Raw genomic sequence first — 72,089 nt, forward strand, 5'->3', positions numbered from 1 at the left:
AAGAGGATTTTCTAAAGCACACAATGATACTTTTCTTGATTTAGACCACGGCCCAACATGCATAGCCCAGACCCCATTAAGAGCTTTGCCCCCCTTTTTAAAGCACCCCCACTGTTTTTTCTCCCACTTAGAACCCTAACTACACCATAGTAACAAACAAACAGTGTACGCTTCCATTGAAATCTACAATGGCACCAAGTTTCATAATTTTCCATCTACGCTATCAGCACGAAGATTTCTTATCCACAGAAATGTTGTGTAATTTGTGTACCTGTCTGCTGGAACACTCATCACCACAATGTATGTATGTATGTATGTTATTGGTTTTGGATAGCGCATAAATCACCAAAGGTCTCATAGCGCTGCAGAAAGATCAGATAGAGAGGAAGAAGGAAGGAATGGAAGATCTTGGTCAGAATAGCCAGGTTTTCAGATTTTTCCTAAATGATTTATGATTCGGATCACATCTGATGGTTAGAGGAAGTGAGTTCCAAGTGGCGGGGCCGATTTTACAGAAACTTCTGTCTCCGTTTCTGACTGTCCGGACCTTAGGGACTTTTAAAAGATGTTTATTGGATGATCTTCCTGGACAGTAACCTCGGAGCTTTTGCATCAGGTACTGTGGACCCTGTCCATACAAAGATTTATGGACCAGGCAGCAGACTTTAAATTTTATACGTTTTCTGGTTGGCATCCAGTGTAGTTTTTTCAGACATGGAGCTGAAGGGGTGCGGTGTGGGAGATCGAGGGTCAGCCTGGCCGCCGCATTATGAAGAGTCTGCAACTTGGTTAAGGAACTTTCATTAACATCCGTCAATAGTAAATTACCATAATCCAAGCGACTGATTATGAGCCCCTGGACAAGGGGTTTGCGTGATGCCAGCGGTATCCATTTGAAGACCTTTCTGAGGCTGCGCATCAATCCAATGCTTGTATGCACGGTTTTATTTATATGGCAGGCCATGGACAGTTTATGGTCAATGGTTATACCTAGGTTTCTGATGGTGTTTTTTGGTGCCGGGCAGGAACCTAGAGATGTGGGCCACCATTCTTCTGGCCAGATTTTGTTTGCCCTACCAAATAAGATAATTTCAGTTTTTCCGGCATTTAGCATGAGGTAGTTATTTGTCATCCATTCTTTAACTGACACCATGCACTGTTTAAATCTGAGTTTGGTGTCTGTGAGATTAGGGCCGAGAGGGATTGGGATCTGGGTATCGTCGGCATATGATACCGTATCGAACCCATGATCTTTTATTATCTTGGCTAATGGAGATAGGTAGATATTGAATAACGTTGGGCTTAATATAGAGCCCTGCGGGACGCCTTTGTTGTTTTCGACATAGTCAGATGAGAAAGGGCCAATTTTAACTCGAGATTTTCTTCCCGAGAGGTATTAAAACATGGGAATTTGCCAGAAAAACATATACCATACCATAAAGTGATTCATAAATGGGTGCACTGCCACTGCACCACCCTCTTCCCCATCCCTCCTTAAATTTACAAAATTAAAGAAAGAGCCACATCAAACCAAGTAGACACACTATAGCAATACAGGAACTTAATTTCAACATCTGTCTACCGAAACGCTCATGAGCAAAGCGTATTAAAACATTCAAATTTGCGGGTAAAACATATGCCATGCCATAAGGCACTTTATAAGTGCTCCCATTGGTACTACATCACCTTCAGTAGCTCGACATCTGCAATTTACAAAATTCTGTGTTTCAATCAGCAACATAACCACCTCCCCCACACCCACCCTGCCCTTCCTTAACCGTAGGAAATCAAACAGAAACCCCCACCATTCCTACTAGCTCCACTATACCCATACACAGACTTAATCTTAACAGGTGTGTGCCGGGACACTTATCAACAAAAAGTATTCAAACATGCAAATTGGAGGGAAAAACATAAACCATCCCACGGCATGGTTAATAAATGGGCCCGGTGAAACTACATTACCTTTACTAATTACACATGGCCACGTTACAAATGTCCGTCTTAAAATCAGCAACATACGCACCTCCCCCACCCCCGCCCATACCGTTACTTAACCTTACGAAATCAATCAACGAGCCTCAGCACTCCCGCTACCGCCACTATAACCATACATAGACTTAATGTCAAAGGTGTCTCCCGGAAGGCTCATCAGCAAAAGCTATTAAAACCTCCAATTTTGCAACTCAAACATACACCATACCATAAGAAGGTTTATAAATAGTCACAGTACCACTACACCACCTCAACACCCACCCTTGCTTAACTTTACGCAATAAAAGAAAGAGACCAAGCAAACGTAGAAGCACCACTATAGCCATACAGACACTTAATTTCAACAGATTTCTCCCGAAAAGCTCATCAGCAAAACGTATTAAAACATGCAAATTTGCAGGTAAAACATATACCATGCCATGGGGCGTTTTATATGTGCTCTCAGTGGTACTACATCACCTTTAGTAGCTCCACTTCTCCACGTTACTATATTCTGTATTTCAAACAGCAACATACCTATCTCTCCCACACCTACCCCATTCCTTGGTTAACCGTATGAAATCAAACAGAAACCCCCACCATTCCTAGTAGCTCCACTATACCCATACACATGGTTAATTTTAACAGGTGTCTACCAGAACAATTATCAGCAAAACCTATCAAACATGCAAATTAGGGGTAAAATATAAACCATCCCATAGCATGGGTTATGAATAGGCCCAGTGAAACTACTTACCTTTACTAAATACACATACCCACGTTACTAATATCCATCTTATAATCAGCAACTTGCGCCCCTCCCCCACCCCAACCATGCCCTTCCTTAACCTTACGAAATCAAACATGTGCCCCAGCACTCCGGTTACCACCACTATAGCCATACATAGACTTAATCATGCAATTTTGTAACTCAAACATACACCATACCATGAGCCGGTTTATAAATAGTCATAGTACCACTACACCACCTCAACAACAGCCCTTGCTTAACTTTATGCAATAAAAGAAAGAGCCCCAGAAACGTAGAAGCACCACTAGCATCAGCATAACATATTAAACATGCACATTTGCGACTAAAACAAATCCCATGCCATACAGCGCTTTATAAGTGCTCCCAGTGGTACTATATCACCTTTAGTAGCTCGACATCTGCACGTTAATATATTATGTTTTTCAATTAGCAACATAACAAACTCCCCCACACCCACCCCCGCCCATGGTTAACCGTAGAAAATCAAACAGAAACTCCCACCATTCCTAGTATCGCCACTATACCCATACACAGAGTTAATTTTAACAAGTGTCTGCCGGAACACTTATCAGCAAAAAGTATTCAAACATCCAAATTGGAGTGTAAAACATAAACCATCCCATAGCATGGTTTATAAATGGGCCCAGTCGAACTACACCACCTTTACTAGCTAGACATCTATATGTTACGAACGTCATTTAAACACTCGGTAGAGTGTATAGCAGGGCATGGAGAGAGTAAACAAAGTTCTAATTCCCAAACTTTTAATATACCATCCCTTTACTGTATCTATATTGAAGATATTAAATGGAATGAACACATTGACGAGTGTCTCAAAAGGAATAGTGAAGCTCAGCATCAGTAAAACACAGACCACTTCAACACCTACACATATCCACCACAGTGACACAGCCTAACAAATAGTATCACTTAAAATCAGATGTTGTTCTCTAATGTCAACAAAGTCATACAGAGAATATACTGCACATTTTCATTGTTTTTTTATCTCTCACACGTTTATAAAACATCTCTTCTAAAGAAGCACTCCCCAACCACTTCTATTCCATAAGAACAGACAATAATGAATACGTTTACTACCATACATTTTAGTATATCTACCTTTTCATTAATCATTAGTACGAAACTACAAAAACTATTAACTATACCCAAATGCAAACCAGAAACTATGTACCCTTCTCTGGGAAAAATTCCTAAACATAGATAAAGTACTTATTTAACAACAGATCAAATGTTATGCATATTTTATAACCAATATCAAACACCACACTTTACTAAAACTATATTACTTAGAAATAAAAAATACTTTCAAAATTAAAAACATCACCTCAAATACTTAATCACTACTATAGAACACATAACACACCTTGTTCATTTCTAACTAACCTTTGTAGTTGGTATGCAGATTGCAAATATCACACATACATGAAATTCTTTCTTTGTCACACACTATACGTAAAGCACAGATTTCATCAAGAATGGAACCAGGAATGGCACAATTTCTCTGTCGCTCCTCACATAAATACATGTAAAGAACAAATCAGAATACTTCCTTCCTTCAATGATATTCCAAAACTTTCCTCCATTGGTTAATTTTGAATTTTCCATACGAAAAGCTACTTAATATTCCATCCTTTCTGGAACATTCTACGAGACCTGCAGGTTAAAAGTTCCTCAGTTTTTTTATAACCTAACGATATCCTTTTGCAACATTTTATGGAACATTTATTGGCACGTGCAGGTTAAAGGTTCACAATAGGGGTCAGTAGTTCATCAGCTTTATCCCCAACTCCAGCAGCACCTCACCATACGCCCCCAACACCATCAGACCCATAGGAGTCAAAGCTTTCCACTTTCCAAATACCAAATTCATTTCATACAAACAAATTTACCTTCACACTCCCTATATAACACCCCGTAAGCACCATACACAAGTTACAATATTCGAAACAAAAGTTCCTCTGAATAGCTATAACTACATGCTGACACTACTTGGACAGATGTGGCACAGCAACCAGAGCTCATGACTTCACAGCATATGACACACAGTTTGGGCTCACATTTTCATACCCGAGTCCGGCAGCAGCTCAGCTTAGCAGCATGAGACTCTACACACTACCTCACTTATTTTCCGTACCCCAGGACTTTCAGACCAGTACGGGTCAGTCAGTCATCCTAGTAGTTATAAACACATGCTGACACTACTTCCACAGCTGTAGTGCAGCGGCCACGGCACATGACTTCACAGCATAAGACACACAACTTGGGCTCACCCTTTATTTCCCGAGTCCCGCACCAGGTCACCTTAGCAGCATCACACTCTAGGCAATACCTCACTTACTTTTCGTAGCCTAGCACTTTCAGGCCATAGGTATGTGTAGTTCACTTCGCACCCCGTGTATAGCACACCCTAAACATCCCACAGAGGTTACAGTGCTCCTACCCTCCTATTTCCACTTTGTTTGCCCTTTTTTCCCCCTTATTGACTTCAACGGAGTCACAAAATGGCGGCCAACACTTCCTCCTCCATGAGACTCTCGACAATACCTCACATATTTTCCGTACCCAGGACTTTTACACCAGTACGGGTCAGTAGTTCGTCCTAGTACGTACAAACACATGCTGACACTACTTCCACAAGTATAGCGCAGCGGCCACGGCACATGACTTCACACCATAATACATGCAGTTTGCACTCACGCTTTAATTCCCGAGTCCAACACCACCTCACCTTACATGCAACAGACTCTAGGCAATACCTCACTTACTTTCCGTAACCCACCACTTTCACAGCGGTAGGGGTGAATACTTTGCTCCACACACCCTCTATAGCACACCCTAAACACCCCACAGAGCTTACAGTGCTTTTACCCTCCTATTTTCCACTTTCTTTGTCCTTTTTTCCTCTTACTCACCTCAACGGAATCACAAAATGGCGTCCAACATTTCCTAGTTGCGACCGCTCACACCCAATAAGCATCAAGCTCGTGCTCATAATGCCTCAGCCAATCAGATGGCAGAATTCCCAAATATCAATATCTGTAAATTTCGATATTTCTCAAAAACGACCAAATGGATTTACACCAAATTAACAAAAGCATGCTTTCTAGACCAAGACCCTTCTCCCTGCCAAATTTGGGGTAAATCCGTTCGACCTGTAGCCTCATCTAAAGTTTCCTATGGAAATGAACATTGAAAAAATATGTTTTGGGACCCCTTTTTTCTCGGCCCCTCCTTGACGAATCACTCTAGAGCTGATTCCAACAAATAATTTGTTTTGAAAATTTCGTGAAGATTCGTCAATCGGCGACAAAGTTATTGGGAATAGAATGTTGCCATTTTCCTATGGTAACTAGGTCCTAAATATAACTACCTACTGGCAATCGCCAGTAGGTAATATATATATATTACCTACTGGCGATAGCCAGTAGGTATATATAGTTAGAATTTTTTTCCTATGGGATTTCTGAAAATTCTATGTCGAATAACATTGGCGTTTGTGGACGGAATTGGCTGGAATTTTCAGGAACATGGCACATTTTGTTTCTGAGCAGCCCCTTAAAATTTGGGGGGGTTTCGTCAAGGGGGGGCCGAGAAAAAAGGGGGGTCCCAAAACGCGTTTTTCCCATTCATTTTTCCATAGGGCGGTTGGACTCACTTTTAGCTCGAACGGCGGAATGGATTTACACGAAACTTGGGAAAATTGTAGATATGGTTTGCCTGACGTGCCTTTGCTATGTCTCAATATATGTGCTCCAGTGGATTTTGAGAAATTAACGTTTTAAAAAATATATATATCTGTGACAGCGTCCCGGTTAGCGTCCCGGTTCGCGTACCAGACTCGTAACAGAACTTCGCGAGGAGAAGCGGATTGGCTCTCCGGTGCCTGTCAACATTCCAAACAGTCCGGAGCGGCCGCCATCTTGTCTCTCGGTAAGATCGAGAGACAAGAGGTGGCAATAACGAAAGGGGAAATGAATAAAAGGGGGCAGGGTAGACACCCCCTGACCCCCTAGATTTGAAGTGGGTGGCTGAAAAGGCCCATATAAAGCAAAAAAAAATAAAAAATTATTTTCGCGGGTTAAGCGCCCGGTTCGCGCACCGGATAGCGAACCGGGAAGCGTGACCGGCATAGCTACGGGAGTCCACCATCTTGTGTTTCGATAGAATTTATACACAAGATGGAGGGCAAAGAATGTTGGGAATGGGTAAAAGGGGGCATGGTAGACACCCTCTGACCCCCTGGGTTTACTGAGGGTGGTTGAAAGGGCCCATATAAATTTTCACGGGTTAAGCGTCCGGTACGCGAACCGGGCAGCGCTCCGGGAAGCGCAACAAAGAGAAAAAAAAGAAATACAGGGTATAAAAATGTTAGCAATTTTGTTATAAATGGAAGGTAGTTCTGAAAAGAACTGTTGTTTTATTCTTTTTCTTTTTTTTTTTTTTTTAATTTTCTGAACAATTTTTTGATTTTTTAGGATTTTTGAAAACTATTTTGTGTTTTTTTAGTGTTTTTTTAGGGGAAATAACAAAAAAGCAGGGTTTGAACATGTCTCAACAGGAGCAAAAAAAAATAAAAAGGATTCATTGTTTTCTCTTCTTGTTGCATTCATGATTTTCTCCAGCTCGGTTAATCAAAGTAATACTCTTCTCTCCATAACAAATAGTTCCTCCACAATATATACAAACTATTTTGTAGTTTTCAAAAGGAGTTTGAATATTGTGGATCATTTCTCGGCCTTCTGATCCGGCGAATGAGCTTTGTCCACTGGAGGTGCTGAGGATGACATTTGGGGGGTTGGCAGCAAGATCCCTTACTTGTGCTTGGGAAAGATTATTAGGATGCCACCGCTCCATGTGGCGAATCATTGTATGATTCCCAAAGCTGTATTTCTTGTTGGGGTTGCCACGAGAAAGTACATTTTTACATATCAAACAAGACACCTGGGGTGCATTGACCTTCTTTTGTCCAGGTGGAAATTTAAAAAATTGCCATATGTAGTGGTCTTTAATATGGCTCTGCCTTGGTGTTTCTGGCAGGAACTGCCTTACTTGTTCTTCCTCCTCCTCCTCCTCTTCGTCCTCATTATCTTCCTCTCCACCAAAGTCCAGTGTTGGAGGTGGTCCTTTTGGTGGTGGTGGTGGTGGTGGTGGTTGCTGAGAAGCAGCAGCTGCAGCTATTACAGAAGCCATTGTCAAAAACAGGTCTTGCTCTCTGGAAGTAGAAAGTAAGAATGAGGTAAGAAGGTGGGGGCTTTCATCATTTAAAAAAAAAAATGTCTGAACCAATGAAAAGTGTTATTTTCAGGTCACATGACCTGTTACACTTACGTTACGTGCCCCGTGGCGCGCCCCGGAGCGCTTCCGGGGCGCTGCGTGTCGCGCTCTGTAGCGCTCCGGAGCGCTTCCGGGTGCGCTAACGCAGCGGATCATAAGACGCATCACGCGGCTACGCGATAGGTCACACTTACGCGACGCGTCATGATGTTGTTTTCGATCGTGTCAGTTGCGCTAACGGAACGTTTCCCGGGGCGCGAACCGGGGCACGATGCAAAGTTACGCTAACGGGGCGCACCCCGGGGAGCGCACTGGAAGCGTACCAAAGCAAAAAAAATACAAAATTACAATACTTTCATACATCCAAAAAAATATATTAAATACATAGAAAAAATAGTATTCACTATCCAATATATTTAGTGACACACTACAAATTAGTCAAGTAAACAGTCTATCACACTGCTACTAAATCCTCCATCCAGACACTTATACATCCACTTATTCTTCAATGCGGATTGCTATATATATATATATATTCAATGAAAAAACCATAGGTTTTAGACCATATATAGTTAGGAATTAGCATTTAGAAAACCTTTAAAGTTGATATTTTACTCACTCAAAACCATTGAAATATGCATAGAAAATATAGTCTTCATTATAAAGAAGAATATATTTTATAGCTATAAATATTTGCTATTAAAAAACCATTGAAATTCACTGAAAAAACCATAGGTATGAGACCATATATAGTTAGGAATTTGCATTTACAAAACCTTGAAAATTCACTGAAAAAACCATAGGTTTGAAACCATATATAGTTAGCTGGATAATTTAATCATACAAAACCATTGAAATTCCCATATATAGTTAGTTGCACTAACTATATATTTCGCGCACCCGCAATCCACTGCTGATGATGTCACATATTACATCATTCATGAAACGCGCTAGCGTGTCCTTGCTGATGAAGCGATAAAGTTATCGCCGCTTTTCGCCTGAAAGTGGACGCTAAAGGGGTAAAAAGTTTATCCACAGCCCTTGTTAATATTCCCCTGAGGAGCAACCCCACCGGTAATCGTGGCATAAAAAATTAATATTCTCTAGGGAAAAGTGTACAGAGACCGGAACATTCAGATAATGTAGAGTTTTGACATACATGACAAAGTAATTGTTTTAGATGTATTTTCTGTGTGATACATTAGACGGCATGTATAAATCTGTATACCAAAGCAAGGTACTTCATCGCTTATCAATCCACACATCAGCAGCACTAAATCAATTAAACAGGGCTTCCGACTGACGGATGTGCTTTGGCTGTCACGCAGAGGCACCTCTGGAGACCAGCCATAATTAATTGGCAGTTCTGAAGCTCTGTTTAATTGATCTAGTGCCGCTAACATGTCGATTGATATTTGATAAGCGATGAAGTATCTCATTCAGGGACAACGACTATGGCTTGGGTTCAGGGTAGTCCTATTCTGCCCCCTTTTCTTTATTTTCACTATTTTGGGAGGGGACTCGGTGAAGCTGAGCCCCAAGATGGCTGCCAACACTTCCTGCTTGAAGTGTTGGCAGCCAATCAGAGCAGTGCTTTTCTGTGCAAGAGCTCATCTTTTTTCCTGAAGGCTTTGCTGCCGGAGATATCATTATAATTTTCAACTTACATTTCTCAATAAGTATTGAATGGTTTTACACCATATAAGCAAAAGGCACATGTTTGAACCAACATCTATATCCCTGCCAAATTTGGTATAAGTCCATTTAGTGGTTTAGACTGTAGGTGCGGCTAAAGGTTCCTACAGGAATTAACATTACAAATGCACCCTTATTTCATGCCCCAATTTCTCAGTACCCACTGCACAGATCACCGCCAATATTTAATGACACACAGAACCAACCTTGACATTCTCTTTAGATAAATTTCATGAAAATTGGTCATACAACACCAAGGTTATAGCCAAGCGAAAAACTGCTTTTCCTGTGGAAACTAGGCCCTAACTATAGTTACCTACAGGTGGCGGGCAGTACGTTATATATATAGATATATATATATATATATATATATATATATATATATATATATATATATATATATATATATATATATATATTCACTGAAAAAACCATAGGTTTCAGGAGATATATAGTTAGGAATTAGCTTTTACAAAACCTTTGAAATTCACTCAAAAAACTATAAGTTTTAGTGGTGGTATAGTTAGCTGGACATTTTACTCATACAAAACCATTGAAATTGCTCCTATATAGTTAGTTGTACTAACTATATTTCGCGCACCCGCAATCCACTGCTGATGATGTCACATATTAGATCATTCATGACATGGTCAGTGACATCACTGATGACATCTCAAATGACATCACTGATGATATCACTGATGACATCATCCAGTGAATGTGGTTTGCTTCGTTATTTAAATATGCATTATATATATAGCAATTTGCATTGAAGAATGAGTGGATATATATAAATAAATATTTGGATGGAGGATTTAGTAGCAGTGTAATTGACTGTTTACTTGACCAATTTATAATGTCTCACTAAATATAGTGGATAGTGACTAAACTGTGTGAATATCTGTATCACTTTGTCAGTTGTTGTGTAAACTGATTCTACAGTTGGTTACTAGCTATGTGAAAGTCTATATTAGTTATTGATTAGTTAACTAAGTATTTGTATGGGAGTGTGAAAGTGTGTGTGGTTCGGTGGGGGGTGTGTGACTGTCCAAAGATGTGTGAACAGTTGATTCAGTAGATATATGAAGTTAAAACTACATGTTCTAACAGTTTGGGTGAGGGAATCTCTTTATGGGTGTGGTGATGAGCAAATATATTTCTCAAAGGTACAGGTCCAACAAACTAGAAAAATAAAAGGCAGTGTATGTGTCAGTTGTTGTATATAAATAAGTATACATAAGACACAATGATTGTGTGAGTGACTGTATGGATAACTGTAAACTTGTGATAATGATTTTATAATTCACTAAGTATGACTTACTATCTAAATGAATAGAAGAAGTGGTGTTTGTATAAGTGTTTTGCTAAGTAAATATGTAAGTATGATCCATTGTTTGCATAAGTGAGTAGGATGACTTCATATGTGAATAGGATGCGTGCTGTTGTTTAATGTCGATATAGATGTATAAGTATTTTTGATAGTGTTCTATTGTTCATTGACAGCATGTATGAGTGAATCCGTAGGTAAGTGATTAGATGTGTGTATACATCTATGAATCACTGAGTGGATTTTTAGATACTTGTATTGCTGTGACAATGGATTTAAATATGATACTCTGTATTTTACAAAGAGTGATGAAACATTGTAATAGTGTATGAAAAGGTGTATGTGATTGTCACGTGGATGATGTCATCAGTGATGTCATCAGTGATGTCATTTGAGATGTCATCAGTGATGTCACTGACCATGTCATGAATGATCTAATATGTGACATCATCAGCAGTGGATTGCGGGTGCGCGAAATATAGTTAGTACAACTAACTATATAGGTGCAATTTCAATGGTTTTGTATGAGTAAAATGTCCAGCAAACTATAACACCACTAAAACTTATAGTTTTTTGAGTGAATTTCAAAGGTTTTGTAAAAGCTAATTCCTAACTATATAACTCCTGAAACCTATGGTTTTTTCAGTGAATTTCAAAGGTTTTTTAAATGCTAATTTCTAACTATATAAGGCTTGAAACCTATGGTTTTTTCAGTGAATTTGCAAGGTTTTTTAAATGCTAATTCCTAACTATATACGGCCTAAAACCTATGGTTTTTTCAGTGAATTTGCAAGGTTTTTTAAATGCTAATTCCTAACTATATAAGGCCTGAAACCTATGGTTTTTTCAGTGAAATTGCAAGTTTTTTTTAAATGCTAATTCCTAACTATATAAGGCCTGAAACCTATGGTTTTTTCAGTGAATTTCAAAGGTTTTTTAAATGCTAATTCCTAACTATATCAGGCCTGAAACCTATGGTTTTTTCATTGAATTCACAAGGTTTTTAAATTCTAATTCTATTAGCGGATAACATTTTTATATATTCCCAAATTTTTTTTAATGCTAATTCCTAACTATATAAGGCCTGAAACCTATGGTTCTTTCTGTGAATTTCAAAGGCTTTATAAATGTTAATTTCTAACTATAAAAGGCCTTAAACCTATAGTTTTTTCAGTGAATTTGCAAGGTTTTTTAAATGCTAATTCTATTAGCGGATAACGTTTAAATATATTAATATCCTAGTGGGACCACCTGAGCAGCCCTAGGGGGTCAGGGTGTTTCTACCCTGCCCCCTTTTTTTGTTCTACACATTTGTTTTTCTGCTTTCTTGTGCCTCAGTCTACTAAGACCCAAGATGGATGCCAACACTTCCTGGTTAGAAGTGTTGACAGCCAATGAGCATACAGCTTTCTCGGGATGGCATGCTGATTGACTGTCACTGTCTGTCAACACTAGCACAAGATGGATGCCAACACCTCCTGGTTCGAAGTGTTGACAGCCAATGACCATGCAGCTTTCTCGGGAAGGCATGCTGATTGGCTGCCACTGTCTGTCAACACTCAAAACCAGGAAGTGTTGCCAGCCATCTTGTGCCTTGTTAGAACAAAGGCACAAGAAAGCAGTGAAACAAAGGTGTGAAACTCGCAAAGGGGCCAGAGTAGAAGCACCCTGACCCCCTAGGCCTGCTCAGGGGGTCCCACAAGGTCCTTGTGGGACCCCCTGAGCAGGCCTAGGGGGTCAGGGTGCTTCTACCCTGCCCCCTTTTTGAGTTCTACACATTTGTTTTTCTGCTTTCCTATGCCTCAGTCTACCGAGGCACAAGATGGCTGCCAACAGTTTCTGTTTTGGAGTGTTGACAGACATTGGCAGCCAATCAGAATGCAGCTCGCGCACTAGAGGTACGCGTACGGTACGCGTACGTGCGCGTACCGTAAGCGCACGGGTAAGCTGCTATAGATATATACATTTTTTGGAACCCAAATTACTCAAAATCCTCTGGAGCATATATCTTGAGACATAGCAAAGGCACATCGGGCTACCAGTCCCTACAATTTTGCCAAGTTTGGTGAAAATCCATTCAGCCGTTCGAGCTAAAAGTGAGTTTGACCGCCCAATGGAAATTAACATGGGGAAAACACGTTTTGGGACCCCCCTTTTATCTCGGCCCCCGCTTGACGAATCCCCGCCAAACTTTCAGGGAAGGACCAGAGCGCCGTGAGGCAAAGTTAAGGAAAGATTCAGGAAGATTCCTCAACCAGTGCCAAAGTTATTTCCAATAGAATGTTGCGATTTCCCTATGGAAAACAATCCTAACTATATATACCTACTGGCGACCGCCAGTAGGTAATATACATATCGAACACACCATCACTCCTCTCACGCTCTGGATCTGCTCCAGCCAGGAAGGAAATCAACGGACACGGACCAAGTAAAGTGCTCCAAGTTTTTAATTGAGGTGCAGGTTCAGTCTGATGACGTTTCGGCTCGCAAGAGCCTTGTTCACATGACAATGTTGTAATGAGAGATACACCTTTTTATATTGCCAGTGATTGGATGATAATCGTCACATGAGAGGGTAGTGTTAAGACATAGTAAACATAGAAGACATACTTGCAGGTCATACTAGGTCAGATGCAGACATGTATTTTTGAAATCTCGGTAAAATACCAAAACATTGCCCAAATCAAAACCAAGTTTATACATGGAACAGATACCATCTAGAAACATATAACAAATCATCAAACTTAATGTATATAATAGGACCAATGTTGTCTAATCTCAGTGAAATACCAAAACTATATTACAATATTTACAGCCCGCTGTTGTTCAGTAAATTGCAAATGCATGTTATTTCTCAAAGTGCATTAACTAGATTAGTGCAAAACTTGATGTGCAACAAATCGCAATGGTGCAAAAATGGCAAGGTATACTAAATGTGCAAAATACCGCAAATTAGTGCAAAAATTGCTGCTGTCAACAGAAGGGTGACAATATACTCTAAAAGTCACTCCGGCTGTAATACTGTATATACAATGTACAATAAATATCACAATCAACTAGACAACTACTTATACTATAAAATATGGTAAAAGCAATTGTAGTATCAAATAACTGGTCCTATACAACACAATTGATGATAAAGATAGCAGATAAATTCATGAAGAGTTATCCGTCCACAAGTCCTTTCTTTCTAATGTCACTATGTTAAAATTCAATATTCACCGTGATTAAAATGCATAGTAGGCTGGATTTATAAGACTGTCAGGGAATAAGGACCCGTCAAGTCCTCTTAAATCCAGTCTTACCCATCTAATGTTAAAATCTTTCATAATCAAATTAGCAGCAGAAACAGATTCATGTTAGATCCAAAGTCAAAACATTACAGATTACATATTTACTTCACCCAGCCGGGGAGATTCTGTAAAAATACAAGGTTGTCATCCCTGACACATCAATAGTGTATTCATGTATTAGTCATTAGGGTAAGCATGTATAGAGGTCTTCTGTCACATTTAGTCCCCCAGGACTCTTGGTGTTAAGCAAAAGGATATATTTAGTCTCAAGCCTCCTCAACTTGTTCTCTCTGTCTCCACCCCTCCTGCTGGCTAGTACTGAATCAATCACCCAGTATTTCAGTAAGGTGTTGTTACTCTGGTGGGCCTCCCTGAAATGTCGAGCCACTGGGTATGTGTTATCACCATTGGTGATCGCAAGTAAGTACTGTAAAATGCGCTTATGTACAGCATGTTTCGTGCTGCCTACATACCTCAGTAGACAGGGGCATTGTAGAACATAGACCGCAAACTCGGTCTTGCAGGTCAAAACCTGTGTGATGGTTGAGGATGGTCAGTGAAACCGTCCATGAAGGTTTTTGTATTTTTCCCATGGACGCATGCCTTACAGGTCTTACAGCGATAAAATCCTTTGTTTTGTTGCCACCAAGACGTTTTGTTGAAGGGTTCTGGACTGGTATCAACTATTCTGTCACGTAGTGAAGGAGCCTTACTGAAAGTGAGGGAAACTTTCTTAGGTAAGGAAGAACCAATTATAGAGTCCCGGGTCACTAGAGGCCAGTGTCGATTCATAATTTTGTATATTTCATTGTATTGCCTACTGAAACCCGTTATAATGTGAAAGTTGTTCTTTTCCGCATCTCTCCTACTCTTAGTCTCCACAGCTCCAACTAATGTTTGATCCAAAGTTTTAACCAGGAGGTCCTCCCTAGTTCGTATCATAGATTTTTCTATGGCTTTACGAACCGTCTGTTCAGAGTAACCTCTTTCCAAGAAACGCATCATGCTCTCCTTTTGAGCCAGTTTGAGATCTAAGGGGTTACTGCATACTCGGCGTAAACGAAGCATCTCCCCATAGGGGAAGCTTGATATTAAATGTGCCGGGTGTGCACTGGCAGCATGAAGAATACTGTTTCCTGCAGTCAATTTACGATGAATTCCACTTTCAAGGTTACCATTGTGAATATACACTTCAGTGTCAAGGAAAGTGATGGATTCCTGGCTAAGGGTTGCTGTAAAATTGAGGTTGAGATTTTTGTTATTTATACTCTCAATAAAGCTTAAAGCCTCCTCCTTGTCACCCCTCCAAATATTTAATCAAATCATCAATGTACCGGTACCATGCAATCAGTTTGTTGCTAATGATACTTTGGTAGTTTTGCCTGAGGACCAACTCCTCCCAAGCCCCCATGTGTAGGCACGCAAAGCTCAGGGAGAAGCTGGCCCCCATAGCTACCCCCTGAAGTTGGCGATATAATTGGTCATTGAACAGGAACAGATTGTTTGCAAGGCAAAATCGGAGCATACTCAACAACATTCTATTATGTTCTTCAAATTCAGGGCCTCTTCTTGATAGGTAATGTTCCACAGCTGCAAGACCATCAGAATGCGAGATGCTGGTATACAGCGCTGTTACATCCAAGGCAATTAACCAATCACCCGCCACCCAATCAATGTCCATGATTCTAGTTAAAAAATCCCCGGTGTCTTTTAAATAGGAATCTAAATTCCGCACAAACCCCTGCAAAAAATAGTCAATATATACAGAGGTGTGCTCCAAAAGACTGCCCCTAGCAGAAATTATCGGTCTGCCCGGTGGGTGTAGGGGGTCTTTGTGCACCTTGGGGAGAAAGTACAAAATAGGCGTGATTGGGTGATCAGTTTTTAGATATTTGTACTCTGCCTCGCTGATAAGTTTAGATGCCTTCCATTTGGCCAATTTTTTATGGTAACCTGTTTTGACTGAAGCCAATACCTGAAGTTGAACACACTCGTAGCATGTCCGGTCATTGAGTTGTGCATAGGCTTCTTGATCGTAGTTGGTCCTGGACATAAGGACCACATTGCCCCCTTTGTCACGTCCTCTCACAATGATTTCCTTATCCTTGGATAGTCGTTTTGTTAGAGCTTCATCATGCTGAGCACGGCCATTGTATTGCCACTTTTTCCTAGCGGTTTCACCATGTAGTTGTTTTAAGTCCCCCACCACGCTCTCGTGGAAGACATCAATGTTGCCCCTTGGTAAGATTGGTACAAATACAGAGGGTGGCCTGAATTGGGTTTCTGTTGAAATTCTATTGCCCCTTTCATCAAATGTTTTACCATCATCATTCAAAGTGCTATCATAGCCAATCCCTTCTGTTTCCCACAGTTCAGTAATAATTTTTGTCCCTTGAGTGGCATTCGTTGTATCACTATCAGTGTTCATTGTCTGAAATGGATGATTTCTAGCTCTATCTTTCAAGGCGTAGAATTTTCGTAGTTTAAGTTTGCGTACTGCCTTGTACACATCACATCGTGTGGCTGAATAGTTAAAGTTACATGGGGAAGCATAGGTTAATCCTAGTTTGAGGATTTCTTCTTCTTTTGATGTTAACTTCAATGATGTGAGGTTAACGATGGTGCGGTTACTGTCCCCCACTATTCCTGTGCAGCGGCAGCTCCCTGCCCCCGCCCTCGTCCCCTTCTTTTCTTCTGGAAACCTCCTCTTTGCCGCCCTGCTTCTTTTGCGCCTCCGGTAATTTGCCCATTTGCAGCTTGACCTGGTTGCGCCCGCGGCCTCAGTGATTTTAATCTCTCCTGGCATAAAAAAGCAATTTCTTGGCCAGGAGAGGGTTTAGGTCCACCTTCCGCTTGTACTTGCTTGCGGCGGTCAGTATCAGATTCAATTTCAATATACATATATATTCACTGAAAAAAACATAGGTTTCACACACGTTATAGTTAGGAATTAGCATTTAAAAAACCTTGCAAATTCATTGAAAAAACCATAGGTTTCACACACGTTATAGTTAGGAATTAGCATTTAAAAAACCTTGCAAATTCATTGAAAAAACCATAGACACTTATTTACCCATTTATTCCTCTGTCGACCTTTAGATATACAGTTTCACACACGTTATAGTTAGGAATTAGCATTTAAAAAACCTTGCAAATTCATTGAAAAAACCATAGACACTTATTTACCCATTTATTCCTCTGTCGACCTTTAGATATACATATATAAAAAATATTTATTTTTCAGAAAGACACACATTCACTGGATGATGTCATCAGTGATGTCATCTGAGATGTCATCAGTGATGTCATGAGTGATGTAATATGTGACGTCATCAGCAGTGCATCGCGGGCGCGCAAGGTATAGCTAACTGTAACATGTGTGAAACCTATGGTTTTTTCAATGAATTTGCAAGGTTTTTTAAATACTAATTCCTAACTATAACGTGTGTGAAACCCATGGTTTTTTCAATGAAGTTGCAAGGTTTTTTAAATGCTAATTCCTAACTATAACGTGTGTGAAACCTATGGTTTTTTCAGTGAATTTCAAAGGGTTTGTAAATGACAATTTATAAATGTATTAATTATTATGTCTTTCTTTTTATACTAATTTCTTATATTTTTAGTATTAATATGTATATTTATTTTATTTTTTAGATTATATTTCATATTCTTATTATAAAATAATAACAAAACTAAATTGCAAAACATTTTTGGGATTACTTATTGCTTGACTTCGGTTGCAAGCAGAACAAAGCTCCAGCAATGCTCTTGGAACCCTATGCTCACAATGTTGTATCAATTATTACCCCTGCTTTAAGCTTGTGCAAGGTTTTGACGCAGCATAAGCTCAAAAGTGACTGAATTAAATGTTATACATTTCCTTCAGTCAGTTTTAAGAGGCGTTGCTACACCCCCTCCTGCACAGGAAAGCCTCCTTCTGGCGCACGGTTTTACAATGTAATGCACCCTCCGGATGCGTCACATTGTTGATAGCACACACTATGGCACATCTTTTTCACCACCGCTTTGTCACAAAAGTGACACAACGGCTGTGTAAAAGAGGCTCAAGGGGATTGTAAATCGGCCCCTAACACATACAAATTCACCCAGCGCAAATTGAAGCATAGACTTGTAACATATTTATGTACATATGTTACATTCAAGTGCTTCGGACATACTACAGTATACTATAGGTAAACACCTTATAGATTTATGCTGTAGCACTTCCTTATAGTACTACACTTTCACATTCTCCATACACTAGTAATATATTCATTCATTCATTTATGAACTACACATTCATTCTGACAAACTTTTACACACTAACATAGAAATATAGTTCTTCTTTGACCAGTGAAGGTAGTACTAAAAAGAACAGTTTTTTGTCTTTTTAGTTTTGTGTTTTTTTGTGTTTTCTCAACAAATTCCAAGCAGAACAAAAGAATGAAAAAAAAAAAAACTAATGTCGAGGACACCAATGATCCTGCATCCTGCGTTTTATCAGGTCCATTGACTGTTCCCCATAACACAAAGGTTTATCACAATAAATGCATAGAATTTTAACTTTAGCAAAGTCAGAATCAATTTGTGGGTGTGGACTGCTTGCTGAAAAGGCTGCTGCAGCAATTGAAGTGCTTGGTGTAGCAGCTGGTGGGTTCTCGTACAACCTGCACCTTGCAGCTCGAGCAAAGTTGTTGGGGTGCACGTTCTTCACGTGTCGCACAATATTTGCTGTGCGAAAAAGAGTAATTTTTTACCTGGATCACCCCTTGAAAGAGTTGTTTGGCAAATATTACAGGTTACTTTTGGAGCATTAACCTTTTTTTTTGGCCCTTCTGGAAAAGCAAAAATCTTCCAAATTAGAGCTTCTTTCCTCTTCTTTGGAGGTTCTTCAGGAATGAAATCTCCCTCTGAAGAACTGCTGGAAGATGAGTCCATTGCTCTTATTATGGTAATCTTCCTTCTATTTGAGAAGATTCTCACAAGAAATGCTTCTTCTTAGAAAGTCAAAGTCGAATGATTATAATGGGACGGAACTTTGAACAGTCGCAATAGGAAAAGTTATGAACCAATCAAATCTCTACTTTTAAAGTCACATGGCTTTGCATATGCTTTTGATGCGCTTACTCAGCTCTTTCGATACCAGTACGCATGATGTTCTACCGCGATTTGTGTAATTGTTTTTAAAAGTAATATATGATTGTTAAAAGTATTAAAAAAATCATAGTTATCCCAAATATTTACTGCCCTTGGTATGTACATTAAATACATAAATAAATGTTTTAAACCAAGTAGAAACATTGACGCCTTTTCGCGTACAGAACGCCGGCCATGACGTCACACGGAAGCTTTTATTGCAACGCGTAACGTAAAAGCATATTCGGAATGTATGCGTGGGTACACGCTGAGAATGATTAGCAGTACAAAGTATGGTGCGATCACCGTCTCAGTGACAAATCAGAGCTCAGGGTGCGCTAAGGAGAATGATTAGAAGTGATCACTCATTGCAGATCTGATTCTGGGCCTGCCTCTGCGCACATTATAACACCGCCCCATCTCTCTCTGTTATTAATTGTTAGTGCACACGCTCACACTTGCACATGCACGGTGCACACCTGCCCACACTCCCCACATGCCATCACCTAGCATGCTTGCTATCACTAAGCCTAGAAACCAATACATCAGCCAATGGGATGTCCCCCAAGACCATTATTCTTATACACCGCGAAAACTCTACCAATGATGGCCCAGGGCTTTGTTTGGTCAGCCCCCGCGGTTCCCATATAATGCGGGAACTGATGTGAGCACGCTCTCTTTTGCCTGCCTTTGCTGCGGTGACAGACAGAGTGTCGTCATCGATTTTACTACGAACTTCTGTCACTCGTCGTGGTGTCACTGCTGCTGCAGCCCAGCCACAATACCATAAGCGCGAGGCGGCGGCGCCCGCATCCAAAACACCCCAGACCCAGCGAAACCGCAGCCTTTGAAGACACGTCAAAACACGACAGAAGCAAAAGTAAGAGAAGCCGTCACAACATCAGCCTCCGCTGTAAATTGTATAGGCATGATGCTATTTTTTTCTCCACCATATGGCTTTCCTACACCTCAATGGTTTTAAATTGTATGCACATAGTATAAAAGTTTCTTTCTGCGTCACGACTTCCTCCAGACCTCTATTTTTTATAAATCGTGCGTGCATGAATTTCTGTGTAGTATTTCTGTAGTATGCCCCGTGCTTAGGCCTCTATTATTTATTGTGCGTGCATGATGGTATTTCTTTTCCGCATCACGAGGCCGTCCCAGGCCTGTATTCTTATTGATCTTCCTTTGTTGATCCTAATATTTCCTTCTGTGTCACAGAGCACTCGCAAGCCTCTTTTTTTAAAAATTGAGCGTGCATGAATTTCTGTGTCGTATTTTTGAACAGTGTCACGTGCTTTGAAATCTGTTCTTTTTATTGTATGTACATGATGGTATTCATTTCTGCATCACGTGACCCTCCTACCCCTCAGTGGTTTTAAATTTTGCTTACATAATTGAAATGTTTCTTTATATGTCATGAGGTCCTATAGACCTCTAATTTTAAAAATTGTGCGTGCATACATTTCTGTGTCGTATTTCTGTACTACGCCACATGCTTAGGCCTCTGTTATCATTAATTGTGCATGCATGATAGTATGTTTTTCTGCCTCACGAGCCCCTCCCATGCCTCTATTCATATTCATCTTCCGTTCATGATCGTAATATTTCCTTTCGTGTCATGGAACACTCCCAAGCCTCTTTTTTTATAAATTGAGCGTGCATGAATTTGTGTCGTATTTTTGAAGTGTCTCACGTACTTTGGAATCTGTTCTTTTTATTGTACATTCACGATGGTATTCTTTTCCCCATCACGTGGCCCTCCTACACCTCAATGGTTTTAAATTGTATGTACAAAGTATAAATGTTTCTTTCTGCGTCACGAGGTCCTCCAGACCTGTATTTTTATAAATTCTCCGTGCATAAATTTCGGTTTCGTATTTTTGAACTGTCACATGCTTTAGCCCGTATTCTTATAAATTGTGCGTTAATGATAGTATTATAATTTTTAATCCGTCACGTGGCCCTCCCAGCTCTGTTTTGCTTTATTTTTCTGGAATATATGTGTTCTGGTTCATCGTATTTGCTCCCTCCTAATTCTCCCATTAGTTTTGATATTTAATATTTATTACTGCATCACGTGACACTCCCAAACCTGTATTCTTTTAAATGATGCGTACATGGTTGTAATAGTTATTGCTGCGTCATATGGCCCTCCCAGACCCCTGTTCGAATTAATGTTTAAGAGTAGAATCGAGTAACGTTTAGAAGACTATGACAAATGTAAGATGTTTTTAAAAGGTTTTCAAGGGAAGATTGTTCATTTTGAAAATATATTCATTAATATCCACCTTTTCGAATACTTATAAGTCTAAACAAGTCTGGGTTGTAATAAATTAATGATTGCATTTTAACTCTACAGGTACCTTTTGAGAAAATGGACATTCTTCTTAGTCCGACAAATACTGGCTGTCATTGGATACTTCTAGTAAGTGCAAGTATTTCAACATTTATTAGTCGTTTTCAAAGTTATTCTTGGAAAATATAACTGGTTGTAATAGTTTAAACTATCTAATTTTTTTTAGCAAATAATTTAAAGGCTAATCTTTTAAAATAATTGTGTAAAGTAGACATCTGTACAATAAAATGTAAACTCTCCGTACTAAAAATCATATTTCTGTAATATTTTCTATACATTTCCAAACTTTTACCAAAGACAAAGAGTTTTTATTAACTTGAAGATAACTTTTGCCTACAAAAAATGTTCCTTATCTCTTTATTATTTATTATATTGCACAAATATAAAATTGCCAATATAATTTCTCTTTATGAAATTAAAAAAAGCAAACTATTTAACATAACCATTCGTATCTCTCTAAAGGGTTTTCCTACAACAATTGAAGCGTCACGACTATGACCAATGGCAGTTAGTCATCTTAATAGTTTACGTCATTAAAATACTCATAAATAGCAAAGAGGGTTTTCAAGGATAACATTTATGAATGTCTACCAAACGAATCTATAGTGCCCGTCGGAAGCATATTGCTATTTGCATATCATTTTGTCTCACCACTACTATGGTCCTAACACGGTTGCTCTGAAACCTATGATTGGTTTTCAACCCCAATCCTAAAACGAACAATTATTGTTGTTTTGAATAGTTGTCACAGTCCCATTGCTTTGATTTCAAAACACCCTCAACATGTACAATAATTTGCAAATTAACTTTTCAATGGTTAGCATTGCTATTATGATGTGCTTATATACATCTTTTTTAGATTTACAGTGTGTTGAAAAGTATTGTACTGTCTGCAACCAAAATGTTTCAGCAATTTATACAGAAAACTTTATGGTAAGGATCTTTTCTGAGTTGCCTCCACTATGTTGGAAATCTGGCTATGCACCGTCAGGGATGTGGAATTGCTATAGCCCGACGCACAAGACATATTGTTTGGGGTCAAGGGCAACAAGTTTTCATGTGTATTATATCCTTGCAACAAGTAGGCCCAACTCCCAGCAGCACAAACCCTTTGGCTGCCAGTTAGCAGTACCGCATAATGGGCCAGGGAAGGGCACTGTCCGCACTTAAGGTAATATGTTTGCCCATATGTTAATGCTGTTCAAACCTGTATTCATGATTCATTAATTGAATGCCTTTATTATTCGGCTTCACACTCTAAGTAAATGTTGTAAGCTCTCACTGCACTACTGTCAGTGGCTGCAGTATACAAAAGCGTGCAGCTCTGAAACACGCCTGACCCACATATGCTTATCAGGAACTCTTACATCTCTCAATGATCAACATAATATATTTATTGGGGTCAGGGTCATCAAGATTTCACATTTAATTTGTCCTTGGAACAAGTAGTCCCAGCCCCGCAGTACAAATCCTTCAGCTGCCAATTTTCAATAAAGCCTTATAGAGCAGGAATGGGAACTGTCTGCCGAGGTAACTTTGTGTCCATATGTTAATGACCTTCCAACTTCTACAACATTGATGCAAAGTCATTATTATTAGTTAGAGGGAGTGTTCCAAATAAATGTTGTAAGCTCAGACTGCACTACTGACAGTTTTTCTAGTAAAAAAAGTGTACACACATTTGCAAAGTTTACCACTATGAGGCTATGTATACTGCTCCCAGAATGCTCTGCGATTTGACGCAAATAATTGCAAAAGCTTAAAAACAAGATTGATGATTCTTTGCTTTAAAACTAAAATGTTCATAAAAAAGAGAAAGCAGAAAAAAAAACATTTTGCTAAACTACTATAAAATTTCAGTTACCATTTTTTTGCAGAATCATTTAATAACGTGTTGATCCATACTAGTATTTCTCAAAAATATTCATTATGGAAAATCTCTATAACTAGTTTCAAAAAGATTAAGGGAAACAAAATTAAACATGCATTGTCAAAGCCAGTAGGTCTGAAATTGATGGTCAGCTTTTTAGTTTTGTCATTGTGTGACTTGTTTTGGCATCATGTTTTTTAAACGTTATTGGTGTGGAAGCTGCCGGGCCCTCAGCATTATAACAAACTTTGGCAAAAGCAAAAAATATTTTTGGTTTTAAAAAGCACAAACTTCCACAGTAGTTACTGGCACTGAACAAAACTACTTTGTGTGCCAATATGCTCCTTGTGAAACCGCATAATGCTCTCACTCACAGTGAAGCCAGCCGATACAAAGACAGAGAGAGAGAGAGAGAGAGAGAAAGAGAGAGAGACAGGAGAGTGAATGAGAGTGGATGAGAGGGGGGGAGAGAGAGAGAGAGAGAGAGAGATGTAATAAACGCAAACGGTCATGGTTAATGCCAGACCGAATTACGGGCACAATTATTTAAGAAAGTCTCAAAAGTGCACCCATGGTATATGTCCTTGCATTAAGTGCAGCTATGCAGATTTTGTGAATTCCCCAAAATGTACAGAAGTAGGACAAGAAATAGTACCCCTAAAAAATATTTGCGAACTACATTTTAACCTTCAGCAAATTTGCATGTGTAGATTTGCCCATGCAAAAATATGAGTGTTTTCAAATTCACTTTTCCTCCAACCCCTTTTTTCCCAACTCAGGAAGAAGGTTTATGTCTGCCATTGTCAGGAAGAAATTTCTAACATTCTTCACTATGACAAAAGATTAGAGAAGAGTTGTTAAAAACCCTTAAAACATTCAAGTTAGTGGGTTTGCACAGACTAAAAAGGCAATTCTGGCCGTGCAACTACGTTTACCATGTAAATACATATAAAGTTTAATTTCAAAAAGCTATTCACCTTTAAACCATGCAATATTAATTACAAGTTACTTTTCACTTTCTTCTCAACAGGCCCAATGTTTCAAATGCAGCAGATGACTCCACCTTCAATCCATAAAAGCAAATGTAAATCATACTTACCTTTTACTGCCTATAAATGTAAAAAAAGTGTTCATTTTGTTGAGCCTAAACACACCTTTTGGATTAGGACTATGGAATAGTGGTGTAAAAATATCATTCATTCTATTGTCAGATATCTACCTTGGTGATAGTGGAATTACCACTACTTTTTACACTACCATTGAACAATAATGTGTAGAGGAGCGGTGTTGCTTCTTGACCTTCAAAGAGGAAGATTGAAATTTATATTTCAACAGGTAAACAAAATAATTGCTCAATTTCAAAAATAAATTAAGTAGGAATGTTGGAGGGACTCTGGTCCAACTCTAAAAGGATTGTGCAAATCGTAACAGGTGAAAAAAGTGTGTCTCAACATTAATTTTTAAGACAATTTGGACGCAAGACTAGACTACAGGAGTGTGCAAATATCTAATTAGATATCTTGCATGTGATCATATGTTACTTAAAAACATACTTATGCACTTGTTATGCTGGACAGTATTGCTTCTAAACACCCTTTCACTGCTTTCTTCCATACCTTCAAAAAAAACTTCATGGATTTACATGCATAGTCTTTCAGGTCTGTATATCTCTAATGTAAAACAATCGTACTTGTTTTTCTTTTGTCACTGTCATATATAAACTCATCAGTCACTCCTATGTCAAGTTTTTACAATCCTGAATGCTATGTTTTCTGTGAGAGGATGCCAATGCATAACCATGCTAAGTTTTCTTTAGCTGCATGCACACATGTAGTAAAACCTGTCAAACACTTTAAAATGCTACCCTCCCACTAGTTCTAAAGGCGGATGCAGAATTCAACCGTTCTTCACAAAATAGAATTGGACTTCACTAAGTACAAAGTGTTTCTGTATTATGAAATCTCTAATGTGTCCCTTAAAGATTCCAGCAAAGTCCAGACACATACTAACTGAAACACACCAACCATTAGAAGCCTGTTAAATTTACCAAACAACTCTTTCAAGGTTTGATCAATCCAAAAAATCTTCCTTTGGCACAGAAAATATAGTGCAACACGTAAACAACTTGCACCCCAACAACTTTGCTTCACTGCAACACAGATATTGCAGAACAACCCACTTGCTGCTGCATCAAGCACATCCACTGCTGCAACAGCATCTTCAGCAAACAGTCCATACTCACATATTGATCTTCAATTTGGTAAACTTAAATTTCTATGCATTTATTGCGATGAACTTTTGTGCTACGTGTAACAGTCTATCAACCTCATCAAAAACAAGAAATAGGAGCATCGCTGTCCTCAACATTAGTCATTAGACATTTATCAAGCTTTTTTGTTGTAAGAACTACCCCGTCCGAAAGTAGTGGGAAATGTGCACACTTGCTGCCTTTCATGGCTTGGGTTATCAATTATTCTTGAATTTCATATTCTGATTCAAAGTCAAGGTCCTTTTTTAAGTCTTTTTGTAGTAGATGCTACCCCAGCCGAAGGCAGTGGGAAATTTGCACACTTGCTGCCTTTCTTACTTTTTTACATTATTCATCTTCCACTCAATAAACACATCATCCACACGTACACACACCTATTGGCTGCCTTTCTTGGCTATGGTTATCAACTATTCTGTTTCATATTCGTATTCAAAGTGCAGGCTCTTTATCAAACCTTTTTGTTGTAACAACTACCCCAGCCGAAGGAAGTAAGAAATTTCCATTCTTTCTGCCTTTCTTGGCTGGGATTATCAATTATTCTTGAATTTCATATTCTGATTCAAAGTCAAGGTCCTTTTTCGAGCCTTTTTGTTGTAGCTACTACCCCAGCCGAAAACAGTGGGAAATTTGCATACTTGCTGCCTTTCTTGGCTGGGGTTATCAATTATCCTTCTTGTAATACAAATTCAAAGTACAGACACATTTATTGAGCCTTCTTGGTAACTACTACCCATGAATGGCAGTGGGTAATTTGCACACTTTCAGCCTTTCTTATTTTTTTACATTATTCATCTTCCACTCAATCAACACATCATCTACATGTACACACACACCTACTTTCTACCTTTGTTGGCTATGGTTAACAACTATTCTTCCATTTCATATCCATATTCAAAATGCAGGTCATTTATCAAACCTTTTTGTTGTAGCTACTAACCCAGCTGATGGCAGTGCGAAATTTGCACACTTCCTGCCTTTCTTGGCTGGGATTATCAAATACTCTTGGATTTCATAATCTGATTCAAACTCAAGTCCCTTTATCAAGCCTTTTTTCATGTAGATACTGCACTGCCAGAAGGCAGTGGGAAATTTGCGCACTTGCTGCCTTTCTTACCTGGGCTTATCAATTATTTTTCTTGAAATTCAAATTCAAAGTGCGGGCTCGTTATTGAGCCTTCTTCGTAACTATTACTCATCAATGGTAGTGGGTAATTTGTGCACTTCCTGCCGTTCATGTATAATAAAAAGCTTAACAAAAGTCTACCAATATTAAAAAAGAGCCAGTATGGTCTATGGTTATCACATCTTCTATTTATTATCCGAATTCAAAGTACAGACCCTTTATTGAGCCTTCTTGGTAACTACTACTCGTGAATGGCAGTGGATAATTTACACACTTGCAGCTTTTCCTATTTTTTCACATTATTCATCTTCGACTCAATCAACACATCATCTACACATACACACACCTACTTCTTGCCTTTCTTGTCTATGGTTATCAACTGTTCTTCTATTTCATATTCCTATTCAAAGTGCACGCCCTTTATCAAGCCTTTTTATAGTAACAACTACCCCAGCCGAAAGCAGTAAGAAATTTACATACTTGCTGCCTTTCTTGGCTGGGTTCATCAATTATTCTTCAATTTCATATTCTGATTCAAAGTCTAGGCCCTTTATGGAGCCTTTTTGTTGTAGCTACTACCCCGGCCAAAGACAGTGGGAAATGTGCACATTTGCTTCCTTTCTTGGCTGGGGTTATCAATTATTCTTCAATTTCATATTCTGATTCAAAGTCAAAGTCCTTTTTCGAGCCTTTTTGTTGTAGCTACTACCCCAGCCGAAGGCAGTGGGAAATTTGCACACTTGCTGCCTTTCTTATTTTTTTACATTATTCATCTTCCACTCAATCAACACATCATCCACACATACACACACCTACTTGCTGCCTTTCTTGGCTATGGTTATCAACTATTCTATTTCATATTCGTATTCAAAGTGCAGGCCCTTTATCAAGCCTTTTTGTTGTAACAACTACCCCAGCTGAAGGCAGTAAGAAATTTCGACTCTTGCTGCCTTTCTTGGCTGGGGTTATCAATTATTCTTGAATTTCATATTCCGATTCAAAGTCAAGGTCCTTTTTCGAGCCTTTTTGTTGTAGCTACTACCCCAGCCGAAGGCAGTGGAAAAATGTGCACACTTGCTGCCTTTCTTCGCTGGGGTTATCAAATACTCGTGAATTTCATATTCTAATTCAAACTCATGTCCCTTTATCAAGCCTTTTTCATGTAGATACTGCACGGCCAGAAGGCAGTGGGAAATTTGCGCACTTGCTACCTTTCTTAGCTGGGCTTATCAATTATTCCTCTTAAAATTTATTGAGCCTTTTTAGTAACTATTACTCGTCAATGGCAGTGGGTAATTTGCGCACTTCCTGCCGTTCATATATAATAAAAAGCTCAACAAAAGTCTACCAATGTTAAAAAAGAGCCACTATGGTCTATGGTTATCACATCTTCTATTTATTATCCGAATTCAAAGTACAGACCCTTTATTGAGCCTTCTTGGTAACTACTACTCGTGAATGGCAGTGGATAATTTACACACTTGCAGCTTTTCCTATTTTTTCACATTATTCATCTTCGACTCAATCAACACATCATCTACACATACACACACCTACTTCTTGCCTTTCTTGTCTATGGTTATCAACTGTTCTTCTATTTCATATTCCTATTCAAAGTGCACGCCCTTTATCAAGCCTTTTTATAGTAACAACTACCCCAGCCGAAAGCAGTAAGAAATTTACATACTTGCTGCCTTTCTTGGCTGGGTTCATCAATTATTCTTCAATTTCATATTCTGATTCAAAGTCTAGGCCCTTTATGGAGCCTTTTTGTTGTAGCTACTACCCCGGCCAAAGACAGTGGGAAATGTGCACATTTGCTTCCTTTCTTGGCTGGGGTTATCAATTATTCTTCAATTTCATATTCTGATTCAAAGTCAAAGTCCTTTTTCGAGCCTTTTTGTTGTAGCTACTACCCCAGCCGAAGGCAGTGGGAAATTTGCACACTTGCTGCCTTTCTTATTTTTTTACATTATTCATCTTCCACTCAATCAACACATCATCCACACATACACACACCTACTTGCTGCCTTTCTTGGCTATGGTTATCAACTATTCTATTTCATATTCGTATTCAAAGTGCAGGCCCTTTATCAAGCCTTTTTGTTGTAACAACTACCCCAGCTGAAGGCAGTAAGAAATTTCGACTCTTGCTGCCTTTCTTGGCTGGGGTTATCAATTATTCTTGAATTTCATATTCCGATTCAAAGTCAAGGTCCTTTTTCGAGCCTTTTTGTTGTAGCTACTACCCCAGCCGAAGGCAGTGGAAAAATGTGCACACTTGCTGCCTTTCTTCGCTGGGGTTATCAAATACTCGTGAATTTCATATTCTAATTCAAACTCATGTCCCTTTATCAAGCCTTTTTCATGTAGATACTGCACGGCCAGAAGGCAGTGGGAAATTTGCGCACTTTCTACCTTTCTTAGCTGGGCTTATCAATTATTCCTCTTAAAATTTATTGAGCCTTTTTAGTAACTATTACTCGTCAATGGCAGTGGGTAATTTGCGCACTTCCTGCCGTTCATATATAATAAAAAGCTCAACAAAAGTCTACCAATGTTAAAAAAGAGCCACTATGGTCTATGGTTATCAAATCTTCTGTTTTTTATCCTAATTCAAAGTACAGACCCTTTATTGAGCCTTCTTGCTAACTACTACTGGTGAATGGCAGTGGATAATTTGCACATTTGCAACCTTTCTTATTTTTTCACATTATTCATCTTCCACTCAATCACACATCATCTAGACGTAAACACACCTACTTGCTGCATTTCTTGGCTATGGTTATCAACTGTTCTTCTATTTCATATTCGTATTGAAAGTGCAGGCCCTTTATCAAGCCTTTTTATTGTAACAACTACCCTGGCCGAAGGCAGTGGGAAATTTGCACACTTGCAGCCTTGTTTAGCTGGGGTTATCAATTATTCTTCAAGTAATTCAACTTCAAAGTCCAAGCCCTTTTTTGAAAACTTCTTGGTACCTACTACCCATTGAATGGCAGTGGATAATTTCCACACTTGCGTCCTTTCTACCACACATTGTGTGTACTTTGTAACTCCTTAGATGAGATACCCATTTCTCAGGCTCCCACAGCGCACTCCGACGCCCTGTCTGTATAACGAACAGGAAAACCAAACACCCACTTCCCTTATGAAGCAGTGGGTACTTTGCACGTCTGCAGCCTTTCTTATTTTTCATCTTTTAATTTTCAATTACTGTACCTCACCCCGACCACACATCACCACAGGGTACGTTCAAGCTCAGCGCCAAAGGTATTACTAACTCAGTGCACCACAAATCATCACCATGTGACCGTACTGAATGAGATGACTTATTTAGAAAAAATACATCATACTTTTTGAAAATATACTTCAACTTACTTCTGTGAATGGACAACCAATATTTATTAGAAAACTTGATTTTAAAGATTTTGCTACCAATCCGTGCTGCTTGGACCACACATCATCACACACTCCACAGAACTTTGTTGCTTTAGATGCACACTTGCTTCCTTTCTTGGCTGGGATTATCAATTTTTCCTCAATTTCAAATTCTGATTGAACATCAAGACCCTTTATCGAACCTTTTTCTCATTTCTACTACCCCAGAAGAAGGTTAATACTCCAAAACTAATCTGTAAAATTTAGCAAACAGCTCTTTCAAGCGATGATCCATTCAAAAAAATACTCCTTTGGCACACCAACTATGGTGCGACATGTAAAAACTAGCACCCCAACAACTTTGCTTGAGCTGCAAAAACAGAGATTGCAGGACAATCCACTTGCTGCTGCACCAAGCACATCAACTACTTCAACAGCATCTTTGGCAAGCAGTCCATACACACATATTGATCTTGATTTTGGTAAACTTAAATTTCTATGCATTTATTGCGATGAACTTTTCTGTTACATCAAATAGTCTATCAACCTCATCAAAAATTTAAAAAAAGGAGCATCACTCTCCTCAACATCAGTCACTACACATTTATCAAGCTTTTTTGTTAGGGGAACTACCCCATCCAAAGGCAGTAGGAAATTTGCACACTTGCTGCCTTTCTTGGCTAGGGTTATCAATTATTCTTTAATTTCATATTCTGATTCAAAGTCAAGGCCCTTTATTAAGCCTTTGTGTTGTAGAAGTTTCCACACTTGCTGCCTTTCTTCGCTAGGGTTATCAATTATTCTTCTTGAAAATGAAATTCAAAGTGCAGGCCCTTCATTAACCCTTCTTGGTAACTACTACCCATGAATGGCAGTGGGTAATTTGCACACTTGCATCCTCTCTTGCGTCCTTTCTACCGCACAGAGAGTGTACTTTGTGCACAAGCTTGCTTCCTTATATGTGGTACCCATTTCTCAGGCTCCCACTGCAGAATCCGACACCCTGTCTGTGTAATGGACTGGAAAACCTTACAAATGGGTAGCTTGCACGTCTTCAGCCTTTCCTATTTTTCACCTTATTCATCTTCCACTCAATCAACACACCATCCACATATACACAAACCTACTTGCTGCCTTTCTTCGCTGTGGTTATCAACTATTCTTCAATTTCATATTCTGATTCAAACTCAAGGCCCTTTATCGAGCCTTTTTGATGTAGCTACAACCCTGACCGAACGCAGTTAAACATTTGCATACTTGCTGCCTTACTTGGCTAGGGTTATCCATTATTCTTGAATTTCATGAACTTGTTTTAAATCTGTTATAGGTTTAGTACAATAACAACATTTGTCTTGCAAGTCCAAAAGAACACTGAATGGCAGTCTACACTACAGACAACACACGTCACAATTTGAACTATTATGTCCCTGAAACATACATATTTTGACAATGCATTCCATACATGTTCTATCTTTAATTTCAATCATGATTACAGATGATACAGTCCACCATTAAATGTACACTGCGGGCAACCGGATTCACAACTTCAATTCAGCTTTCCTTCTCCATTAAGGACACCATTGGATCTACCCTTGCTTTATTTTAGTCAGAGACAATTGTACTCTGTCCTCGGATTCTGTTAACTGTACAAAATAGTATTCATCAATATTTGTATCGATTAGTACCTTTGATCTACATTACAGACAGCGGGGTTCACAACTTCAATTCAGCCTTCAATGTGAATTTCTCTTTACTATGTGTCCTGAGAAGTACTTTCAATCAATTCTCCGCTCAGTACAGTTCACAACTACATACCTAGAGTGCTAGCACTACAGTAAACATTCAATACAATCTTGATATACTTAAAACACAGACAATTGGTGTAGAAAATGTATAGGATGTACATTTAGTTATTCTTGTCAATGGCGTTCCTACTAAGAGTAAGAAAATCCGGCAAGAATTAGTGGATATTAGGAAAGTGAAAAAGGCAACGTTGTATCTGCTAAAAAAATGAATATTACAAAAATGTGTATGTGGGAAAAGAAGAAATAACTGTAGAAGAAGATAGTGACTTGCCATCTGGACAAATTGAGAAACTGGATGTTTCCAGAACTGAAGAAATCTACAAACATGACAGTGTTCATCCACTTCATTCTAAAGAAGTGATGGGGAATTCTATAGAGTTATTCCAAATGAAAGTAGCAAAGGGAAGTCCCATTAGTGTATGGGAAAAAATCTTAGAAGATCGTTGTTTCCCTCAGTTCCTTCCCACAGGAAAAGGAGGACGATACGATGACCGACCTGTGCAGATTCCTGCATCTGAATACCGGACATCAATATTGCATGCAGAAAATCCAAGATTTCAACAATGTATTCCGTATTTGTTTCATCTTTTGTTTGAGAGTGATTTGTCTGGACTTTCTTATGCTGTAAATCATATATTGAAAACAGGTGTACATCTGCAAAATATTTCGGCAAAGAAATGTATGCATAAAGTACTGCAGAAAGATAAAATTTTGGAATCTCACCTCATTAATCTCATGGCATGTCAGCGTGGTAGTAATGAGTACAGGTGCCGTTGTCATGGAGAACTAAAATGTATGCCAAGGAACTTAGAAACTCCTACATAATTCCTTACTCTAAGCTCTGCTGACTATGCTTGGGATGATTTACTTCAATTTCTTGATTACACAAATTCAAATATACTACATTTTCAAAACAAGACACCTGGAGAATTGTGCTCTTTGGATCCAGTTAATGTATGCAGGTATTTCAATCACAGATTCGAAGCTATGATGACTTTTTATCCCCAATAAAAAAAAATCCTCCTCTTGGAGAGGTTCTAGAATTCTTTTGGAGAAAGGAGTATCATGCAAGAGGTGCTTCTCACATACATATGATAATATGGATCAAAGATGCTCCCAAATTTGGTACAGACTCAGATGATACTGTGTTGTCTTTTATTGAAGAATATGCTAAATGTGATATACCCAAAAGTACACAAGATAAGGACTTAAGACAACAAGTCTTATGATTTTAAAGCCATCGTTGTGGGAAATACTGTCGTCAAAAGTACAAATCTAAGGACAAATTCTACACCAAATGTCATTTTAGATTTCCACATCCTGTAATATCGAAAGAAAGAGTAAACAGCTTTATGTCATCTTTGCAACATACTATCACAAGAAAGTCTCCAAAAAATACCTAAAACTTAAGAAGAAATGAAGAGTCAAAATACATAAATTACTACAACCCAGTCATTTTAACAATGTGCAATGCTAACATGGAATCAAATGGGACAGGGTAGTCCCGGAAGTGTTCTTTGAAGATCTCACAGTCAAGGCTGAGGTACATTTTGCAACCTGCCTTAATGGTGTGGCCTCGGCTGTTGAGATTCTGGGTGCCTACGCGGCCATATGCGATCAGATTGTCAATAATTTAGAGGCAGATAACAGGGCCAAACCCAGGAAAGCACACAAATGGTTCGATAATAATTGCACAGGGGCTCACGGAGCTCTACTATTGGCACTTAAACGAAGGCCAAGAGATAGGGCGCCAGTTGCATCCCGTAGGGCAAATAGCCATTGCCCTACGTAAACGGCAAATCAGAGAGGAGGCGTGGGACAAACTTCAATCTAATGATGTGCTTAGGGATAGTAAGACGTTTTGGGCTACAATTAATCACCCGTTCTTCTCGGAACAGGAAAATGAGGAGATGGACTGTGTAATTCCAGATAAATGGTGGCTTCAACACTTCAATAATATCTATGGTGTGGGGCACCCTGATCTAGTGGAAGTGGATACCATGGGTGCTCGACAGGTAAACCCCATTACATTTGACTTGACAGAAGAGGAGAGGGCGATTAGAGAAATGTCAAAACATAAAGCTCCAGGCCCCGACGGGGTTCCCGCTGACTTATATAGTCTATATCCAGTTTTTGGGCAAAAATTCTGACTAATGTTTTTAACGCCACGTCTCTAGTGGGTGTCCCACCTTCGTGGGCCACTGCGGTTATAGTCCCAATTTTTAAAACCGGGGATAGAGGGGACCCCACCTGCTATAGGCCAATTTCCCTTCTAGACTCTGCAGTAAAAATTCTTGGCAGAGTGGTTCTACAGAGATTGGGGGATTGGCTCAAGGACAGGGGGGTGCTCTCTAACCTCCAGTATGGTTTTAGAGGCCATAGGAGTACCATGGACCAATGTTTAAATTTACATCTCTTGATAAGCAAGTACACAGTCGCCAAGAATGGGCTACTGTACATGGGTTTCATGGACCTTGCGTCTGCGTTCGATTTGGTTAATCGTTTCAAACTGTGGTGAATCCTCAGGGAACTAGGCATAGATCCCGCCTTGGTAAAATTCTTAAGTGATTTACATCGGGACCTCTCAGCTTCAGTTAGGGTCACCAGGGATGGGCCATGCACCGGCCAATTTAGTTCAAGGAGGGGTGTCAGACAGGGGTGCATTCTGGCACCCCTACTCTTTACTATTTACATCAATGCCCTGGAGGAGTCCCTGGGAGTGGCCACCTTAGATATTCCGCGTGCAGGGGGACTGGGTATCCCGGTTCTCCTGTATGCGGATGACGCAGTTTTACTGGCTAGTACAGGGTTGGGACTACAGAGGCTGCTGGATCATTTCGGTAGCTTCATGGAATCACTAGATTTAAAAGTGAACATTAAAAAATCCCATGTAATGGTGGCCAGAGCAGGAAGCAGGAACATAAAGGCAAAAACATTTACGTGCAATGGAGCAGAATTATCGAAGGTCCCGGTCTTTACTTATCTGGGGGTCCTTTTTGATGAGAAGGGAAATTGGGGCCCACAACAGAAGCTCAAGGGTAATGTTGTTGCGAGATCTACAGCAGCACTCCTGGGCTTCTCAAAGAGGCTGGGAGCAAGACCTGTTTAAGGCAATGTTAAAAATCTACAAATCTAAGTGCCTAGCGATTGCCTCGTATGGGGCAGATTTATGGGGCTATACTGCTCTGAACAAAATCCAAGTCGCAGAAAACAGGTTTTTAAGTTCACTCCTGTCACTTCCCCAGTCGACTCCGACCTACACCCTACACACTGAACAAGGTATATCTCAGACCACCTAAAAATGGCCCCACTATGATGCTGGGTGAAATCGTGGTTAAATGAAGAAATTACACTAAACCACTTGATTTTAAAAGATTGTGTAGCCCTGGATAGGGCAAACAGGATCCCATGGCTGAGTCCATCACCACCCCCTTTATGAATCGTTTTGGCCACCACAAGTGTGGAAGGGTATGCTCAGATGTGAGTCCCTTGCTCACTGCACCATCAGGATTCAAGCTTGTTTCCTTTCCAGTAAAGAATTGGCTTGGTAGTTTGGTCTGCCCTGTTCCCATGATGCACTGGGCCAGGGTCAGACTAATTTGCATGTAGCCGGGTTCTGAGCTGGGATGGTGCAGTGAGCTAAAAAACGGTGATGGATCAAGCCCTGATCTTTTGACTGGGTAGGAGTGTTCTGCTTAATTCAGATACTCTGTCCATCACCACCCCCTTTATGAATCGTTTTGGCCACCACAAGTGTGGAAGGGTATGCTCAGATGTGAGTCCCTTGCTCACTGCACCATCAGGATTCAAGCAAGCCGGGCCGAAGACGGCTGTAATGCCAGAAACCGGTCCCCGGAAGCTTGTTTCCTTTCCAGTAAAGAATTGGCTTGGTAGTTTGGTCTGCCCTGTTCCCATGATGCACTGGGCCAGGGTCAGACTAATTTGCATGTAGCCGGGTTCTGAGCTGGGATGGTGCAGTGAGCTAAAAAAACGGTGATGGATCAAGCCCTGATCTTTTGACTGGGTAGGAGTGTTCTGCTTAATTCAGATACTCTGTCCATCACCACCCCCTTTATGAATCGTTTTGGCCACCACAAGTGTGGAAGGGTATGCTCAGATGTGAGTCCCTTGCTCACTGCACCATCAGGATTCAAGCAAGCCGGGCCGAAGACGGCTGTAATGCCAGAAACCGGTCCCCGGAAGCTTGTTTCCTTTCCAGTAAAGAATTGGCTTGGTAGTTTGGTCTGCCCTGTTCCCATGATGCACTGGGCCAGGGTCAGACTAATTTGCATGTAGCCGGGTTCTGAGCTGGGATGGTGCAGTGAGCTAAAAAACGGTGATGGATCAAGCCCTGATCTTTTGACTGGGTAGGAGTGTTCTGCTTAATTCAGATACTCTGTCCATCACCACCCCCTTTATGAATCGTTTTGGCCACCACAAGTGTGGAAGGGTATGCTCAGATGTGAGTCCCTTGCTCACTGCACCATCAGGATTCAAGCAAGCCGGGCCGAAGACGGCTGTAATGCCAGAAACCGGTCCCCGGAAGCTTGTTTCCTTTCCAGTAAAGAATTGGCTTGGTAGTTTGGTCTGCCCTGTTCCCATGATGCACTGGGCCAGGGTCAGACTAATTTGCATGTAGCCGGGTTCTGAGCTGGGATGGTGCAGTGAGCTAAAAAACGGTGATGGATCAAGCCCTGATCTTTTGACTGGGTAGGAGTGTTCTGCTTAATTCAGATACTCTGTCCATCACCACCCCCTTTATGAATCATTTTGGCCACCACAAGTGTGGAAGGGTATGCTCAGATGTGAGTCCCTTGCTCACTGCACCATCAGGATTCAAGCAAGCCGGGCCGAAGACGGCTGTAATGCCAGAAACCGGTCCCCGGAAGCTTGTTTCCTTTCCAGTAAAGAATTGGCTTGGTAGTTTGGTCTGCCCTGTTCCCATGATGCACTGAGCCAGGGTCAGACTAATTTGCATGTAGCCGGGTTCTGAGCTGGGATGGTGCAGTGAGCTAAAAAACGGTGATGGATCAAGCCCTGATCTTTTGACTGGGTAGGAGTGTTCTGCTTAATTCAGATACTCTGTCCATCACCACCCCCTTTATGAATCGTTTTGGCCACCACAAGTGTGGAAGGGTATGCTCAGATGTGAGTCCCTTGCTCACTGCACCATCAGGATTCAAGCAAGCCAGGCCGAAGACGGCTGTAATGCCAGAAACCGGTCCCCGGAAGCTTGTTTCCTTTCCAGTAAAGAATTGGCTTGGTAGTTTGGTCTGCCCTGTTCCCATGATGCACTGGGCCAGGGTCAGACTAATTTGCATGTAGCCGGGTTCTGAGCTGGGATGGTGCAGTGAGCTAAAAAACGGTGATGGATCAAGCCCTGATCTTTTTACTGGGTAGGAGTGTTCTGCTTAATTCAGATACTCTGTCCATCACCACCCCCTTTATGAATCATTGAGTTACGTTAGAGCGGCGTGCTTCAGGCTTGGGCGTCCTGAACTGTTCACTTCACCTGAGGGCCTACAAAAAGAGGACATAGGTTGGATTAAACATAATTTTTTGAATCTGCTAGTGACAGATTGGGAAGAGCAGGAGCTAAGGAAATCAGGGGTTAGAAACTACTATTTGTTAGCTACTTCCCCTGCTATTGAACCATACTTAAAAATTTTAACTAAGCCTTTCCATCGCTTCCTGTTGGTTAGATTCCAGTTCAATCAAATTTATTTAACCTTGGGTACCATCCCAAGGTGGGGTAAACCGGAAAATTGAGCTCCCTGTTCTTGTGATATGTTTTCCACACAGGATACTCTACATTTCGTGATGTTCTGTGAGCATTATTTAGAGCCAAGGAAAAAATTTCTATATCCCTTATTGCGTGAGGTCAGCGTCGTACAAGTGAGGCCGGCCCTGCTCTATCTACAAATGCTCAGTAGTATGCATGTCACCTATAGTGTAGCGTGCTTTCTGATGGCCACTGTCCGGATCCATAATAGAATGAGAGTGTGTATGTAATCGACTATTAGGACTAATAGTGGGAAACTTGTTGGTTACTAATTATACTGTATGTAGTATATAATGAATTTTTGTATTGTAAATAGTATGTTGCTGAACTTGGAATAATCAAACGCATATTAATTCTTTCATATATTTTTATCTGTTTTTAGGATGTACGTGTTTCTATTGCTCTTTTATGATTTTAATTAATCGAAACAAAGAATCTTTGACTGACTTTGACTAACATGGACATTCAATATGTTGCAAACAATTCCATTGCTCTTGCTCGAAATGTAACATCCTACATAACAAAATCAGAAAAGACAGAATTGAAGGAAATGTGGGAAGAGATTTCCCACAAGAAGAGTCTAAGTAAGAAATGATATAGTTACACATTTGAGCATATCAATATTCTGATGGCTTATCATCTGCAAATCTTTACTCCAAATCGAGAACAATAATTTGGGTGAGTATAGCTCTTACTGCAACACGAAATCGAGTACTTAAATCTGTACAAGAAATTGAATATTTAGCTGAAAAAGAGCCAGAAAGTATATCTATTGTAGTGTATTCCTTCATAATACATCCTACACTAACTGTTGAAAGATCCCTCCCATTTTATTCATTCTACTATGACTTTCTAATAAGAACCATCTCTTCTGAGAATCCTGCCCAATAGAAGAAAGATCACCATAGTAACAGCAATGCACACATCTTCCACCTATTCTTCAGAAGGAGATTTCATTCCTGAAGAGCCTCCAAAGAAGAAGAAAGAAGCTCTAATTTGGAATTTATTTACTTTCCCTGAAGGACAAAAAAAGCTTAATGCTCCATTAGTAACCTGTAAAATGGTACTTATGAACTTTTGTGTTATGTGAAATAGTCTATTAACCTCATAAAAAACAAGAAACAGCACCATCCCTATCCTCAACATTAATCAATGCACATTTATCAAGCTTTTTTGTTGTAACAACTACCCCAGTCGAAGGCACTGAGAAATTTGCACACTTGCTGCCTCTCTTCGCTGGGGTTATACATTATTGTTCACTTTCATATTCTGATTCAAAGTCAAGACCCTTTATCGAGCCTTTTCGCTGTAACTACTTCCCCGGCTAAACGCAGTGGGAAATTTGCACACTTACTGCCTTTTTTGGCTGTGGTTATCAATTATTGTTTAATTTTATATTCTGATTCAAAGTCAAGGCCCTTTATTGCGCCTTTCTGTTGTAGCTACTACCCCGGCCAAATACAGTGGGAAATTGAACATGTGCTCCCTTTCATGCCTAGGGTTATCAATTATTCTTCTTGTAATACAAATTCAAAGTGCAGGCCCATTATTGAGCCTTCTTGATAACTACTTCCTGTGAATAGCAGAGGGTAATTTCCATACTTGCATCCTTTCTTGTGACGCACAGTCTCTGTAATGAGCTGGGAATCCAATGATCTACTTCCCTGATAAGACAGTGGTTACTTTGCGCATCTGCACCCTTTCTTACTTTTTACCTTATTCATCCTCCATGCAATAAACACATCATCCACACATACACACACTTTCTTGCTGCCTTTCTTGGCTGAACTTATCAATTACTCTTCAATTTCATATTCTGATTCAAAGTCAATACCCTTTAACAAGCCTTTTCCATGTAGAAACTACCCCAGTAGAAGACAGTTGAAAATGTTGCACTTGCTGCCTTTCTTCGCAGGGGTTATCAATTGTTCTTTAATTTCATATTCTGATTCAAAGTCAAGGCCCTTGACCAAACCTTTTTGTTGTAGCTACTACCTCGCCTAAAGGCAGTAGGTAATTTCCACACTTGCAACCTTTCTTATTTTTACATTATTTATCTTCCAACCAATCAACACATCATCTAAACATCCACACACCTACTTGCTGCCTTTTTTGGTTGTGGTTATTAACTATTGTTCTATTTCATATCTGTATTCAAAGTGCAAGCCCTTTATCAAGCCTTTTTGTTGTAACAACTACCCTGGCCAACAGCACGCAGAAATGTACAGACTTGCTGCCTTTCTTAGCTGGGGCTATAAATTGTTCTTTAATTTCATATTCTGATTCAAAGTCAAGGCCCTTTATCGAGCCTTTTTGTTGTAGCTATGACCCCGGCCGAAGGCAGTACAAAATCTGCACAATGGCTGCCTTTCTTGCCTGCGGTTATCAATTATTCTTCTTGTAATACAAATTCAAAGTGCAGACCCTTTATTGAGTCTTCTTGGTAACTACTACCGATGAATGGCAGTGCATAATTTGCACACTTACGTCCTTTATTGCGCCTTTTCAACCACACAGTGTATGTCATTTATACAGTTGCTTCCCTCCTTAGATGTACTGACAGTTTCTCAGGCTCCCACTACGGAATCCGACTCACAGTCTATAATGGCCTGAAAAAAAAAAACACCCACTTCTTTTACAAGGCAGTGCATAGTTTCAACATCTGCTGCCTTTCTTAATTTTCACCTTTTTCATCTTCCACTCAATGAACACATCATCCACAAATATACACACCTACTTCCTGCCTTTTTTGACTGGATTTATCAATTATTCCTGAATTTCATATTTTGATTCAAAGTAAATGCCCTTTATAGAGCCTTTTTATTATAGCTACTACCTCAGCCAAACACAACACAACATATCAGCACTATAAAAACCATCTAAATCTACAGCACTACATGACAAAAAGAAATACTTACTGTGCAAGTGACATTTTCCACCTGTAACATATAAGATCTGTTAATAGAAAAGAACCATGTTCTCAGTCAAGTGAAATTAGTTTTTGTGGTATATGTATTCTTATAACGTGTGTAGGAAACAGGACCATTCCTGTCCTCATACGCAGATGATGCTGTGTTACTACCTCAAACACCTTTAGGTCTCCAGAGGCTCTTGGAAACATTTGGGACCTTTATGAATTCCCTGGATTTGTTGGTAAATATCTCAAAATCCCATGCCTTGACCATGGCACAACATAAGAATACAACTAAAACTGTTTACTGTAACGGGGCAGAGCTCACTAGAGTAAAAATTTTCACATAATTAGGCATCCTGTTTGAAGACAGATGCTCTTGGGCACCCCAGCTTAAAGCCAAAAAAATATGCTGTGCTGAGATCGTCATCAGCATTACTAAGCTTTGCACGGCAATTGGGAGCCTAGCCCTGTGAGACTATTCTCGCCATCTATTGGTCGAAATCCCTGTCTATTGTCACTTATGGCGCAGCTATTTGGGGATACAAACAAGCGGTAGAGGTCCAGATGGCAGAAAACACATTTTTTTGCTCCCTTCTGTCCATCCCCCAATCCACTCCAACATTTGCTATCCACCAGGAAGTAGGGCTGGGATATGTGACCGACCTGGTGAGTTTGGCTCCTTTCGTTTGCTGGATAAAAACTTGGCCTAACCCTAAACTCACATTGAACCACCAGATCTTAAGGGATTGCTTTGCCCTAGACAAACTTTAGCAAAATTGAATGGCTGTCATGTGTCAAGACTATGTTTTTTTTAAACTTGAGCGCCCAGATATTTACCAAGTTCCAGAAGGAATTTAGAAAACTAACCTAAAATGCATTAAATCACAGTATTTGAGTTTACTGTGGCTGGAACGGGAGGTTGAGGAAATAAAAAAAAACCTGGTTAGGTCTCAATACTTATTAATCTTATCACCATCACTAGAACCCTATCTAAGAATGGTGACAAAGCCCCTCCATCATTGGCTTTTAACCAGGTGTTGCTTCAACCTGATTCATTTCTGTTTGGAAACATTTTCAGGATGGTGTAAACCGGAAGACTCAGCCCTGTGTAACTGTGATAGTTTCTCAAATCAAAACACTATGCACTTTATAATGTTCTGTGATTTTTATACTGAAATTAGGAAGAAGACTTTAATTCCGCTTTTGAGGGCCAAGGGCTTTCTTCAGGTTAGACCAGCACTAATGTACCTTCAATTGTTAGACAATACCTGGAACATTTTTAACATTGCTAGTTTTCTTGTAGCTGCTGTTCGCCTTAGGAAACAAAGATTTATACTGATGATTGAACTATGTATTCCTCCTGAATTTTTAAATACCATGAATTTCTTTTAATTAATATATGTTTCTAGTTTTAAATCATTTATATATATCTGTGTACTAATGATCTACAGTTTTATATCTCCTATACGTATTGAATTGTCTCGTGTTTTGTATTTGTACTTTTATGATTTTTCCTACTCGAATAAAGTGGTTTGAAGACTGAAGAATATAACATCTCATAACTGAATAGAGCTTCTAAAATAATTTCATCATGTATTTCATATTCCTGATTATTAATTTCGAAAGTCATATGATCGTACTTGATGTCATCTTATGCTTCCACTAAATCAGCATCTAAAGTTTAGTCTTGAAAATCACAGCTGATATCTACAGCATTTATATCTTCCTCTTCATTCTCCCTACTTATAAAAATTATGTTTAGCTCTTCTATGACACTGTTACTAATGTCGAAACCGTCTTTCAAATTGTTTTGTTGATTTTCCATACTGAATTTCTTATGTTGTAGGTCCTTGTACAAAAACATAAACGCTTAATTTTATCTTCACTGTAATATCAGCATATGTGGTGATTCATATGAAATATCCTAAATAGTTCTCTTACATTTAAAGCAACAATATTTTCTACATGAGTGTATATTATTTTCAAAATATTCTAAAATTAAATACAATAAATACAGTGTCACTCTGCATTGTCTCATGTGCTTTATTTATTTATTTATACTACCTACTGTTTTGCAAACTTAAAACAATGACAACAGCACTGCCTTAGTTTGACTCACCCCATTACGTGATCAATTAGGGTTGAGGGAGGCAAAGGAAAGGAGTAAACTACATGTCTACAGATGTACTCCTATATTTAGAACACTGGATGAAGCACTGAATAAATAAAGTAAGATGCAAAAGAACATACACAAAAAAAGGCTGCATTAAAGATACACAAAGGAAAGCAACACAAATAGGACACCGAATCTTGTACACAAACTGGTAAGTCACCAAAAGAACAAAAAGGCTAAGAACACTGCAACGGACACTACGCTGTGGAACTCATTGTGAAGAAAGGTAGAAACATACTGTTAATAAAGCGGAATTCAAATAAAGAGAAAGTAAAAAAGATTCATGGATGACAAAGTCACTGGAGTAATACTCTGTTCCCCAACACAAAAAAAGATTTTACAGAAGTTATATGTACAAATGTTTAAGGAGCTGCAAGCAAAGGGACTCAATCCCCCGGGACTCAAAAATAACATTGGGCACCGTGGGGAGAACGCCAATGCCCCCACGGTCCAAGCTGGCTCGCCGCATCCTTCGAGAACCGGCATTGCTTTCTCAGAGAGAGCAGCTTACATGCTGCTCTCTGTAACGAAAAGCAATCTGCTTTGCTACTTGAAAGAGACAACAGATTAACTTGCTCTCTCTTTCAAATAGTAAACCGGTTTGCTGTGCTAAAGTGAGAGCCGCTGCGCTCCCGCCCTACCATAGCAAACAGCAGTGTCCCGGGGATAGGCACCCGGAGACACTGCAAAAGCCGACCCTGTACCCAGTAAGGGGGCCGCACGACCCCCTCCCAACATTAAAAAGTCCAGAGAAGTCCCCAGAGCTGAGAAATCCGTGCCATCTCGGACCCCCCTATTTTAAATGTTACTGCCCCATGAAGGTGGCGGTCCCTGAAGAATGTAGGAGAGCCGTGAGCCCCCCGCATACTTCAAAATTAACGATGTCTGTCAGCACTTCCTAATTTGGAGTGCTGACAGACAGTTGAAAACCAATCAGCATGCACCTCGTGCTCGTAATTGTACGGATTGCCATACGCGTACGCCGCAATTTTGTTTCTTTTAAAAATATATATAGCCTAAACATCCATGTACGACCCCCTGAACAAACCTATAGGGTCAGAATGTTTCTACCCTGCCCCCTTTCCTTAATTCTCAACTTTGTTTTACTGTTTTATTGTGACTCAGTTCTACCGAGGCACATGATGGCTGCCAACACTTCCTGGTTTCGAGTGTTGACAGACAGTTGACAGCCAATCAGCATGCAGCTCGCACTTGTAATTGAAAGGATCTCCATCCGCGTGTAGAACTCTGTCTCTAGATATCGCTATGATTTTACTTGTAATTTTCTCAGAAACTACTGAACGGATTGACACCATTTAACAAAAAGCACAATCTGCGAACCAAACTCTACCTCTCTGTCAAATTTGGTGTAATTCTGTTCAGCCGTTCGGGCTGTAGCCCTGGCTAAAGGTCTCTATGGAAAATTGCACGGGGAAAACACCTTTTGGGACCCCCTTTTTTCTCGGCCCCCACTTCACGAATCACCCCCAAACTTTCAAGGATGGAGCGGAACCAAGCAGGCCATATTCTTGGAGAAATTCACGAAGATTCGTCCACCGGCGCCAAAGTTATTCCAAATAGAATGTTGTGGATTTCCTATGGAAAGTAGGTCCTAACTATAACTACCTACTGGCGACAGCCAGTAGGTAAGAGATATATGTATATATATATATATATATATATATATATATCTATATAACCTACTGCCAGTCGCCAGTAGGTAGTTATAGTTAGGACCTATTTTCCATAGGAAATCCACAACTTTCTATTTGAAATAACTTTGGCGCCGGTTGACGAATCTTCGCAAAACTTAAAAAACTGGTGGCCGGCTCTGGCCTGCTCCTATCTTGAAAGTCTCGGGGTGATTCGTCAAGCAGGGGCTGACAAAAAAGGGGGGTCCCAAAACATGTTTTCCCATGCAATTTTCCATAGGAACCTTTAATCGCAGCTACAGACCGAACTGCTGATTGGAATTATACCAAATTTGGCAAAGAGGTAGTCCTTGGTTCACACTCGGGCCTTTTAGTTAAATAGTGTAAATCTGTTCAGTAGTTTTTCAGATACTAAAGGAAAAAAATATATATATATCTGGGTGGAGCGTAACGACATATCTCATCGTGAGATCTGATTGGCTGTCAGCACTTCATCCAAGAAGTGTTGGCAGCCATCTTGGGACCAATATACATGATAGCACTTCATTAAAAAGCATTGCAGTTAATAAAAGGTTTATTTATTTATTTATTTTCTATTAATTTTAATTTTGACATCAGACAATGCAGTAGGGGCTAAACGAAACAGATATGTACACAGGTCAGATTTGATAAACAGCAAAGGCTAACAAACAGTTAATACAAGTAGATTAATCGATGAGATTAGGGCATAGAAAAGAGAGAAAGCAAAGAAAAATAATTACGAAACAAATGATAGTTCATGGATAAACAGCAACTCATCGATAAAAGACTTATTAATATGTAATAGGCCCACAATACCTATTTTAACCATTCCTCCAGCGGAGCCCAGATCTTGCAGGCCTGCTTCCGCTTCCTCCTACCCTTCAGTGTAAATACAGAAGACTTCAAATTATAAATAGCGAGCAACCTAGCTCTCCAATTATTAAATACAGGTGGATCAGGGGATAACCATTGTGAAGAGATACACAACCGTATCATAGACATAGCTATAAACAAAAATGCAGTGGCATACCAAGAATTCCTTGCCAGTGATGAACCTTCAAAACCCATTATAACCATCTCTGAATTCATAGTGCAAGGGATATTGAGCATGACAGTAATAAAGCGCTCTACATCAAGCATAAAGTACAGAATGCTTGGACATGAATAGAACATGTGGATCACATCATCTGCATACAACCTACACCTAGCACAACAATCCCCCTTACTACTGCCCCATTTAGCTATTTTCGCCGGTGTATAATAGAGGTCAAAAGCGGCCATGTAGCTTTGAGTCCGTAGACTACCAGAGACCAGGACCTCACTTGCTAGCTCCAGGGCAGGCCTCAGATCAATCCCAGTCTTGCCAAGTTTAGCCTCCCACTTCAAGTTTTGCAACTCTAAATCATCCGGGAAACTGAGCAGTAGATATTGGTACACTGTCCCTATTCTAGCTTTTAATTGTATCAATTGAAATATATCAAACTTATCTAACATTGAAGGAGTTGTACTAAGCCGTTTGTGAATAAAACTTCTGATCGGCAAGTATTTAAAAAAGTCATGCGCATTGAACTTGAACTTATCCTTTAAAGACGAGAAAGAGAGTATTTGCCCAGCACACACTAAATCCCAGATGGTCTGAATACCTAAGGCCTGCCATCTAATAATAATATAATCCTGAAGGATTGGGGGGAGGGGGTGAGCGGCTTTGAGTGGAGTGTAAATATTAACATTGGGAATATGCAGCTTCCGCGAAATTTTCGGCCAAGTATGGAACATAGTGATGATGACCTTGAACCAGGTCTTCTTAAAATAACTGGGCTCCAAGACTTGCGTCAAAACACCCTTGGCGGACGTGCCAAGACCAATCTCGAAAATAGTGGGCCTATTGCATGGATGGACCTCGTACCCAAAAGTGGCACTCCCAGGGACTGAACCAGTGCAGCCCAGTAATTTATTAATAAATTGGGTACCGCCCAACCGCTGCGATTGCGAGAGATACACATCTACTTCAATGCTCTATGGGAAAAGTGGTACCCCCAAAGGAACCTTTAACAAATCCTATCAGCCATTACCAAGCTACTATGAGAAAGTTCTAAGAGAATTGTCCTGAAAAGATATAAAAACTTCGGGAGTACCAGCATTTTAAGAACACTGCAACGGCCATATAAAGAAAGATGTAAATGATCCAGCTTAATATTTACAGCGTCCACCACCGGAAGAATATTCAAATCAGGAATGGTTTTGACTGCAGCCGAGATCTTAACTCCTAAATAAGTTGCTACACTGACCACTGGGGCATCAGAATAAGACATATTAGATGTTTGAACCACTTGAGTCTTTGCCACATTTAGTTTCTAACCGGACATTGAGCCAAACTGTTCGGAGGATTTCTTGAGGGCCGAAAATGCGGAAGAAACATCTGAGGTTAAAACAACAATATCATCCGCATAAGCCAGAGCATGATACTCTGTGACTTTGATCCTTATAGGTGGTATATCTAAATTTCCTTCGATCTTACTAAGGAACGGATCGATATATAAAACAAAGAGCAAGGGTGAACAAGGGCACCCTTGTCTTATGCCTCTGCTAATGTCCGTATTGACTGGATAAATCCTCTACTAAAGCCTTTCCACCGAAGCACGGCCCACAAGAACGCCCAGGAGACCCTGTCGAGCGCCTTCTTGGCATCCAACAGGATCACCCCGAGGGGAGAGGTTGTGACCTGGGCCCAGTCCAGTAGTGCACTAATACATTGGACATGATCTGCAGTATCCCTGCCTGGAATAAACCCATGTTGACGCAGGGAGACCAAAGAAGCAATTATCTCTGCAAGCCTAGATGCTAACATTTAAGAATAGATTTTACTATCGCTATGTATAAGGGAAATAGGTCGAAAAGAAGATGGATTCTGCTCAGACTTTCCCTTTTTTTTAAACACAACTATTATAGTCTTGCACCATGATTTAGGCATCATACCTCTCTGAGCTAGCCTAAAGATAGTCAACAAATCCTGTTGAATCTCCTTCAAGAAAGTCTTATAAAACTCTAGGGGCAGGGTGTCCGGGCCGGAGGCCTTCCCATTAGCTAAGGTTTTTATTGCTATCTTGACCTCCTCCAAAGAAATAGGGGCAGATAATCGTTCATTCTGATCATAGGAGATCTTAGAAGTATCCAATCTGGAAAGAAAGACCTCAGTCTGAGACTCCGGCCGGAAACTTCCAATATCTTCCGTATAGAGCTCAGCATAACATTTTTTAAACACATCGGCCACTCCCTCCTGAGTGTCCTGCACCACCCCATTTTCATCCTGGATTTTATTAATACAGTTCTGCAGGCCTTTCTGCTGGAGCCTCTTGGCGAGTACCCTACCCGAGTTTTCTCCAAATTCGAACATCTGAGTACAATATTGGAGGTACTTAGCAGCGAGGTCCTGCCCGAAAGACTCCAAAAGTTTAGATTTTAATATAGCAACTGCCTACTGACATTCTTCTATGGGAACACCATTCTTGATTTTAGATGTTAACTCTAGCTCAGCAAGCCTAAGCTCATCCATAGGACTCTTAATCAACTCTTGGCCAGACCTTTACCGGAAAGAAGAAAAGCTCTTGGTCTCACTGCGAATTGCAGCCTTAAGTGCATCCCAGACTGCATATTCAGATGCCGTTCCCCTATTAATATCAAGAAAATCAACTAACCATTTTTTCACATGCACCTGATAGGCCTCGTACATCAAAACTTTCCTTTCACAGGACCAGACACGGGGAGCTCTACGTAAGCGAGACCAGCGGCATTCCATAATCAAAGGATTATGACCCGATAAGATTCTGGGGGAATAAAAATAGAAGCTGTTTCTGCCAGTTGGTCGGACAGAAAAAAAGAATCTAATCTGTCATTTTATTGTGGGGGGCGGAGAAATATGTAAACTCATCATCCGTTTTATTATGTCGAAACGAGAGATCCGTTACACCACGTTCTTGTACTAAGGCCTGGAGGAACTTAAATACTCTAGGTTTTCTACCGATATACTTATCATCACCTGCCAGATAGAAATTGCCAGACAAATTGATGTTCATATCACCACACACAAACATGGGAAACGGCCAAGTGGCTAATTCTACATTTAAATATTTGAACAGTTCCAGATCATCCAAATTTGGTCCGTAAATAGTGCACAGAGCTAGGGGTCTATTATCAACTAGAATTTCAGCAATGGCCCATCTACTCATTCTGTCCTCTCGGACCCTTATACAGACCCCAACTCAACGCTTCAACAAGATGACAACACCCCTAATCATAGACGTTTGTTTACAACATGCAATTAAATCATATCCGGGCAGCTTCAAACACTCACACCTCCCCCAAGGCAGATGGGTCTCCTGTATACATAATATGTCAAACTTCATGGTGTGAACAATCTGAGAAAATAGTGATCATTTTTTTGCATCATTAAGACCACAAATGTTCCAAGAACTTGGAATAAGTATACCCTGCCCCATCAACACTTAAAAGAAAACTTACATCCCACTGTATATTTTCCAGAATTTTTAGCCCAATAAGCTGCACAACATCACCACTACACCATTTTAAACCCACAACTGCAATAAATATCCACAACCAACATCTAAGTGAACATGACCCCTAACCCCCCTCCCCAAACACCCAACCCCCCCTGCCTGAAAGGCCACCCACCCTCTCCCACCCCACCCCTACAAACCCCTTAAGTGGCAACAGAACCTAGGTCCTTGTGATGGAATGAGCCAATGGCTTATTCTTGTCTGGATCCCCTCTACCCCTCAAAAACTAAACCCAAGTGGCCTAAAGATGATTGCTTTCATAAGACAACTAAAAGAATTAGAAAAACACAAAAGAATAAATAAGGGTGACTACCCTATGCAATCAACTCCCCCTGGGAACCCCCCGGAAATAAAGTAATTTGAAAAGAGAAGCAAGAACATATGATGCCAAAGAAGAGATTTTTTTTTTAAAGCTTCTTAACTATATAGTAGCAAGGAATTCCTTTGCCTGTATTTCAGAGAGGAAGAATCTAGTCTGACCCTGATGGATGATTTTAAGTTTCGAGGGGAAAAGTAAGAAAGCTTGAGCGCCCTTAGATTGGAATGGTGTAATCAGCTGGCGAAGCTGCCACCTTTGCTCAACTGTAGCTGGACAGAAGTCTGGCCAGACAAAAAACTCACACTCTTTCCCTAATCTTGTTCTGTCGGGTCTTGCTAAGTCGTAAATCTTCTCCCTTGCAAGAAAATTATTTAGACAAATCAAAATTGCCTGGGGTTTAGCCCCTGACACACCCAGTTTCTGTCTCTGCTTGAAGGGAAATCGGTGCGCACGCTGCACCTCCAGCTCACAGTCCCACTGCTTTACATCCGGGAATGCTTTAGTAAACAGTTTGACGATTAATTTTCTGGCATCTCCACCTTCCCGACCTTCCGGAATCCCTAGGATCCTTAAATTGTTCCTTCTTGCCCTATTTTCTAAATCGGTCAATTTCCACACAATGTCCTCCTTTTGTGCACTGATAGCATCAGTTGTGACCTTTTGCGTTGCTAGTGCATCCTCCAAATTGGAGATCCGCTCTTCAGCCTCACCGATTCTACCTGCAATGTCCGTTCAAGTTTTAGCGACTCTACGGATGGAGTTTTGGACTCTGCGACAAACCCCCTGTGTACGAACATTCTCCTGACGGGACTCCTCCCGATGCGCCATGATAGTTTGTGTAATCTCTCCTGATGGCAAATCAGCCTGATTAGGTGGTGAAAACACATTCTTTGTTGAGGCCAGTCCCACTAGACCAGTCAGAACTGAGTAAGGACTATCCTTGAGAGCCAATCCAGGTGCCTCGGGGACCTCTCTTGAAGCACCCTCTCTTGAAGCACCCTTCTATTTCATCAAAAAATTCAAACATGCAGACTTGAAACATGCACTTTGAATACCGGCAGCAGACTTCACTGGTGATCAGTAGCTTTAATACAGTGATCCAATGAGCAACTAGAGTGCTAACATTCAGAATTTATGGCAAATGTGTGACACATCTGAATGCCCTCTTGATGAAACGAAAGTAAACAAGCATTGAAAATGCAATAGGTCTTGCCCTCGTTTAAGTTAAAGCAATTCTGTTTGTAATTAGGTGGCTTTTTAGCTTTGCTTTTATTAGTGTTTTTCAAACTTATATGTACATAACATGCATATGTATGCATATATGTATATGTACATGTATGCATGCATTTATGTTTGTATTTATATAGATATGCAGATTATATATATGTTTGTATATATATATATATATATATATATATATATACATATATACACATAAATATATATACATGCATATATATGCATATATATATGTGCATATGTGTGCATGTAGAGAGGGGTAGAAAGAGGTAGAGAGGCTAGAGTTGTAGAGGTAGAGGTGTAGAGGTAGAGAGGTAGAGGTAGAGAGGTAGAGTGTAATAAAGAGAGAAGTAGAAAGAGGTAGAGAGTGGAGAATGAGTAATAGAGAGTCGATAGTGAGTAGTAGATAGTAGTAGAGAGAGTAGCAGAGAGTGAGTAGTAGAGAGTACTAGAGTGAGTAGCAGAGAGTGAGTAGTAGAGAGTGAGTAGTAGAGAGTAATAGAGAGTAGTGGAGAGAGTAGCTGAGAGTGGGTAGTGGAGAGTAGTAGAGTGAGTAGTAGAGAGTGAGTAGTAGAGAGTAGTAGAGAGTGAGAAGTAGAGAGTAGTAGAGAGTCAGTAGTAGAGAGTCAGCAGTAGAGTAGTAGAGAGTACTAAAGAGTGAGTAGTAGAGTGAATAGTAGAGAGTAGTAGAGAGAGAGTAGTAAAGAGTGAGCAGTAGAGAGTAGTAGAGAGTGAGTAGTAGAGAGTGAGTAGTAGAGTGAGTTGTAGACAGTAGAAGAGAGTAGTAGAGAGTGAGTAGTTGAAAGTAGTAGAGTGAGTAGTAGAAAAGAGTAGTAGAGAGAGAGTAGTAGAGAGTGAGTAGTAGAGAGTGAATAGTAGAGAGTAGTAGAGAGTGAGTAGTAGAGAGTGAGTAGTAGAAAGTAGTAGAGAGTGAGTAGTAGAGAGTAGTAGAGAGTGAGTAGTAGTGAGTAGTAGTAGAGAGTAGTAGAGAGTGAGTAGTAGAGAGTAGTAGCGAGTGAGTAGTAGAGAGAGTAGTAAAGAGTGAGTAGTAGAGAGTGAATAGTAGAGAGTAGTATAGAGAGTGAGTAGTAGAGAGAGAGTAGTAGAAAGTAGTAGTAGAAAGAGAGTAGAAGAGAGTAGTAGAGAAGTAGAGAGTGAGTAGTAGAGAGTGAGTAGCAGAGAGTAGTAGAGTAGTAGAGAGTGAGTAGTAGAGAGTGAGTAGTAGAGAGAGAGAATAGTAGCGAGTGAGTAGCAGAGAGTAGTCAGTCAGTACAATTCAACATGCAGTATGGACTGTGCGACTATAACAACGACACTCCTCGCCGCTATTACATGAATATGATGTCGGAGGTGTGAGGGGTCTTTCGGTAACAACTTTGGAGATGGAATATGGTGATATGTGATACCCTTGTATATATGCAGCACTGCAAAAAAACTTTTATTACGTTTGTTTTGTTTGGGATCACTATACCTGGGGGATTACATGCCACACCTGGGATAGAACCCAAAAGGGTGAATATTATACCTTTGACCACAGGGGGAACACAACCAGCGGTTGTAAAATACAGTGATGGGACAAGAAATCACCGGGATATATAGTATGATTATACTAGCTCTGTTCTTTTGTGTTCCCAATTTAGTTCATGTTCTCCTACATTATTGGGAGTACTGTCCACACGTGACTAACAGGGCCAGGATCTAGTTAGACCGGCTCGTGCTTTTTGTGGCATACTAACCGAAATACGGTGGGGCCATAAGAGGTACTGGGAGCGACATCAGTCCTGAAGGAGACCGGGGTGACCTTTGCAGGCACAGTAAGTCGGTCGAAACATGCTGACACTAGCAGTACCAGGAGGGGTGTTTTGAGAAACCTCACTTTCTCTTCTAGACACTACCCATCATTTTCTCTCTTTTTTAATCCTGGTGGAGGCTCCTTATAATAAAGTTTGGTTTGGTATCCTCAAACCAGTTTTAAATCACATCCTTATTAACTGCACTTTATGTCGCATCACTAGTTCCAGTCACTTGGTGATATGCACTGTTCTATCACTTTGTATGTTACGTGTTGAGTTCTGTGGTCTTACGTTGTGTGTTTTTTGTGTATTTTATTATTTTTTCCCCTCCCTTATGCTCCGCCCTGAGTGTGGCTACACCAGGGCGTATTGTAAGCAGGCCCAATGATGAAGCATGTCACATACTTCGGTATGTGAGTGAGGGCAGTTTTTCAAAACAGATGAGTTTTTTTGTTTTGTTATATGTGTTGTGTTGTGCTCTCCACCCCTTATAATGTGTTTAACTGAGAATTATTGGGGGTTCGGGGTGGTAGAGTATAGTCTTTGACCCTCTCCCCTTTTACATGCGAAGTAGTCAGTCAGTGTCAGTAAGTGTCAGTCAGTCAGTGTCAGTCAGTCAGTGTAAGTCAGTGTCAGTGTCAGTCAGTCAGTGTCAGTCAGTCAGTGTCAGTCAATCAGTGTCAGTCAATGTCAGTCAGTCAGTGTCAGTCAATCAGTGTCAGTCAGTGTCAGTCAATCAGTGTCAGTCAGTGTCAGTCAGTCAGTGTCAGTCAATCAATGTCAGTCAATCAGTGTCAGTCAGTGTCAATTAGTCAGAGTCAGTCAGTCAGTGTCAGTCATTTAGTGTCTGCTGACCTGGTTCTCTGGCTCTAAAGCAGCTCTGCTGACCTGGTTCTCTGGCTCTATAGCAGGTCTGCTGACCTGGTTCTCTGGCTCTAGAGCAGCTCTGCTGACCTAGTTCTTAGGCTATAGAGCAGCTCTGCTGATCTGGTTCTCTGGCTCTACAACAGCACTGCTGCCCTGGTTCTCTGTCTCTAAAGCAGCTCTGCTGACCCGGTTCTATGGCTCGAAAGCAGTTCTGCTGACATGGTTCTCTGACTCTAGAGCAGCTCTGCTGACCTGGTTCTCTCCCTCTAGAGCAATTCTGCTGACATGGTTCTCCCCCTCTAAAGCAGCTCTATTGACCTGGTTTCTCTGGCTCTATAGCAGCTCTGCTGACCTGGTTCTCTGGCCCTAACGCAGCTCTGCTGATCTGGTTCTATGGCTCTAAATCAGCTCTGCTGACTTGGTTCTCTGGCTCTAGAGCAGCTCTGCTGACCTGGTTCTCTGGCTCTAAAGCATCTCCTCTGACCTGGTTCTCTGGCTCTAAGGCAGCTCTGCTGACCTGGTTCTCTCCCTCTAAAGCAGCTCTGCTGACCTGGTTTCTCTGGCTCTACAGCAGCTCTGCTGACCTGGTTTCTCTGGCTCTACAGCAGCTCTGCTGACCTGGTTCTCTGGCTCTAGAGGAGCTCTGCTGACCTAGTCCTTAGGCTCTAGAGCAGCTCTGCTAACCTGTTTCTCTGGCTCTAACACGGCTCTGCTGATCTGGTTCTATGGCTCTAAAGCAGCTCTGCTGACTTGGTTCTCTGGCTCTAGAGCAGCTCAGCTGACCTGGTTCTCTGGCTCTAAAGCAGCTCTACTGGCCTGGTTCTCTGGCTCTAAGGCAGCTCTGCTGACCTGGTTCTCTCCCTCTAAAGCAGCTCTGCTGACCTGGTTTCTCTGGCTCTACTGCAGCTCTGCTGACCTGGTTCTCTGGCTCTAGAGCAGCTCTGCTGACCTAGTCCTTAGGCTCTAGAGCAACTCCGCTGACCTGTTTCTCTGGCTCTAACGCGGCTCTGCTGATCTGGTTCTATGGCTCTAAAGCAGCTCTGCTGACTTGGTTCTCTGGCTCTAGAGCAGCTCTGCTGACCTGGTTCTCTGGCTCTAAAGCAGCTCTACTGGCCTGGTTCTCTGGCTCTAAGGAAGCTCTGCTGACTTGGTTCTCTCCCTCTAAAGTAGCTCTGCTGACCTGGTTTCTCCTGCTCTACAGCAGCTCTGTTGACCTGGTTCTCTGGCTCTAGAGTAGCTCTGCTGACCTGGGTTTCTGGTTCTAGAGCAACTCTGCTGACCTGCTTCTTAAGCTCTTGAGCTTTTCTGCTGACCTGGTTCTCTGGCTCTACAATGGCTCTGCTGACCTGGTTCTCTGGCTTTAAATGAGCTCTGCTAACCTGGTTTCTCTGGCTTTGCAGCAGCTCTGCTGACCTTGTTCTATGGCTCCAAAGCAGCTCTGCTGACATTGTTCTCTGGCTCTACAGCAGCTCTGCTGACCTGGGTCCCAGGCTCTACAACGGCTCTTCTGACCTGGTTCTCTGGCTCTAAAGCAGCACTGCTAACCAGTTCTATTGCTCTAAAGCAGCTCTGTCTACTCCTACTGTCATTCCTGACAGAAGCATGACCTTATCTCATCACTCTGCTGAAACATAAGTGCTTATAAACATATACTGCTGTCAACTACTAGCACTCTAGGAACCCAGTCACTGTCTCTGCACTAGCAGAATGACTCGGGCATTGAGACAAGCAGTGGTAAAGTCAAATGAGCCCAAATATATGCGGTGCCTTAACCCCTTGCAGACTACTGAGTTAGTCCTGCAAAAGTCCAGGTAATAGTCATGCCTTTCTGGAATCACACTGTGAGTCTGTGTCCACTCCTACAATCATCCTGACAGAAGCATGTCCTTGTCTAATCACCCTGCTGAAACATAAGCGCTTATACACTTATCCTGTTGTCAACTACTAGCACTCTAGGTACCCAGTCACTGTCTATGCACTTGCAGAATGACAAGCATTGAGACAAGCAGTGGTACAGTCAAATGTGCACAAAGAATGCGGTCCCTTAATGCCCCAGGCAGACTCCTGAATCAGTCCTGCAAAGGTCCAGGTAATAGTCATGCTTGCCTGGAATCACACTGTGAGTCTGTGTCCACTCCTACAATCATCCTGACAGAAGCATGTCCTTATCTAATCACTCCGCTGAAACATAAGCGCTTATAAACTTATCTTGCTGTCAACTACTAGCACTCTAGGTACCCAGTCACTGTCTATGCTCTTGCAGAATGACTCAGGTATTGAGATAAGCAGTGTTTCAGTCAAATGTGCACAATATATGCAGTCCCCTAACCCCTTGCAGACTACTGAGTCAGTCCTGCAAAAGTCCAGGTAACAGTCATGCTTGTCTGGAATCACACTGTGAGTCTGTGTCAACTCCTACAATCATCCTGATAGAAGCATGTCCTTATCTAATCACTCTGCTAAAACATAAGCGCGTATTACCATATCCAGCTGTCAACTACTAGCACTCTAGGAACATAGTCACTGTCCATGCACTTGCAAAATGACTCAGGCTTTGAGACAAGCAATGGTACAGTCAAATGTGTACAATATATGCAGTCCCTTAACTCCTTGCAGACTACTGAGTCAGTCTGGCAAAAGTCCAGGTAATAGTTATACTTGTCTGGAATCACACTTTGAGTCTGTCTCCACTCCTACAATCATCCTGACAGACACATGTCCTTATCTAATGACTCTGCTGAAACATAAGCACTTATAAACTTATCCTGCTGTCAACTACTAGCACTCTAGTAACCCAGTCACTGCCTATGCACTTGCAGAATGACTCAAGCATTGAGACAATACCTAAGCACTTATAAATTAACTGAGCACTCTGTTTTCAGCACTGTAATCATTCTAGTTACTAGTGATGTTCTTATAGAATGACCCAGGCACCAACACAAGTGCACATACAATATTATGTGCACAATCCCTACAAACCTCTAAGCAGATACATACTATTGGTACACTCCATTAAATACGGAAGTAGTACTCATGCAGCCTAGGATACCTCCTGTCAGTCTCATGCAGTTCGTCAATCAGCCATCCAGCACTATGTTCTTATTGTATCACTCTGCCAATACCTAAGCACTTAAGGGGCAGATTTACAAGCCCCCTGCGCCACCAGTACACACTTTTTGTAACATAGTGATGGCGCTGGGGACTCCTCCATATTTACAAGGAGAGGAAAAGCAACCCTGCGTAAAGTAGTCCCTCCCTGCACAAAAAGAATCTCCCCACGACACAGATATCCTTGCACCATGGTGCAAGGGTGCTTGCGTCACTGCATGGCTGCAGTTTGTGTGCTAGTGCAGAGGGAACACATAATTGCGACATATTCATGTAAATATGTCACATCCCTGGGCTTCAGAAGTGCCACAGCGCTGTGCAGCTAAAGGGCTTGCAGTGTCACGCTGCAGCACTTCCTCATAGATCTACCCCTATAAATTCACCATACAGTACTAATGCATTCTTTCAGTCAATTATGCTCTACACATACATTGAACCAAACTGTCAGACATCACCATGCAATTATAATTCTTTTTTTAAATTAGATAAGGTAGCTCTGAACTTTTTTTTTCTTGTTTTTTTTTCTATTTTTTTTGTCAAAATTGTATTTTATTATCAAACAAGAAGGAAAAGAAACACTCGCGACAACCTCGCACAATTCCCCACACAGGGGGTTAGCTTGGCAAGCGGGAGAAAGCAAGAATGCAGCCGAATACCCCCACCAGAGGTAGGCACATACAATAACAACACAAAGCGGGCAGCCAGCCAAACGTGCTCAGGCAGGGTAGCAACACAGTCCAGAAAGGCCCAGCTTTCAGGGGGGAATTGTAATCGGCATCCGCCTCCTTGTCGTAGCGGTGAGTTACTCCCGCCACAATCGAGGTACAGTGAGGTTCAACAAGAAGAAATGAAAAAGAAAAAAGAAACCGAAAAGGAACTTCCCCCCCTCCTCCCCCCCCCCCCCGGTGGTGGTAGCGTCCCATACTCACAATCATACACGCAACAGCATTCATACTTGGAACAGGTGCAGGGCCCGCAGTGTAGGTGGATAGACCGCCGACGGGAGTCCCTTAGCAAGGAAACGGACCAGTGGACCCCAGCGGAAGATAAAGTTCTTGAAATCCCCCAAGAAGACCTCAGCCATGCGTTCCATGCTCAACAGTCACCACAGTCTGGCATACCACAAAGAAATCGCAGGGGCCTCCTTCTTCTTCCAGGCGGCAGCCAGAGTAGTCTTAGCCGCCCCCAAGCACAACCATAAGATCTTCTTATCCGCCCGGGTCTGATGCTCCAGCAGTGGATCTCGGAGACCCAATAACACATGTGCCATTGAGTCTGCCACTGGGTATCCCAAGATCTCTTGAACATGAGAGAGGATTTCCTCCCAATAGGGGCGAATAGCTGGGCAGTCCCACCAGATATGGCGGAAGTCGCCCAGCAGGCCACAGCCCCGCCAACATCTATCAGAAGTGCCCGGGAATATACGATGGAGTTTAACCGGGGTGAGATACCAGTCCATCATTGTTTTGAGATGAGCCTCTCGGAGTTCAACAGAATGGTTATGTTTTGCGAGGTCTCTCCACAACTGCGACCACTCTACCTCAGAAATTTCTCGGTCCAACAGGCTTTCCCATGAATCCATGTACCGAGGCCTTGGGGACATCGCTGTGGACAGGAGGTGGCAGTAAAGAAAGGATATAGTTCCCCGCATGCTATAGGTTCGACCAAGGAAGGACTCGAAGAGGGTGGGAGCTCTAGTGGCAGCATCGCGAACAGCAGAGGAAAGCTCCCAATGGAGAAGTTGAGCATGATGGTAGCGCTCCGTTGGGAGGACCTCGTAGTCCCTCCTGCAGTTGTCAAAGGTTAGTGGGGCTACTCCATGAAACAGGTGGGTGAGGGCCAAACACCCCCCCTCCGCCAGGCGTCAAAGGGACCTTCAGTTTGGGCAGGAGGGAAGGCCGGGTTGAAGTGGATGGGCGTAAACGGCGAGGGAAACGTAGTCCATCTCTCATCCCCGGCGAGCGAGTCCCACACCTTCAAGGTGGTGCCTGTGGGGGTGCTAATGTACGCATTAAGGGGCCTGTCCCTCTTGGGTTTCCACACCAGGTCCCAGATTGTCCTCCCCGCCACGCTCCTGTCCATGTGGAGCCAGTGTTTTTCAGATTCCGGTTGGGACCATTCCACCAACACCCGGAGCTGCGCCACTTTATAGTAGAGGAGCATATCTGGTAGGCCTACTCCCCCTTCCCCACGCGGTCGTCTAAGCGTAGCGAAGAAAAAGCGTGCCCTTCCTCCCCTCCAAATAAAGCGGAGCATGAGGGTTTTTATATTGCGAAAGAAATCAGCATCGATCACAATTGGGAGTGCCTGGAATAAATACAGCAGCTTGGGGAGCAGGGTCATTTTAATCGCATGGATTCGTCCCAGCCACGAGATATAGAGGGGTAGCCAGCGCCTCGGATCAGAGCGGATACTTGCTAGTAGGGGTGGAAAGTTGGCGGCAAACAGCTGCCCCACCGTCGGAGTGAGGCGAATCCCCAGATACAGGAGAGACGAAAGCGTCCATTGCAGGGGGGACAATGGGCGAAGGCGGTCCACCTCAGCCAGAGGCAGCGTAAGGTTCAAGATAAAGGACTTGTCGCAGTTGACCTTGAAGCCCGCCACTCTCTCAAAATGTTCCAATACAGCCTGGACCTGGGGCAGAGACTGCGCGGGATCCGACAAAGAAAGCAGGACGTCGTCAGCAAACAACGAGATTTTATGTTGTTCTCCCGTGAAGGGCAGTCCCTGTATGCCTGGGTGTTCCCGAACCGCCATTGCCAGTGGCTCGATACTCAATGCAAAGAGCAGGGGCGAAAGCGGGCACCCCTGCCTCGTACCCCGGGAGTGGGGGAAGAAGGTCAACAGATGGCCGTTGACCGAGACTCTGGAGCGGGGGCAACTATAGTTCGCATGGATCATATCCAAAAATCTGGGCGAAAAACCAAAAGCCGTCAAGGTCTGGAAAAAGAATCCCCAGTCCACCCGATCGAAAGCCTTTTCCGCATCTAGCCCCACTAACACTGCAGGGATGCGGAAGCGGGTAGCCTTTTCAATAAGGTGAACCACACGGCGGGAATCGTCATGGGTCTGGCACCCCTTAATGAATCCGGATTGGTCGGGGTGGATGAGAGCGGGCATAAGATCTTGTAACCTGGATGCTAGAATGGACGAATACAATTTGGCGTCGATATTCAACAGTGCTATCGGTCTGTAGGAAGCGCACTTGGAAGGGTCCTTCCCCAGCTTGGGGATAATCGACACCACTGCCTCAGCCATGGAGCCCGTGGTCGTGCCCGAGTCCGCCATGGCATTGAAAAGGTGCACCAAGTGGTCACTTACGTCAGCCGCAAAGGTCTGATAAAAGAACGCCGTAAAGCCGTCAGCCCCAGGTGCCTTATTGGGCTTCAGGGCTTTAATCGCCGTCAGCACCTCCTCCCTAGTGAAGGGGGCTTCCAGCAAGTCATTCCATTCAGGGGAGACGCGGGGAAGTGGGAGCGCAGCTAGATAGTCCCTCTGGGCCGCAGGGTCCAGGGAATCTCCCGAATAGAGCGCCGCATAAAACTCTCCAAAAAGTTCCGCCTTTTCCTCATCTCGATGGTGAAGTTCTCCCCTATGATCCTGTATACCTCCTATATATTCCTTCTCTCGCTTGTCCCTCAACTGGCGCGCTAGATGTCTCCCAATCTTATTACCCTGTGAGTAGGAGAGGCGGCGCAATTTCAGGAGAGTGAACTCCGCTCTAATATTATAATGGGATCTGAGTTTCCCCCGGACCGCCGTCAAGGAGCGGAGCGTCTGCCTGGTGGGATTCTGTTTATGAGTCACTTCTAGCCTGGCCAGTTCGTCCTCCAGCCCCTCTCTCTCCTCCCGGCGTCGCCGGTTGAGAGTTGCGTTGAGGGCTAAGCAACTCCCCCTAATCTTCGCCTTAAAAGCATCCCAGGTGACAAAGATAGATGTATCTTGGACAGGGTTAAGGTCAAAAAAGTCCCGAATCGCTGCTCGCAGAGCTCTACAGGAGGGGTCGTCTCTGACCACAGAGGCCGGGAAGTACCACTTGCGCGGTCCGGCGACATCCTGCACCCAATGAAAACACAGTGTTAGCAGGCTGTGATCGGAGACCGAGAGGGGGAAGATTCTGGCATCGCACAGGGCCCCTAGTAGGGGTCGGCTCAGAAAGCCATAGTCCAGCCGGGAGTAGGATTGAGGGACATGCGAATAATAGGTGTAGTCCCGGGTGAGGGGATTGTGGACCCGCCATCCGTCAATGAGGCCACAGTCTGCAAATTTCTCTTTCGTTTCAGTCGAGCTCATCCCGGCCTCCGCCCTCTGGGGTCGAGAGCAGTCCAGATCACGGTCCCACACTAGATTAAAATCCCCTAGGACAAGAAATGCCCCCTCAACAAAATCTAACACGGTGGTCAGCAAATCGTGGAGAAACCTATTTTGACCTACATTAGGAGGGTAAAGAACTAAAAAGGTACACAATTTGCCCCTAAGTACGCCCTTGACCAAAATCCATCTACCCTCTTTATCGTTCCTGACCCCCAGCGGTTGAAATCGCACTGCTGAACGGAACATCAGAGCCACTCCCCTGTGCTTGGTATGGGCCGAAGATCTATATATCAAAGGGTATTGCCTGTGCTTGAGGCGGGATTCGTCCTTCCTCGCCAGATGCGTTTCCTGGAGGCCCACCACATCAAAGTCATGATCCAAAATGTATTTCCATACCTTTTGCCGCTTTTGAGGGGAGTTCAACCCCTTAACATTCCAGGTGCCAATAACTAACGGCATAACGGGCAAAGAATCACAAGCAGCTCAATGCCCCTCCTCACCACACCGGACACACACCAGTCCTTCCAGCAATCTCGGAGTCTCTTTAACCGCACTACCCGCCCAGGTCCTCCCCTCCCGCCCCGTACACCCAGATACTGTGAAGACAGAAATATTCTACAACATGCATTCTCGCCACCACCATCACCCTCCCATCCCTCCCTCAAACTTCCCCCCCCAACACCCTCCCCTCTTCGCACCCCCAAGGTCGGAGGGCCTCAACCGGAGTGCCCCCTTCACTATGAACTGCAAGGGCCCCACTGGGCCAACAAGAAAGGGGAACAAATAGAAAAAAAAAAAAAAAAGAAAAAACAATAGGCCACCAAAAGGGCGGCTCCAGTAACCCACCGCAGATAGCCGGTGGGATATCGGACAGTGTCCCATTCAGTACTAGGACCGGGGCGTCTTCTCCAAAAGTACATGTTTACCCACGGTACCTGAACGGAGGGGGGGGTCGCCCCTCCGCCGCTTAGCCGTCTTCCCTGTAAGTTCATGCCGCTCCTGAGCTGTTCTGTGACAGCGATTCCGTCACATTCACCACCGAGGCCACTGCTCCATCCCTCTCTTGTTGGCTGGCCGAGGGATCTGGTCTGCCGTGCGCCGGTGGGCGCCCTACTCTTTGCCAGGAAGGCGAACGTCGCCGTCATCGCGCTGGGGAGTGATCCGCACTCGAGGAGGGGGCCGGGTCGTCCAAGCCTAGTAGTTCTTTGGCTGCTTGCAGTGATCGGATCTGGACCAGCCGGTTCTGCCAGCGAAAGATCAGGTGAAAGGGATGGCCCCAGGAATACGCCACACCACGGTCTCTCAGATAGGAAGTCACGGGCTTAAAAGTGCGTCTCTTTTGCAGCGTTGAAGCCGCCAGGTCCTGGAACAGCTGGGGACGGTGATCCCTGAACTGCAAATCAGTTATCCCCCTCGCCTTCCGAAGAATACGTTCTTTAAGTTGAAAGTCATGCACGCAAACCAAAATGTCCGGGGGTGGAGCCCCCGCGCCTCTCGGCAGCCCGACTCTGTGTGCCCTGTCCATTCTGATCTCTCGCAGTTTTCCTCTCCCAAGATCTGCAAAAAGAGCGCCTCCACATATCCACGCAGGTCCCCCGCCTCTCCTTCCCATGGTACCACGCGGACGCGAATGTTATTTCGGCGGGAGCGGTTCTCCAGGTCTTCAGCGTGGGCCTGTAAGTCCAAATTTTGCTCCGTCAGCCGAATTACGTCTTGTTGTAGCCGATGCACGTCCTCCGCCATGCCCAGATCATGTTCCTCCAACGTGGCGACCCGCTCACCAACGCCATCCACATCCCTTCTCACCTCTCGAAGATCCGAGGCGAGCTGGGTCCGCAGCTCCGAGAAGATGTCGTCCTTAATGGCGGAGAAGAGTTCTAACATGAAGGCCTTGGTGGCCGGAGCTTCATCGTCGCGCAACCGGGGAGAGGAGCCAGTGCTGGTGCTAGGGGACGACGTCGCCTGCGTTCCCCTGAGTGGCCCCTCCTTGCCGGGCTTGTCCTTGCGGTTCCTGTTCGCCATCGTGGTCCAACACCAAACAGAGGGGGGGCACTGCCACAGCTCCCCCTCGAGCCAACACCAACCGCACCGCCGACTCAACAGTAGGGCGTCTCGGCTCTAGGTCGCAGACCCCCGGGGCCCCGATTCCGTCTCTGATGCCCGCAGGGTCACGCTTCAGGTCCTCTGGGCAGGCACCCGGGGACTCCCTTCAGTAGGCCACGGGCACCCGCGGTCCAAGTGAAGGAAACTCCCAATAAGCACCGTGGTTCTTGACAGCGGTCCGAGCCAGCGCCGCCTCGTCACTCCACCGGACCCTTGCTAGAGGCTGGGAACCGCGCCCGGGAGCCAGGCCGCAAATCCCCGCTCTCGCGTAGTCCAGGGTCCGCGCTGCGCCTCCCAGTGCAAGGCGATGGTGCTCCAGGGGCCTCTTCGGGCAGCCCGCGCCTCACCCCAGCGGAGCCGGACCTCCGAACGTTATGGGCCCGACGATCTCTCCCCTGGCGGCGGCTCCGCGGTAGGGCGGATTGGTGGGTACGCCCCTGCAGCGCTGCACGCAAGGCCCCGGCTCCACTGGTCCGCCGCGGCACAGGCCCCAAAGTGGAAGCAGGCGCAGCCTATCACCCACGCGGCCCCGGTCGCACACAGGGCACCCCAGGGAGTCCCGGGGCGTCGCTCTATAAGGAGAGCCGCTGGAAGTGCCCAGGGAAAACAAGGCTTAGCAGAGCACAGGACGTCTAACTCCGCCGCCATCTTGGACACGCCCCTTTTTCTATTTTATGTAGTTTTTTACCAATTTTGAACTTTTTTTTGGGTGTTTTTTAAAAATTGAACAAAAAAGAAACTAAGTAGATAGTTAGCTTTTGAAACATTCAACATCATTCAACATCATTCCAAAAACGAAAAAAAAAAATTGCATTTGTGAATCCGTTTAGCTGCACAAATAGCATCCACTGACTACACAATAACAGATGATGGTTTTGCACTTAATGCAGTGCTGCTGCAGAAAAGCAAGTTCTGGGCAAATGTCTACTGGTGGTGCTGAACTGGATGCTCTGCAGGGGCTAGCAATGCCTAGTGGAGGATTTTTAGTGGAGGATTTTTTGCTGCACGCCTCATTTCTTCTCGTGCCAGATTCTTCGGGTGAATGGTCCGCAGATGTTTACACATACTCACTGTTCCACAGGAGTATTTCTTGTCACTGCCTCGCGACAGGACCCTGTCACACAGCAAGCATGTGACTTTTCTTGCGTTGACCTTTTTATCTCCAGCAGGAAAGGTGAAAAATATCCATACCACTGATTCAGGCCTCTCCTTGGGTTGACCTTCCTCCAAGAAATCTCCATCTGAAGAATGATAAGGAGCTTGCGAACCAGATGCCGTTTCTCCAATGCAATTTTTTAAAAACACCAGCAAAATTCCAAAACCAGCTCTGGAAGAAGAAGAGGTGTCTCTCATCAACGGCTCCAAACAGAATAATTAAAATGGGTAGGGTCCTTCAATAGTTACAGTGGGAAATTTTATGAACCAACCAAATCTTTTTTTTGGAGGTCACATGGGATCCGCACACCGTGCGTTCACGAAGCGCACACCTGACGCAACTTCGCGAAAATATATTTAAAAATAATATACGTTTATTACAAGTAGATATATATTATTTTTATGAATACCTTAGATAATCATTTGCCCTAATATGTGCATTAAAGGCACATACATATAAGTTTAGAACATAAAAAAAATTCACTGGAGTTGTGCACCCAGTGCGCCCCAGCACATATATGACTTCACGTGGGGCCCGCCACTGCGCAAGCTTCGCGAACTGTAATACGCATGTGTCGCTAATGCGTGGGAGCAGGAGTCGCAGACCGGTCCCATACCGGTCACGCACACCACGTAACATTGTACATGTATAACGTAACTGAAAAAAAACACGCACTCATTCCTCACCATACGCGGATCCTTCACGACTTTTCCAAAATGGCAGCTAGAATACACAGACCCGCTGCGGTAGGTAAGCTTTGGGTGTGCAACTCCCAAAAAGATTTTGAAAAGAAACTTATACAACTATATTAAAATACAAAAAAACTAAATAATTACAAATATTTCAGTTTTAAATGTATTTTAATTTTTTTTTGCGATTTTCAGAAAAATATATAATGTTGTTTAATAAATACAATATTTATAAATAAACAGTCAAAAAACTGTAGAAATTCAGTATAACAAAATTGGTATAACTACTATTGCACTTAAAAGTTATCATTTAAAAAACCTTAGAAATTTACTGAAAAAACCATAGGTTTCAGAGACGTTATAGTTAGAAATTAGCATTTTAAAACCCTTTGAAATTCACTGAAAAAAACATAAGTTTCAGAGACGTTATAGTTAGGAATTAGCATTAAAAAAAACCTTTGAAATTCACTGAAAAAACCATAGGTTTCATGAGTGTTATAGTTAGCTGGACATTTCACTCGTACAAAACCAAAGAAATTCCTCTGTTATAGTTAGTTGTGCTAACTATAACCTGCGCGCCCGCAATGCACTGCTGATGATGTCACATATTACATCGTTCATGACATGGTCAAATTATATCACTAATGATATCACTGATGACATAATTGTTTTTTAAACAAATTTGGCAAAATCCACGGAGGATCCGCGGATCCGGCCGAGAAAATAAAAAAAACAAAGCGCAGACTCCCGCGTTTTGTTAATATTTAGCCCCCGGGTGGGCCAGGTCCCGGGGGCACTGAAAAAACTAAGTGTGGGGGTCCCAATCGACCCCACACTGCCCCAGGGTCCACCACCCCCGGGGCGTCGCATAAATATTTGTGGGTGCACATGGTCCCCCGCAGCACCGGGTTCCGCCACCCCCGGGCTCCCATTAATTAAATGTGCAGGGGGCACACTGCCCCCCCGCAGCCCCTGGGACTGCCAACCCCTGGGCTTCTTTTTTAAAAATAAAATGTACCTGTGTGGGGGGGCTTGAGCCCCCCCTACATGCTCCAGGGACCACCCCCTCCCCAGGCACTAATATGTAAATTAGGGGGTCCGTTAAGGACCCCCGAGCCCCGGGGGCTACCACCTTCCCGGGGCTATGTACAGATTGGGAGGGGGGCCACGCGGACCCCCTCCTGGAGCCAGTGATGGCCCTGGGAACCGCCACCGCCCAGGGCCGGCTCCTGCAGTGTCCTGGGGTGCCCACCCCAGGACACTGTAGTTTGCTATGGCAAATGTGGCTTCTGCCCTGTCATGGCAAACTCTGCTTTGGTTTTTGCTTTGGAATAGAGAGCAGGGAAACCTGCTCTCTCTTCCAAAAACAAAAGCTGATTTCTTTTCTACACAAGGAGCTGGATGTCAGCAGCTCCACGTGTGAAAAAGCAATGCCGGCTCCCACAGGAGGCAGGGAGCTGGCTGGGACCGCGGGGGCATTGGGGCTCCCCCCACAGTCCGCAACAAGAGGCCTTGACCCCGGGGATGGGGTCCCCTGGGCCATGATTGGCCCAGGAGGGGGCCAAGTGGCCCCCCTCCCCCATGAGTAAAAAAAAGGAAAATAAGAAAAACACAAAGGCCGGCCCCGGGGGATGGGCCACGAAGCCCCCTCCAATAATTTTAATTAAAAATAAACACTGTCCATGCCCCAGGCGATGGGGTCCCTGGGGCCGAATATGGCCTCGGGAATGGGGTCCATTATCAAAAAAAAATATATATATATATATATATATAGGGTCCGGCCCTGGGGGATGGGGTCCCCAGGACCAATAAATAGGAAAAGAAGGGGGCCACACAGCTCCCCTTTTTAATAAATAAATAATCATGCCAGAGGCCCCGCCCCTCCTGCATCACTCTGCAAACGCGCCCCCTGGCGCATTGTAAGATGGGGAAGTAATTCCCCTTGAATACTGGTGGTCCCTGGTGGCCAACTTGCCCACCAGGAACCTCCAGTATGCGCCAGGGTGCTGCGTTGCAGGGAGGTGTTCAGAGACCATGCCCTTTTTTACACCTCTCTGCAAAGCAGCTCTGTGGCACATACTGGAGGTACCTGGTGGGCTAGTTGGACCACAGGGACCCTCAGTATTCAAGGGGACTTAATACCCCAACTTAAAACGCACCACGGGATGCGTTTGCACAGTGGTGAAGGGAGGGGGTGGGGACCTAAGGTGACATGCGTGCAAACACTCCCTGTGGCACATTTTAAGTTGGGGGATTAAGTCCCTGGGGTTCAACTAGCCCACCAGGTACCTCCGGTAAGCGTCATAGAGCTGCGTTGCAGAGAGGTGTAAAAAGGGGCATGGCCTCTGAACACCTCTCTGCAACGCAGCTCCCTGGCGCTTACTGGCGGTACCCGGTTGGCTAGTTGGCCCCCAGGGTCCCTGGGACCAACTAACTGACCAGGTATGTCCAGTAAGTGCTACAGAGTTGCATTGCAGAGAGGTGTAAAATGGGGCATGGCCTCGGACCACCTCTCTGCAATGCAGCTCTGTGGTACTTACTGGAGGTACATGGTGGGCTCTCAGGATTCAAAGAGACTTAATCCCCCAACTTAAAACGTGACACAGTGCGCCATTGTGGAGTGGTAAAGGGAGGGGGCAGGGCCAGAGGTGACGTGTGCAAACACACCCTGTGGTGCGTTTTAAGTTGGGGAATTGAGTCCCCTTTAATCCTGAGAGTCCCTGGGTCCAACTAGCCCACCATGTATCTCCAGTAAGCACCACAGAGCTGCATGCAGAGAGGTGGTCCGAGGCCATGCCCTATTTTACACCTCTCTGCAATGCAACTCTGTGGCACTTAGTGTACATACCAAGTGGGGATGGTTGGCCCCCAGGGACCCTCAGGATTCAGGGTGACTTTATCCCCAACTGAAAACGGCCACAGGGGGTGTTTGCACACATGTCACCTCAGGACACCCCTCCCTTCACCAGTGTGCATACGCGCCCCGTGGCGTGTTTTAAGAGGTAGTTTTAATCCTGCTGCCCTATTATGTACTAGGGCCTTACAGAGGAGGTCATGCTAATCACAGGGGTACCCCAATGCATAGTGTTCCCTAGTGTATGTAGGTGTTTTCACTCTACGCTAAGAGTCTTTTAGCAAACCACTGGCTCTAGGCCTGGTTAGTCAGAGTCAGTTACCACCAGTACCCATCAGAAAAAGTTCAGGGCATAGGATGATTTTGTAACAAGGCCTCTTTCTGCTCCTCTGTCTGTTGGTTCTTTCTGCACATGTCTTGCTACTTCCTGCACTTTTCTTCGTCTTTGAGGACTGTTGCTTTTTTCTGCAATTCTTTTGCTTCTTTCTGTGCGTTTTCTCTTCTTTCTTCACATGTCCTACCTCTATAGGCATAGTTAGAAATTAGCATTTGAAAAACTTTAGAAATTCATAAAAAAAGGTAGGTTTCAGGCACGTTATAGTTAGGAATTAGCATTTAAAACAGATTGAAATTCACTGAAAAAAGCATAGGTTTCAGGCATGTTACAGTTAGAAATTAGCATTTAAAAAACCTTAGAAATTCACTGAAAAAAACATAGGTTTCAGGGGCGTTATACTTAGTTGGACATTTCACTCGTACAAAACCATAAAAATTCCCCCGTTATAGTTAGTTGTACTAACTATAACTTGCGCGCCCGCAATCCACTGCTGATGATGTCACATATTACATCATTCATGACATGGTCAGTGACATCACTGATGACATCACTGATGACATCATCTATGTGACAAACTGATACACCTCATCATACTGTAGCATAACCTTTCAACACTCATTATAAAATATGGAGTATCATGTTCGAAACCATTGACACACCAATACAAGTTTCTAAAAACCCACTTAGTGATTCCTACATCTACACACACATCTAAACACTTACGTATACATTCAGTCATATATGCTAACAAAGATCAATAGAATAGTATTAAATATACGTATACACCTACATCAACATTACACACCAGCCCACATCCTATTCACTTATGCAGGCATCCTACTCACTTATGCAAACAATTGACCATACTTATATTTACTAAGCTACACACTTACACAAACACCACTTTATTTATTCATATAGTTAGAAAGTCATACTTAGTGTGTTATAAAATCACTATTACAAGTATACAGTTATCCATACAATCACTCATACAATCACTGAGTCTTAGGTATACTTATTTATATACAACAACTGTCACATACACTGTTTTTTATATTTCTCATTTGTTACACATATATCATTCAGAAATATATTTACTTATCACTACAACCATAAAGAGATTCACTCACTCAAACAACTGTTTCCACATACACTCTTAACCTCATATACCTACTAAATGAACTATTTACACATCTTTGAACAGTCATACATGTCCCACCCAACCACACACACTCATTCACTATCCCATACAAATACTCACTTAACTGGTTAATAACTAATATAGACTTTCACATAGCTAGTAACCAACTTATGTAGTTGTTTGCACAACAAGAGATAGAGTGATACAGGTATTCACACAGCTTAATCAATATCCCATATATTTAGCTTAGACAGCCAATCACATTGCTACTAAATCCTCCATTCAGACACTTATACATCCACTCAGTCTTCAAGGTATATTGCTATATATTACCTACTGGCGGTCGCCAGTAGGTATATATAGTTAGGATTTTTTCCCTATGGGATTTTTGAAAATTCTATGTCTAATAACTTTGGCGTTTGTGGACGGAATTGGCTGAAATTTTCTGGAAAATGGAACATTTTGTTTCTGAGCCGCCCTTGGAAATTTGGGGGGGTTTCGTCAAGGGGGGGCCGAGAAAAAAGGGGGGTCCCAAAACGTGTTTTTAACATTGAGTTTTCCATAGGGCGGTTGGCCTCACTTTTAGCCCGAACGGCTGAATGGATTTGCATGAAACTTGGCAAAATTGTAGGGACTGGTAGCCCGATGTGCCTTTTCTAGGTCTCAATATATGTGCTCCAGTGGATTTTGAGAAATTAACGTTTAAAAAAAGATATATATCTGTAAGCGCGCTCTGGGCAGCGCTCCGGTCCGCGGACCTTAAGCGTACCGGAACTTCGCGTAGCTAAGCTGATTGGCTCTCCGGTGTCTGTCAACATTCTAAACAGTCCGGAGCGGCCGCCATCTTGTCTCTCGGTAGGATTGAGAGACAAGAGGAGGCCAAAACAAAGGCAAAAATGACCATAAGGGGGCATACTAGATCCTCCCTGACCCCCTAGGTTTAATGTGGAGGTTTTAAAAGGGCCCAGCGGGGCAAAAAAAACAAAAAAAATTTTGTTTTTTTTTGCGTGGGGAGCGCCCGGTCCGCGAACCGGGAAGCGTTCTGGGCAGCGTACTGCAATGAAAAATGAATGATAGACTTTTCAAATGCTGTATGTTAATTGATTGTTGTTTTTGTTGATTATTTTTTATTTTCTTTATTTTTTAAGCATTTTTTTTTATTGTGATTGTGTTTCATAATTTATTAAACTTTCTAACATTTCATTGTCAGAAATTTCATAATTATCATTGAATATACATTGTAGTCTCTGAGGGTGTAAAATGTCCTCATTTTCAAGGAGGTTATCTACTGCTTGTACACATTGCAGTAGTTCTTTGTCTAAAGTTTCATCGAAAAATTCAATATCATTTTCATCATTGATTTCTTGGCTGCTCTCTTGCAGGACAATTTGAAATTCAACTTTCTGTTCGCCTTCCATTTTGCCTGAAATTTAGATTAAAAAAATATATATTAGTAGAGATAGGGCACTGTTGGGATTAATTTTGGGCAGTGTATAGTATCAGAGTGGAAGTAGGAATATAAAAAAGTGTATGTGATTTAACGTAAGTAAATTCATAATTATACAAGAGAAGCCTAACTCCATCCATAACTATAACAGAGAAGTCTATCTAAATCTATAACTACTACAGAGGGATAGTATATAACTATCAGAAAAAGTTTACCATATTAACTTATAGTGCACAATATACTTCAGTTTTAAAAATAAAAACTTACCTTTAGATAGAAGTTGAAGGAATTAGTGAAAATCCTATTGAAATGTACACCAAGAAGTAGTAGTCAAAATGGCTGTGTTTTCTTCTCTTCCTTTATATATATTCAGGTATATAACCAATCAAATGTCAGGTAAAAAAAGTAGAAAATGAAAGTAACATTTTAATTGGTTGTCAATTCCAACACTTCAGATGTGTTTTGTGAAGTAATTTACCTCACGGTATTTAGAGAGGTCTACAGGCTAAATGTCTAAATGGAATTCCAATCAAATTTGTGAAAATGGTAGGGATTGGTATGTAGTATGAGCTAGTCTATATTTGGTGAAATTGTCTCCAGTGGCTTTTCTGTGAACTACTTTCCCACCTTTTTTGATGGTGCGCTTCCCAGGGAGCGACCCGGTACGCGAACCGTTGAGCGCCCCGGTTCGCGAACCTTAAGCGTAACGGGAGTCCACCATTTTGTGTTTCGGTCGAATTAAGATACAAGATGGAGGGCAAATAATGTTCAGAATGGGTAGAAGGGGGCACGGTAGACTTATCTTGACCCCCTAGGTTTTGTGAGGGTGGCTGAGGAGGCCCATATGTGCGAAAAAAAAACATTTTTTTTAAAAATTTCGCGAGGTTAGCTCCCGGTTCGCGTACCGGGTAGCGCCCCAGGGAGCGTACTTTGTTGAAAATTAGTGAAAAATGTTAGAGTAAAATAATAATTGTGAGTGATCAGATGTAGGGTAGCTCTGAGAAGAGCTTTTGGGTTTATGGTACATTTAGGTACTTATAAGTAGGTACCAATGCACATTCTTAAATTCAGAGTGAAAATTCTGTTGCCCTCATCTGAGAAGTGAACTCCATCTCCTCTGTAGATATCTTGCATGTAGTAACGCAAGTTATTGTTGTACAGGGAGCCCATTCCATGGTCTCTCATGTAAGCTGAAACAGATTTGTTTACATGCTTCCTCGACTTCTCAATTTGTGGACAAAATTGGTTTGACCACCTCCATTTCTGTCTTTGGCATATATTTGAATATACCAAGGCAGTCTGAG

The sequence above is a fragment of the Lissotriton helveticus genome, chromosome 6 (assembly GCF_964261635.1).
Source record: "Lissotriton helveticus chromosome 6, aLisHel1.1, whole genome shotgun sequence".
Lineage (NCBI taxonomy): Eukaryota > Metazoa > Chordata > Amphibia > Caudata > Salamandridae > Lissotriton > Lissotriton helveticus.